The following is a 72,089-nucleotide window of genomic DNA, read 5'->3' as shown; positions in this document are numbered from 1 at the left end:
ATTGTAATATTTATAAGCTATATAGAATATTATAAAACATTCTAAAGTATTCTAGAGTACTCTATGTTCTAGAATATTCTAGAGTGCTCTATGGTCTATGTTAAGTAATTAGGTAATTAACTAGGGTTAATTAGAGACTAATTATATGGTTACGTTAAGCAGCGGAAGATTAGTATGATATGCGCGTGAGAGTGTGTGAGAGGAAGAGAGAGAGAGAGAGAGGAAGTTACACTTGAACAAAGATAAATGGGGGATGATTGACTATATTGAAAAGTGTCATCAACTACAAAAATACCCACAATGAGGTATATATACAACCCATGTGCAAAGGTGCACATGTGTGGGTAGAACATAGGTACTTACGTGTAAGTCCTACATTAAATGTACTAAGGAGTGGAGGATCTAGAATATCCCACTTAAGTACAAGGTCCAATTTTAAGGCTTAAGGTCAACACATTAACTAGATTCGATCTAGGTAACTACTAAGTTACATGTGTTGACTAACTAGATTAAACTAGTTGAGCTTGATATCTCAACACGCCCCCTCAAGCTCAAGTGTGAGGCGTCCAATGTCCGGTTTAGCTTCCTTCGGCTTCGTCGGCATTGGTGCGGCTTGTGGCTTTCTTCGCGGCATTGCGCGGCTTTCGTCGCGTCTTCGCGGATTTGTTGCGCGGTTCTCCGCGGCTTTGTTGCGCGGTTCTCCACGACTTTGTTCTCCCCCTCAAGCCTGTGACGAAGGCTTGGATCCTCAGGCTCTTGTTCGGCCACTACCTTCATCGTGAGGGCATAGTGATGGGCCATATACTCGTTGTAGGCGTAACGAGTGACTTGGGTCTTCGCTCGTGATGAGCGGTGGGGTTTCTCGTTTGTCGATGTGAGTACCTTCTTTACTCCGGGTGTCCTCATGATGGGTACATCGAACTCACTGTCTAGTGAGCGAGCCGAATCATCCGAATCACGGTCGTTGGGGTGGACCTCGACTTCGTATTCGAGCATCTTACCTTTGCCTTTGTCCGATGTCAGACTTGGCCACGATGTGTTTTCATCGTGTGGAGGCTCTTGTGGGCCAATTAGCTCGGTAGAGCTTGGATTGTCCTTCGGTGGAGAACTTGGCCAAGTTTCGTTGTCCGAGTTGGCGTTCAACTCTTCCTCGATCGGGTCGGATGGAGTCGCATTGGGCTTATACCAAGATGCCGATTCGTCGAAAACGACGTCGTGACTTATCCGACCGCTCGAGTCGAAGGGTTGAAGCATTTGTACGCCTTTTTCGCGGACAAGTATCCTATGAGGATACATTCTTCCGACTTCGCTCGGGCTTCTCTCGACTTTCGTTCAGGATGCGTACATTCACAATGCTTCCGAACACCTTGAGGTGCGAGAGGATGGGCTTTCTTCCAACAAAGATCTCGTATGGAGTAAGCTCGTGCACGCTATTTGTGGTGCATCGATTCATGAGATAGACGGCCGTGGATGCCGCTTCCGCCCAATAGAAGTTCGGCATGTGCTTCTCATGCATCATGGCGCGTGCTACCTCGAGTATTTGCCGATTCTTTCTCTCGGCTACTCCGTTTTGTTGGGGAGTGTGTCGGCATGAGAATTCTCTACGAATGCCTTCACCTTGGAGGTAAGAGGTGAACTCGTCGGAGAAGTACTCCTTTCCTCCGTCCGATCGTAGGCATCGAATGTGCCGACCGGTTTCTTTCTCCACTTGGCTTTTGAGCCTTTGAAAGTGGGAGAGCACTTCGCTCTTCTTCTTCATCGGGTATATCCACGCGTAGCGCATTTGAAAACCTGCAGGAAACCCCTGCGTATTAATCTGAAACACAAAGAAAATACACCGCGTTAACGTTTTGCCATCCAATCCAATCTTTTCACTCTTCAGAGAAAATCAGATATGTAGTAGCGGCATCCGCCAAGCGTCGGCGTTTGAGCCGGTCCCCATACATCCGAGTGGATTATGTCAAGGAGGCCTTTGCTTGCGGAGCTCTCCTTCGGGAATGGGAGTCGATGTTGTTTGCTGAGTTGGCATGCTTCACACACTCGGTCGACTCGTTTCGATTCGAAGGCCGGAAGTCCGATTACGACTCCCTTTGATTGCATTCTGCGAAGCCGTTGGAGGTTTACGTGGCCGATTCGCTTGAGCCACAACTCGATGTTTGTCTTGGTCTTGAGACCTGTGGCGTACATGGCTGATTTTACCTCGTTTGAGTCGAGGATGAACAGGCGACTGTCTCTCCGTCCCTTGGCTATGAGTCGGCCGTCTTTCTCGATGAAGCAACCTTCATTGTTGAAGCGGACTTGCATGCCTTGCTCCACGATTTGGCCGACCAAGACCAAATTCTTTGTTATTGTGGGCACGTGCAAGACATTCTTGATGCAAGTTTGCTCGCCTTCTTTCCCGAATGGGACATTGCCGATGTGCCGAATGGGATGCGGAGTGTCGTCTCCGGTCTCTATGTAGTCGGGTCGATCCGGCGTTCACAAGTCGCGAAACCACTCTTGGTGCGACGTCATGTGGTGTGAGGCACCAGAGTTTACGAACCACGTGTGTTCGGAGTTGGAGATGCTTGCGGAATTTGCGGGATCGGAGGCCATCATAGAGTTCGCTCTATGCCTCATCACGAAGAGTCCGCCGTAGTCCGCGTATTCCGCGTTCGCGGCATAATTTGTGAGTTGCCGGCTTGTTGAGGCCGACCCGCTTCGTCTTTTTTGGCACTCCTCTTCACGATGGTCGATTTTGCCACAATAGTTGCACGTAGGTGGCGTCGTTCGCCGACCTTGTTCAGCGTGGAAGCTCCCCCTTCTTGTGAAGGTTCCTCGATGGGTCCCGTTTCCTTGCCGAAATTGTGAATTCCCTTCGTGGGATAGGTCGAATTGACCTCTTCCACGTTGACCTCGTCTATGGGCACCATCCGTATCGGAGAAGAGCATTTGTCCTTCCGATGTGTTGGTCTTTGGTTGAACGTGGTTTTCTTCGACCAATAGCATTGATTGGAGGTTGAAGAACAAGGGAGGGGTATCTCTCACCAAGATTGTCGTTCTCAACGGGTTGAATCGTTGTGTGAGGCCGCCCAAGCATACTTGCACCATCTCGTCCTCGTCGATGTTGACGTTGATGGAGCCAAGAGAGTCGCAAATGCTCTTGATCTTGGCGGTGTAGTCCGTCATGGACATTTCTTTTTGTCGTATGTTGTTCAACTCTTGTCGGAGTTGAAGCTTGCGCGCGGATGGGTCCGCGGAGAAAATCTTCTTGAGATTTTCCAACGCCTCTTTGGGCGTCTTGGCATCACGAATGTGGCTAAGCATGTGGTCGTTTACACATGTTGCCAAGCAATACATTACCCGACTCGCGCCTTGCTCCCATGTTGGGTAGTTGGCATGCGTGGTTTCGGGTTTGTTTTCTTGTGCGCCGTTGATGTAGCTCCAATACCCTTGGCCGACAAGGTATTGATTCATCTTGTACTCCCAAGATGAGTAGTTGCTTCGGTCTAGCTTTTCGCTAGGGAGCGAGCTTCCCATTTGTTTGTTCATGTTGATTGTTGTGTCTTCCGTTTTGTTTTTCTTCTCTTGGTCGCGTACGCGTCCTTCGTAGCGGCACTACGGTAGCGGATAACGAATAGCCGGGATTTGTCGTCGGCGTCTCGAACACACAATCACGAATAAGCGGTGGGCTTAGTGGATTTCCTAAACCACGCGCTCTGATACCATGTTAAGTAATTAGGTAATTAACTAGGGTTAATTAGAGACTAATTATATGGTTACGTTAAGCAGCGGAAGATTAGTATGATATGCGCGTGAGAGTGTGTGAGAGGAAGAGAGAGAGAGAGAGAGAGGAAGTTACACTTGAACAAAGATAAATGGGGGATGATTGACTATATTGAAAAGTGTCATCAACTACAAAAATACCCACAATGAGGTATATATACAACCCATGTGCAAAGGTGCACATGTGTGGGTAGAACATAGGTACTTACGTGTAAGTCCTACATTAAATGTACTAAGGAGTGGAGGATCTAGAATATCGCACTTAAGTACAAGGTCCAATTTTAAGGCTTAAGGTCAACACATTAACTAGATTCGATCTAGGTAACTACTAAGTTACATGTGTTGACTAACTAGATTAAACTAGTTGAGCTTGATATCTCAACAGTCTAGAATGTTCCAGAATATTCTAGTGTACTCTTTATTCTAGGACTTTCTAGAATACCCTATTAGGACTTATAAATATGCATCTAATAATTAGGGATAAAGCAAATTGGTTCAACTCCATTTTAGAGCACCCTTGTTACTTACTCGTTGTTATCCATCTTATAGTGCAATACAATACTTTTACAATACTCTCTCTCTCTATCTCTCTTAGAGCTTTTGGGCAATGTTATGCAGTATGTGATGATTGAGGAAAGGTTGGTGGAATCATTAAGGATGAAGTGGTAGGATGCTAAGAGGATAAAGCTAGAATACTACATTGCAAATGTCAACCCTAAATGTTGGTCTAAATATAAAGCAAAAATGTCTATTGATCGTATCCAACCTTATCTCATTACCAATATGAGTAGTAACGCTCATAGAGCCCTTACACTACTTCACACTCGATCTCACAAGTTAGGTATTGAAGTTGCATCATGGTATCAAAATGTAACTAATTTGAAGACATGTAAAGTATGCAATGAAAGCATGGTAGAGGATGAATGTCACTTGCTCTTCACATCCTCGACATATAGTGCAATTCGTTCAAGATATGCTGACATACTAAGAGGGAGTGATAACTTAAGTGCCATACTTAAGACACCACCTAGAAGGTTGAGCTCATGTATGCTTTACTAACACATAGAGATTTTGTGCTTCAACGTATGAATACCCCTTCTTAGGAAGGAGACATATATCAAGAACACATGTATACTCTGGTCCCATAGGTCAAATTTGGCCTCTTTATGGACGATAAAAATTCTAATTCTAATTCTAATTCTAATTCTTGACAACATGTGACTATGGCTGTGTAAAGATGGGAGATAATGGAGCATGCAAGATAGCCGACATTGGAAGAGTATGTCTAACAACATCGACTGGTTGTAGGCTAATCCTAAGGGATGTTCGACATGTGCTAGATATCAGACTAAATCTAATATTGACTAGAAGATTAAACTATGAAGGCTACAATGGTAGTTTTCAAAACGACATGTGGAAGTTCTGTAAAGGAAGTCTCATAGTGGCATGAGCACAGAATTAGGGCACACTGTATGTGATGCATGCCAAGTTGTGCAAGGATGAAGAAAATGTGGCAGTCGACCCAAGTGGAGAGCTATGGCATAAGAGGCTTGGTCACATGAGTGAGAGAGGCATGCATATTCTAGCCGACAAGAAACTTCTTCTGGAAGTAAAAAGGGTGCAGTTGGAGAAATGTGTCGACTGCCTCGTCGGAAAGCAAAATAGAGTTGCATTTCACTCAAGACCGCCAAAGAGAAGAGATTGTGCACTAGAATTGGTCCACACGGATGTATGCTATGTGGATGCTCAATCACATCGTGGTAGACAATACTTTGTAACATTCATTGACGACTACAACAGAAAGTTGTGGGCTTTCGTGCTAAAGTTGAAAGATCAAGTGTTGTCGGTCTTTAAGGAGTTTTAGACCAGAGTTGAAAGAGAGTATGGAAGAAAATTGAAGGTTGTCCGGACCGACAATGCTGGCGAATACAGAGGATAGTTCGAGGTGTATTGCAAGACTCAAGGCATAATACTCGAATATACGGTACCTAAGACCCCTAAACTGAATGGTCTTGTAGAGAGGATGAATCAAACAATAATGGAAAGAGTGAGGGGCATGTTGTCACATGCAAAGCTTCCAAAGTCGTATTGGGTTGAAGCTATGTTGATAGCAATCTATATGATTAACAAGTCTCCCTCAGTGCCCCTGAAAGGTGATGTCCCACAACGAGTGTGGACAAGTAAAAATGTGTCTTATTAGCACTTGAAGGTGTTTAGATGCTTGGCATATATGCATGTTGCAAAGGACCAGAGGTTGAAGCTAGACAACAAGTCGAAACCATGCATATTCTGTTGGGAATATGTCCCTCCAGTGGGTGGATAATCCGACTGTTCGGAAAGCCGACAGTCGAAGAGTCGGAAAACAGGAGCCGAGTTGATGAGGAACGGCCGAGGCCGAAACTGGAATCGTGTAAAATGCCAACTCGGGCGACTATATTTGTAAATAGACTTAGTGTGCGCCCCATGAGGGCTACGTATGTAAATAACTAGAAAGTTGCGTAAGTATATATGCAAGTAGGGCAAACATGTTGTGTAGATATGTAGGAATAGAAGCAGTCAAAACCTATGTGCAGAAGGTGTAGAGCGTGAGAGAGAGAGAGAGAGTGATACAGAGAGTGCGTGTGTGAGCCGCGCCATAGTTGTGTGTGGAGCAGCAGACATGAAGAGCCCTGTGTGGCTGATACACTCGACAAAGTGTTGTAATCATCTTTGCTTTGTATATCCACTGTCTATAGTGAAAATTCTGTTCTGCCGTGGTTTTTTTTCCCATTTCAAGGTTTCCACGTAAATCTTTGCATATTTCAGCGCATTATTTGTCTATTGTGATTTATTCTGCAACGATTTCTCAACAAACTGGTATCAGAGCTTGAGGTGCAAGCATGGAAGGAGGTGTTAGCAGTTTCCCAGGTATCATAGTTCTAAACTCTCAGAACTATGCAGACTGGCAGATAAAGATGGAAGACCTTCTCATAGTCAAAGACCTGTACGAGCCAATCGAGAGACCAGAAATACCCAGGGGGGTATTGGAGTCGGACTGGAAGCTTCTGAATAGGAAGGTGGTGGCCACAATCCGACAATGTGTCAATGTAAGTGTCCTTCAACATGTGGCGAATGACACGAATGCCCACAAGATGTGGCAGAAGCTGTCGGGTCTATACGAGAGGAAGAATGCGCTAAACAAAACCTCGCTAATGAGAAAAATCGTACGACTGAAATATAGAGACGGTGAGAGCATCGTCGAACACATCAGCACATTCATGGGGTATGTGAATCAACTTGCAGCAACCAAGTTTCCCTTGGATGACGCAATGCAGGCCATTCTGCTGATGTGCACACTGCCGGAAAGCCTGGAGGACCTGTCAAGAAGAGAACTTGTCTTTACAGATGGTGAAGACAAGCATCCTAAACGAGGAGGCAAGGAGGAAAGACAACGGAGTCCTGTCCCAAACGAAGTCGAATCTGACTCAACATATGGACAGAGGAAGGGACCGGCGAAGAAGAAGTCCGCAGCGAACGAACAAATCCCATGCCAGATTGAAGTCCAGAGGTAAGGTTGTGTGCTTCTATTGCGGAAAACTTGGACACTTCCAGAAGGACCACCGACACATGAGAAAAGACAAGAGTGTCGGAAACAATGTCGAACCCCGGAAAATTCCGGATGAAAAGAACACTTCAGCCATTGTTACGAGCAATGAAGAACTCCTGTTCATTTGTGAACAGACGAGTGCAAATCTTGCGAGTGAAGATTGCACGTGGGTGATCGACTCCGGTGCATCCTTTCAGATTACTTCGTCGAGAAAGTATTTCTCGACTTACATAGTTGGGGATCATGGCTATGTAAAAATGGGTGATAGTGGAGAGTGAAAGATAACCGGAGTTGGAAGTGTGTGCTTAACGACGTCGACGGGGTGTCGACTAACGTTGAAGGATGTTGGACACGTCCCCGATATCAGATTGAATCTTATATCGACTGGAAAGCTTGACAACGAAGGCTACAATGGTAGCTTTTGGAATGGCAAGTGGAAGTTCTGCCGAGGAAATCTTATAGTGGTTCGAGCACAGAAAGAAGGCACATTATACATGATGCATGCCTGACTGTGCAAATCGGAAGTAAACGTGGCAGCCGACTCGGCAGGGGAGATATGGCATAAGAGGTTGGGCCACATGAGTGAGTGTTGAGAATCAAGCTCAACTTGGTCTAGTGTGTGAACTCACTTTGAGAGTGAAGAGACACTCCAACGGTCAAGAGTCACCATTATGTCACCACTTTGTATTCTAGCATTTAGTATGAGTCATAGAATCATATTCTATGACACATAACTTATGAGCTTTCACATTCCCCATGCTCCATGAGCCTTGTAGTTAATGAAGCGAGAGGGTGACTACATAAAGCACCCTCCTCCCACCTTGTAAAATGTTGAGTCTTTCTCCTTTGTCAATATATTTTTTACCTTGCGTATTCTCTGTGTTTCACTCACTCTCTCTCTCTCTCTCTCTCTCTCTTACACACACACATAACTCACATCTCTTTCGCTTCACAAGAATCCATCTCTTGATTCTTTACATGGTATCAGAGCGATTTGGTAGCTCGATCTAGCCCATTCGCCTCATCGTGATCGTGTGTTGTGCTCCACGCCGACGACCAAGAACCGGCTCATCGCTATCGTAGCTTCGCTACATAGCTCGCATTCGAAGAGAGAAGAAGAAGAAGAAGAATCGACATAATGAATACTCAAATGGGGAGAAATCTCCCTACCGAGAAGTTGGATCGAAACAACTTCGCATTTTGGGAGTACAAGATGCACCAATACCTTGTCGGACAAGGCTATTGGAGCTACATCAAAGGAGCGCATGAAGATCGACCCGCCGAAGCGGCTCCCGGATCGTGACATGGGAGCAAGCCGCAAGCCGCGTGATGTATTGCTTGGCGACGTGTGTTCACGATCACATGCTCGGCTACATTCGCGAAGCCAAGATGCCGAAGGAAGCGTGGGAAAATCTACGAAAGATTTTCGCCGCCAACACGACCGCGAGGAAGCTTCAACTCCACCAAGAGTTGAACAACATTCAACAAAGGGACATGTCCATCACGACATACACCTTGAAGATCAAGGAGCTTTGCGACTCGCTCGGCTCAATAAGCGTAAATATAGATGATGATGAGATGGTGCAAATATGCCTCGGTGGCCTCGCACCATGGTTCGGCGCGATGCGAACCGCCGTTCTAGCACGGGAGAAATCTCCCTCCTTCTTCGAGCTCCAATCAATGCTATTGGTCAAAGAAAACCACGTGCGTACAAGGAGCAATGAGTCCGAAGGCCACATGCTCTACACGCACTCTAATGGAGGAAGAGGACGCGGACGAGCGAGAGGCCGATTCGGCCAAGGATAAGGCAGACGAGGTTCGACCTACAACAACAACTCCCAATTTCAGCTGCAAAACGGAGGCCAACGAGGAACCTTCGCAAGAAGGGGGAGCTTCCACTCCGGCCCGAGCTGTCAAAATGCAACCGAATGCGGATATTGCGGAAAGCTCGGCCATCACGAAGAAGAGTGCCGAAAGAAGATGCGTGAATCGGCTTCCACAAGTCGACAACTCACGAATTACGCGCACAATTCCGACTACGAAGAGTATAGCGGAATGTACGGGCATAACTCCGACTACGAAGATCATGGTGGAATGTATGCACACAACTCCGACCGTGGCGGAATGTACGGGCACAACTCTGACTACGAAAATCGTGGCGGAAAGTATGTGCACAATCCCGACCGTGGCGGAATGTTCATGATGAAACATAGAGCAAACTCTATGTCGGCCGCTACCTCAACTAGTGCCTCCGGTCCGGAAGACGTATGGTTCGTCGATTCCGGTGCCTCGAACCATATGACATCGCATCAAGAATGGTTCCGAGAACTTTGAGAGCCGGACCGACCCGGCTATGTCGAAACAGGAGACAGCACTACGCACCCGATTCGGCACATTGGCAATGTTCCGTTCGGAAAAGAAGGTAAGCAAAATTACATTAAAAATGTCTTGCATGTACCGACCATTAGGAAGAATTTGGTCTCCGTCTGCCAAATTGTAGAGCAAGGGATGCAAGTTCGATTTAATCAAGGCGGTTGCTTCATCGAAAAAGAGGGCCGACTCATCGCACGCGGACGAAGAGAGGGCCAGATGTTCATTCTCGATTCACGCGAGATGAAATCCGCCATGTTCGTGAAAAACACGAAAGCCGACTCCGACATAGAGCTATGACATAAGCGAATCGGCCACATCAATCTCAACAAACTCAAAGCAATGAAATCGAAAGGAGTTGTCATCGGACTCCCGACATTCAAAGAGAAGGAGATTGAAGGTGTATGCGAAGCGTGCCAATTCGGCAAGCAACACCGACACCCATTTCCGAAGGAGCGGAATGTGAGCAAAGGCCTACTTGACGTAATTCATTCCGATGTATGGGGTCCGACTCAAACGGCGACATTCGGCGGATGCCGATATTACGTGCTCTTCATCGACGACTTTTCTAGGCACACTTGGATCTACCCAATGCGGCAAAAGAGCAAAGTGTTCAGACACTTCCAAAATTTCAAGAATGAAGTCGAGAAAGCCACGGGCCGACATGTACGATGCCTTCGATCGGATGGCGGCAAGGAGTACTTCTCGGACGATTTCACGACGTATCTCCGAAAGGAAGGAATTCGGCGAGAATTCACTTGCCGACACACTCCGCAACAAAACAGAGTAGCCGAACGCAAAAATCGGCACATCCTCGAAGTAGCGCGGGCCATGATGAACGAGAAGCATATGCCCAAGTCATATTGGGCCGAAGCGGCAAATACGGCCGTCTACCTAATGAACCAGTGCACAACATCCGGCGTGCACGAGGTCACTCCGCACGAAAGATTCTTCGGAAAGAAGCCGAACCTATCACATGTTCGGATATTCGGCTCTATTGCGTACGTGCACATCCCCGACGAGAACCGTCAAAAGCTCGACCCGAAGTCGGAGAAATGTATCCTTGTAGGATACTCACTGGAGCAAAAGGGGTACAAGTGCTACAACCCCTCAACTCGAAAATCTCGGGTAAGTCGAGATGTCGTCTTTGACGAGTCCGCATCCTGGTACGCACCAGAGACAACTTCGACTCCGACCCCGCTCGACCCGAAATCCACCGAACAAGAGATAGAGGATGAAGATCACCTTACGCGCATGTTCGAAGAAAGTCCAATCACGACCCGACTGAGCAGACCACAAGAGCCTTTGAGCGATCAAAGCACATCATGGCCTAGCCCGAAGATGGACAAAGGCAAGGCAAAAATGGCGGAATATGAAGACGATCGCTTCGACGACGATGAATCGACTCACTCACTTGACAATGAGTTCGGCGGTTTCGAGGTACCAATCGGAGCTAAGAAAACCCTCATCTCTGCAAATGAAAAACTCCACCGATCCACCCGTGAAAAGAACCATGTAAGCCGATTCGGCTACAATGATTATATGGCGTACCATTACGCCTTTATGATGAAGGTAGCGACAGTACGGGAACCAGAAACCTTTTCGGAAGCCGCGAAGGACCCGCGATGGATCGAAGCAATGAACGAAGAGATGGAGGCACTCTGGAAGAACGAGACGTGGGATCTCGTTCCCACCTCACCACACAAAAAGACGTTCGGATGCAGATGGATCTACAAGGTGAAGTATAACGTCGATGGCTCCGTAAATCACTAAAAGCTCGACTCGTAGCGAAAGGATACGCTCAGACGCATGGCATCGACTACGAAGAGACCTTTGCCCCGGTGGCAAAGATGACAACGGTGCGGACCGTAATTGTGCTTGCCGCGGCGAAAGGGTGGCACCTCCATTAAATGGACGTCAAGAACGCCTTTCTACAAGGCGAATTAGAAGAGGAGGTGTACATGATACAACCACTTGGCTTCAACTCGAGCACCCATCCGAAAGCTGTTTGCCGACTCAAGAAGCCTCTCTACGGCCTCAAGCAAGCACCGCGTGCTTGGCATTCGAAGATAACACAATATCTTCATCAAATAGGCTTCTGTATGTTAAAATCGGACAACTCCCTCTACATACGAAGCGATTCTGCAAGTCCGATCATCATCATTTTATATGTGGATGACCTAGTCATTGGAGGTGAGCATATCGTCGAAATCAATAAGTGTTGGGATTACGGTCCCTTTCGGATGGGATGGTCGGATATCGGAGATGAATGCCGACCAGCCCGGTTTCGGTTTCGGAACCGGATGATGAAGACCCCGACTTCGGAGTCGGATGACGAATGTACCCGAAGAAGAGATCCGGATGCAGGGACATATCCACGAATATGTCAGCTAAGGGCCCTCTGAGGCTATAGTTGTAAATAGCCCCAAAGTCATATATGTATAAATATGACTTAGGGCAAACTGTTTTAGTGTGGCTATTCATTTTTCCTGTTTTTCCACTCTAGAGGAGTGAAGAGAGAGCAGCCGAGAGAGAGAGAGAGAGATAGAGCGCGAGAGAGGAAGAGGACGACGCCTCTGTGTATTTCCGCCGCCTGTGGCGAGGACAGCGAGCTCAAGGTCGTCGCCTTGCAGCTCGCCATTGTATACCTTTCTGTGCATAGTGTTGGTTTGGAGTCTTGTACTCCCGTGGTTTTTTCCCGTACAGGGTTTTCCACGATAAATCGTGTGTCCTCTCTAATCTTTGTATTTCCCATTTTCCGCTCCATTGATTCGTGATTACTCGGTTGTGGCCGAGTGGTGAAGGTTAATAGAAGGGTCGTTGCCCAACAATCTGGTATCAGAGCGACTGTTGCAGAAAATGGAAGGCGGCGGCAGCGGGCAGCCGATGATGATGGTGCTGAATGCACAGAATTACGCCGACTGGAAGATCAAGATGGAGGACCTTCTGATTGTTCGGGACCTGTACGAACCGATTGACAGGTCGGAAATACCGAAAGGGGTACTTGAGTCGGAGTGGAAGCTCCTGAACCGGAAAGCCGTAGCGACGATCCGACAATATGTCGATGTAAGCGTCCTACAACATGTGGCGAATGACACCAACGCATACGAAATGTGGAAGAAGCTGTCGGGCCTCTATGAGAGGAAGAATGCGTTGAACCGGACCTCCCTGATGAGGAAGATAGTGAATCTCAAGTACCGGGACGGCGAGAGTATGGTGGAACACGTAAGCACGTTCATGGGATTCGTGAACCAGCTTGCGGCGATCAAGTTCCCGTTGGAGGATGCAATGCAAGCCATCATCCTGATGTGTACATTGCCGGACAGCTGGGAGAACTTGGTAGTGACTCTCAGCACCTCCTGCACCGAAGATAACTTGTCTCTACAAACGGTAAAGACAAGTATTTTGAACGAAGAAGCGCGTCGGAGAGATAAAGAACCGGCCTCCGACCCGAAGGCGCTGCTTACCGAATCGGATCGGGGAAGACAATGGAACCGGAGTCCGCAAAGACGGGAGAAGTCGGGGACCCGGTCGCAGTCAAGAGGAAGGCCCACATGCTTCCACTGTGGGAAGCCGGGGCACTTCCGAAAGAATTGTCGGCATTACCGAAAAGACAACGGAGCCGACGACACCGATTCGAAGAAGTCACCGGAGAGAAACGGTGCATACCGGGGAGCCACAGACCGGAGAGGTCCGGATCGGCGAGGGCAGGACCGGAAAGGAACGACGGCACTCGCGGCAAGTGAAGAAGAGATAATGCTCATTACCGAAGAGAGGGAGCTGAACCTTGCCGGAGTAGAGATGACCTGGGTGGTCGATTCCGGAGCGTCGTTCCACCTGACCCCGGAGAAGAAATACTTCTCATCCTACACAGCCGGTGAGCACGGCTGTGTCCGGATGGGAAATGAAGGCACATGCCGGATTGCCGGCATAGGAGACGTGTGGCTGATGACATCAACCGGATGTAAAATGCTGCTGAAGGATGTCCGACACGTTCCGGAGGTTCGATTGAACCTGATTTCGGCCGGGAGGCTAGACGATGAAGGCTACACGGGTAGCATCCGGAACGGTGTCATGAAGTTCAGCAAGGGGAGCTTGATAGTGGCTCGGGCCCGGAAGTCAACACACTGTACCTGATGAATTCCCGGCTATGTCCGGAGGAGTTGAATGTGGCAGCCGACACTGCCGGTGAGCTGTGGCACAAGAGGCTGTGCCACATGAGTGAGAAGGGGATGAAGAGGCTTGCAGAAGACAACCTTATTCCAGTGAAGCATGTGCACCTGGAGAAGTGCACCGACTGCCTGGCCGGTAAGCAAAACCGGACCTCCTTCCACTCAAGGCCACCGACGAGACGTAGTGCACCATTGGAGCTGGTGCATACTGACGTGTGTCAAGTAGAAACGAAGTCACATGGCGGAGCCCAGTACTTCGTAACATTCATAGATGATCACAGCCGGAAGCTGTGGACGGCACCGCTGAAGACAAAGGACCAAGTGTTGTCCGTCTTCAAAGAACTCCACGCGAGAGTGGAAAGGGAATCCGGCAAGAAGCTGAAAGCGATACGAGCGGATAACGGAGGGGAATACCGGGGGCAGTTTCAGGAGTACTGTCGCTCGAAGGGAATCCGACTCGAGTTTACTGTGCCGAAGACGCCGGAACTGAACGGGCTGGCCGAGAGGATGAACCGGACCATAATGGAGAGGGTCCGGAGTATGCTGGCGCATGCGAAATTACCCAAGGGATTTTGGGCTGAGGCAATGTCGACTGCGACATATGTGATAAACAGATCACCCTCAGTACCTTTGGACGGAGACACGCCGCAGAAAGTGTGGACCGGTAAGGAAGTGTCCTACCGGCATCTGAAGGTGTTCGGGTGTCTCGCATACGTGCATGTGGCAAAGGACCGGAGAGGAAAGCTAGATCCGAAGACCCGGCCATGCATATTCCTCGGTTACGGCGAGGACGAGTTCGGCTACCGAGTATGGGACCCGGTCGACAAGAAGATATTCAGGAGTCGAGACATCATCTTCATGGAGAATAAGACACTCGCCGACTGGGAGTCGGAGAAGAAGATGAAGAGCTCCAAGTCGACCGGTGAGGATCAACTCTACGAGGAGCAGTCCCGACCGGCAAGGGGCCGGTTAGCACTCGAGGATCCGGCCGAAGACGGTGAAGAAACAGAACCGGCCGAAGAAGATGAAAACGATACCGGAACCGGCCCCGATCCCGAACTGGATTCGGATGAAGAAGAAGAATCGGAAGAACCGGTTACCGAAGCTCCTGAACGGAGATACCCTCTAAGAGAGAGAAGGGCCCCCCGGAGATTTCCGGAACCAGAGCACGTGCTGCTAACCGACGAGGGGGAGCCGGAGAGCTTTGAAGAAGCGAAACATGACACCCAGAGCCGCAGGTGGTTGAGTGCCATGCAGGACGAGATGGATTCCCTGCATGAGAACCACACATATGAACTTGTGGAGTTGCCGAAAGGAAAGCGGGCACTTCGAAACAAGTGGGTGTTCAAGCTGAAACCAGGAGATGCCGGAAACCCCCCGAGATACAAAGCCAGGATCGTGGTGAAGGGGTTTCAGCAGAAGAAGGGCGTCGACTTCGACGAGATATTTGCCCCGGTAGTGAAGATGACCTCCATCCGGACGGTGCTGAGCATAGCGGCAAGCATGGACCTCGAGGTAGAACAGATGGACGTGAAGACGGCATTCCTTCACGGTGACCTCGATGAAGAGATCTACATGCAGCAACCGGAAGGTTTCGAGAAGAAAGGGAAGGAGCACCTGGTATGCCGATTGAAGAAGAGCCTTTACGGACTGAAGCAGGCTCCTCGGCAATGGTACCGGAAGTTCGACTCCTTCATGACTGACGAAGGGTACCTCAAAACGCAGTCCGACCACTGCGTGTTTGTGAAGAAGTTCGAAGGAGGAGACTTCCTAATACTCCTCCTGTACGTGGACGACATGTTGATCGTCGGACGGGACCAGGTCAAGATACGGATGCTGAAGAAGGCTCTTCACCGAACCTTCTCAATGAAGGACTTGGGTCCGGCGAGGCAAATACTAGGGATGCACATCATCCGGGACCGGAAGAAGAAGTAGTTGTGGCTGTCACAGGAGAAGTACGTGACGAAGGTGCTTCACCGGTTCAACATGTCGGAAGCAAGACCGGTCGGATCGACCCTCCCGGCAAACTGCAAGCTGTCCAACAAGCAAAGTCCCAAGACAAAGGCTGAAAAGGAGGATATGATGAAAGTGCCATATGCCTCAGCCGTCGGGAGCTTGATGTACGCCATGGTGTGTACGAGACCGGACATCGGATACGCAGTCGGAGTGGTGAGCCGGTACATGAGCAATCCCGGCAAAGAGCATTGGAACGCGGCCAAGTGGATACTCCGATACCTGAAGGGCACGGCAAACGTGTGCCTCCGATTCGGCTCCGGTAAGCCCGAACTCGACGGCTTTACCGATTCGGATATGTCGGCTGATGCAGATACCAGCCGGTCCACATCAGGGTATGTGATGACGTATGCAGGGGGAGCTGTTTCATGGCAGTCGAGGCTGCAGAAGACGGTTGCTTTGTCAACTACGGAGGCGGAGTACATGGCGGCTGTTGAAGCCGGCAAGGAAGTAATATGGATGAAGGACTTCATTAGAGAGCTCGGTATCCGGCAGGAGGAGTACCGACTCTACTGTGACAGTCAGAGTGCAATCCACCTTGCGAAGAACGCGGCCTATCACTCCCGGACGAAGCACATCCAGCGAAGATATCACTGGATCCGGGAAAGGATAGAAGACAAGGAGTTCGTGCTGACGAAGATCCACACGGACGAGAACGGGTCGGATATGCTGACCAAGGTACTCACACCCGACAAGCTGGAAGCATGCCGGAAGAGGATCGGATTGGAAAGACATCCCATGCCGAAGTGAAGGGGGATTTTGTTGGGATTACGGTCCCTTTCGGATGGGATGGTCGGATATCGGAGATGAATGCCGACCAGCCCGGTTTCGGTTTCGGAACCGGATGATGAAGACCCCGACTTCGGAGTCGGATGACGAATGTACCCGAAGAAGAGATCCGGATGCAGGGACATATCCACGAATATGTCAGCTAAGGGCCCTCTGAGGCTATAGTTGTAAATAGCCCCAAAGTCATATATGTATAAATATGACTTAGGGCAAACTGTTTTAGTGTGGCTATTCATTTTTCCTGTTTTTCCACTCTAGAGGAGTGAAGAGAGAGCAGCCGAGAGAGAGAGAGAGAGATAGAGCGCGAGAGAGGAAGAGGACGACGCCTCTGTGTATTTCCGCCGCCTGTGGCGAGGACAGCGAGCTCAAGGTCGTCGCCTTGCAGCTCGCCATTGTATACCTTTCTGTGCATAGTGTTGGTTTGGAGTCTTGTACTCCCGTGGTTTTTTCCCGTACAGGGTTTTCCACGATAAATCGCGTGTCCTCTCTAATCTTTGTATTTCCCATTTTCCGCTCCATTGATTCGTGATTACTCGGTTGTGGCCGAGTGGTGAAGGTTAATAGAAGGGTCGTTGCCCAACAATAAGGTCAAATCCCTCCTTTCCGACAAGTTCGAGATGACGGACATGAAGGAGCTCCACTACTTCCTTGGCATCGAGGTAATTCAGATTCCGGACGGAATCATGATCTCTCAATGACACTACATCCTCAACTTATTATACAAGTTCGGGATGGCTGAGTGCAAATCTGTGGCAACCCCGCTCAATCGTAATCTCAAACTAGATGCGAACTTCGGCACCAAAGCGTGTGAGCCGACTCAATATCGGCAACTCATCGGGAGTCTCATCTACCTCACGATCACACGACTCGATCTGAGTTATCCGGTCGGTCTCCTTAGCCAATTCATGCAAACACTGCGTGATACTCACTTGGATTGCGCTAAGCGAGTTCTACGATACGTGAGCGGCACAATGGATTGCAACATCCTCTACAAGACCGCAATGCCAATACGACTCAAGGGGTACACAGACGCTGATTGGGCTGGCTACAAAGCCGATAGAAGATCAACCTCCGGATTTGTTTTCTCCCTCGACAGTGGAGCAATATCCTAGAGTAGCAAGAAGCAGCCTACCGTCGCTCTTTCGAGTACGTAGGTGGAATACAGGGGCGCAACCGTAGCTGCGTGTGAAGCCGTATGGCTCAAGAGGATTTTGAAGGATTTGGGCATACCCATCAAGGATCCAACTTCCCTTTACTGCGACAACATGAGCAGTATCTATCTGGCTCGGAACCCGGTGTTCCACGCGCGGACAAAGCACATCTAAGTGCACTATCACTTCATTCGAGAGCGCGTTCTAGCTGGCGATGTCGACCTACAACACATTAGCACCAATCTTCAAATGGCTGACATCTTCACTAAAGCCTTAGGAGCCGACAAGCTATGGCAATTCATGACCGATCTCGGATTGACGATCCCTGACCTGCCAAGCTTGAGGGGGAGTACTGAAGACACTATGCAATAACGTGTGGATTCCGCAACCACGCAACAAAGCCGCGAAGAAAGACGCAAGCCGAAGCACAGACTTCGTAACTACGCACAACGCAAGCTGGAGCACGGATTCCGCAACTCCGCATACATGCGAGTCGACACGAGTTGACGCGGACTCCAGAACGCGAGTTGAAGCGGATTTCGGATACAGTCTGAAACCGACCTGACTTGAGCTTGAGGGGGTGTGTTGAGAATCAACCTCAACTTGGTCTAGTGTGTGAACTCACCTTGAGAGAGAAGAGACACTCCAACGGTCAAGAGTCACCATTATGTCACCACTTTGTATTCTAGCATTTAGTATGAGTCATAGAATCATATTCTATGACACATAACTTATGAGCTTTCACATTCCCCATGCTCCATGAGCCTTGTAGTTAATGAAGAGAGAGGGTGACTACATAAAGCACCCTCCTCCCACCTTGTAAAATGTTGACTCTTTCTCCTTTGTCAATATATTTTTTACCTTGCGTATTCTCTGTGTTTCACTCTCTCTCTCTCTCTCTCTCTCTCTCTCTCTCTCTCTCTCTCTTACACACACACATAACTCACATCTCTTCTGCTTCACAAGAATCCATCTCTTGATTCTTTATAGTGAGAAGGGAATGCACATGTTAGCTGACCAAAAACTTCTACAAGAAGTCAAGGGAGTACACTTGGAGAAGTGTGTCGACTGCTTAGTCGAAAAGCAGAATAGGGCGACATTCCACTCGAGACCACCAAGGAGAAGAGAAGCCGCACTGGAACTAGTACACATAGATGTGTGCTATGTGGATGCTCCATCGCATCGAGGAGGACAGTACTTTGTAACGTTTATTGACGACTATAGTCGGAAGACATGGGCCTTCGTACTGAAGTCGAAGGATCAAGTACTGTCGGTTTTCAAGGAGTTCCAGGTAAGAATTGAAAGAGAGTCGGGTCAGAAATTGAAGGTTGTCCGAACCGACAATGGTGGCGAGTATAAAGGGCAGTTCGAAGAATACTGCAATTGCCAAGGTATTCGGATCGAATACACAATGCCAAAGACCACAAAATTGAACGGGCTTGAAGTGAGGATGAATTGAACGATCATGGAGAGAGTAAGGAGCATGCTCTCTCATTCGAAACTGCCGAAATCCTATTGGGTTGAGGCGATGTACACAATTGTCTATCTGATCAACATGTCTCCCTCATACCATTAAAGGGTGATGTCCCACAGAGGGTGTGGACAAGTAAGGATGTCTCTTATCAACATCTGAAGGTGTTTGGATGTTTGGCGTATATGTATGTACCAAAGGATCAGAGGTCAAAGCTCGACAACAAGTCGAAAGCATGCATATTCATGGGATACTCGGAAGATGAGTTCGGCTACAGGCTATGGGACTTAGTCAACAAGAAGGTAGCGAGAAGTCGAGATGTAGTCTTTCTAGAAGACAAGACAATTGAAGACTGGAAGCAACAGAAGTCTCCTCCTCCCAAAACGTCCTCCCGAATGAGCCCCCCTCGAACTCCTTTTATAGGAAAAAAAGAAGGGGGGGTCGCCAAATTTGTCTTCAATGAAAAAGGAATAAAATTCCTTAAATCACGCTACACTATAAGTCTAGATTAGAACCGTGCACCTCTAGGTAGTAGTCAATGTGACTATCCACTAGCCCACTAACTCTCTCTTATATAATATATAATTCTATCTCTATAAATTCTTAGCCTGTCTCTCCTCTACATTTTATCTCTCTTCTCTCTTACTTTTTGCATGGGATTCTATGCATCCTTTCCACTCTTTCTTTTCCCTTTTATTTTGCATATGCACAACTAATCACTTTTGTGTGCAAACACATTGCACATGCACATTTTTGACCCCCCCTATTCGCCGGTTTTTCCCACTCTCGAGCACGCTACATTACGACATCCACCCCCACCAAACCGCACATCCTCCGATATGTGCCAAGAATGGGGGGCTGAGGGTGGTCAATAGTTCATTTCCTCCTCCTCATTGGCCCCGTGGCTTGTTGTTTGCTCGCCTTTATCTTCGTCAAGGTCATCGAGGTTTGGCTCCTTGTCGTGTCTCTTTTTGAAGATTTTGATTTGCTTCCATGCTATTGGTACTGCCAGCTTAGTCCCATCGAGTTCAGCAAGGTGGTAGGTAGCATTATCGTTTGCACTCGTTACCACGTACGACCCGAACCATCGCTTTGCGAATTTCCGCATCGAGCTATGTTGATTGTCGAGACTACTATCATAAACAATCACCTAGTCTCCTTATTCGATCTTCCGAGGGCGTAGTCGGTGTGTCTTGTCGAATCGAGCTTTGTTACTTAGCCTCGCCACTTCTAACCTCTCCTTTGCCAACTCCAAGTCTTCAGGTCTTCTCTCAAGTTGCCTTATCCTTGTGGCTAGAAGCTCTTCTCGACTCATCTCGTTTTCCCACGTCATCGCTACCCATGAAGCGATCGTGTCTTCAATGGGCATCATCGGCTTTTGTCCGTACATGAGTTCAGTTGACATGAAACTTGTAACTGAGCTATGAGTTGTTCTATTGGCCCACAAGGCATAAGGTAGTAACCGAGGCCAATTCCCGACATGCCCATCACAAGCTCGTACAATGGCTTTTACGATAGGGCCGTGTCCGCGTTCTATCTTTCCATTAGCCTCTGGGTTATAAGCGGTCGTGAGAGAGAGCTTCACTCCAAGTCGGTCAAAGAGCTTTGTAGCTTCATGAGCATTCAACTCTCCTCTGTCGGCCGCTATCTTTCCCACACATTCGTATCGGCAGATGACATCCTCGAGTAAGAATTTACACACCTCGCCGTCGTTTTGTTTGTTAAGGCTTGCCCTTCTACTTGGTTTGTTAGGTCTTCTCTTGCTAGCACCAAATATTTCACTTGGCACACTCCCATTGGCATCAAAACCAAATCCACCATCCATTTGAAGTGTATGGTGAGTGGGTAGGTCGGGTGCAACTCGTCCCTATGGCGTATGTTGGAGTGTATCTGGCAGCTTTCACACGTCCCCACGAAATGGGCGACATCCTTGTACATTCCCGGCCACCAATTGTCAGGAACAATACTAAGACAGAGAAGGAATTATTACTAAACGAAGGATTAGTACTATGAGAGGTGTAGAACTTCTTTGAGAGAAGGAAGAAGTGAGCGAGACAGAGAGAAAGAGAGAGATCGAGAGAGGGAGAGAGTGATGATAAGAAAGATATGTATTATGTGAAGAGAATATACAATGGTGGCTAAAAGGCTTAAGACTGGCGTTGAACCAATTTGGTTCAACATAATGCCTAGTGCCCTCTTTTATAGTGTTTTCAGGAGTAATCCTGAAGCTTCTAGAATGTTCCAGAGAAATCTGGAATATACATTAATTTCCTATAATAAAATGTAAATGAAAATAATATCCTATGTATTACAATAGATGATATAATGGTCAAGAGCTTGACCCATATAACCTAAGGTCATGGGTTCGAGTCTTGCCATATCATGACATTATCCCCCCTTTAAAACGACGAGTGTCACGAGTCGTCTTGGATTGAGGACCCGGTTTGTGTGGATATTGACGATGGAAGTCTTCAAGAAGAGCACGAGCATTTGTCACATTCTCGATCGGTTCCCAAGTACGTTCGCTGGGACTATAGCCTAGCCAATTGACTAGATAGTAGAGCTTGTTGCGAACAATCTTGGAATCAAGGATGGCGGAAACCTCGTACTCTAGCCCATCTTCAAGCTCGATCGGGGGTGGAGGTTGTATAAGACATCATGGGATGGTGCTCTCGTGATAGGGTTCGAGGAGAGAACTATGAAACACCGGATGTATCCGAAGTTGAGGAGGTAGATCGAGATGAAAAGCGACATCATTAATCTTTTCGATAATATGGAAAGGACCTAATCGCTGATAATCCAACTTCTCACATGGGCGAGTAGTCTTGATGTGTCGTCGTAGCAGCCACACCCGATCTCCAATATTAAAACTAGATGGAAGTCGATGACGATCCGCGGGCTGATAATCCAACTTCTCACATGGGCGAGTAGTCTTGATGTGTCGTCGTAGCAGCCACACCCGATCTCCAATATTAAAACTAGATGGAAGTCGATGACGATCCGCGTAGACCTTGTGTGTTTGTTGAGCTTGCTGGAGATGAGTAGATAAATCCGCTTGTATCTTGCGTAACCTCTCCAAACGATCCTCTGCACACGGATTTGTGGACACCTCTGGGGTTTCAAGTACACTCCACCGGGGGGTGACATCTCGTATAAGCATAAAATGGCGTAACTTTAATGGATGCGTGGATAGAGTTGTTATAGGCAAATTCGGCAAAGTGGAGAATATCTGCCCAGTCATCCTGATGATAGCTGAGAAAGCACCGCAGATACTGCTCCACCGTTTGATTTGTTCATTCGGCTTGGCCGTCGGTTTGTGGGTGGTAGCCGGAGGAGAGGTTACAAGTGACCTTGAGCATGTTAAAAAGGTGCTTCCAGAATTTTGACACGAACTGGGGTCCACGGTCGCAGATGATACTATCGGGAAGTCCATGATGCCGACATACTTCACGCATGACAAATTCGGTAGTGTCTTCACTGGAGATCTCCTTAGTACATGGCAAGAAATGAGCCATCTTCGTATATCGATCGACCATCGTTAGAATCGCATTGAACCCCTTAGAGACTGGAAGATCTGTGATGAAGTCTAGAGCAATGGATTGCCATGGCTTGCTTGGAATTGGTAATGGTTCTAATAAACGATATGGATGATGCCTTGGTATTTTCGCTCTGCAACATGTATCACAAGTCCGAACAAAATCCTCGACAAATTGTCGCATACAGGGCCACCAGAATGATCGTTGTACTAAATCTAATGTTTTAGTACTACCAAAATTCCCAGATGTATATGTGTCATGACAGTTTTGTACTACTCGAAGGCGGCAAGAACCATTAGGAACATACAAAAGTTCTTTAAAGAAGAGTAATCCATCATGGTATTTGAATTGCCGATAGTCCGTACCTGGTGGTTGCGACAGTGAACACGACGCTCAAGAGGGATCAATTTGTGCTAGTATAGCTTGGGCAAATGCATCTATCTTCAAGTCTTCACGTATGGTATCGATAACGCGGGAATCCATGGGCATGTCAAAGATCTGTGTTGCTTGTAGTCGTGCCGGTCCCAAGGTGACTTGTTTTTTGTTATCGAAAGCTGGCTCGCCGGGACGGGGTGCTAGATACGAACGCCGTGATAATGCATCTGCCTTCCCTTGGTGCTTCCCCAGACGATATGTAATTTTGAAATCGAAATGCGCGAGGAAGTGGGCCCACCGAGCTTGACGTCGATTCAACACACGAGCATCCTGAAAGTAGGCAAGGTTCTTGTGGTCCCTAAATACGGTGACTGGATGAGAGGATCCCTCCAGAAAATGCCTCCATTGCATAAAAGAATCCACTATTGCCAATAGCTCCTTATCATGAATTTCGCAGTTGATTTCGGCGGCGTCAAACTTGCGTGAGTGAAAAGCCACAGGATGTAGCTTCTCTTCATTCCCCTGTTGTGACAGAATGCTCCCCAATGCAAAATCCGATGCGTCAGCTTCGATAATGAATGGTTTTTCCGGAATGACATGAGCTAGAATTGGAGCCGATGTAAATGCCTTTTTAAGACTCTCGAAAGCCATGTCCGTTTCTTCAGACCAGATGAACGATTGTCCCTTCTTGGTAAGTTGTGTGAGAGGTAGAACGATCTTTGAGTAATCTTGTATGAACTTCCGGTAAAAATTGGCAAAGCCTAGGAAGCATTGCACATCCCGCACCGAACACGGAGTCTGCCATTCTACCACTGTTTTGACCTTAGCTGGGTCCATGGAGATGCCTTCTGACGAAATGATGTAATCGAGAAATTCCACTTGGTTGCACCCGAAACTACATTTTTCCAGCTTTGCATACATACCATGTTCTCGAAGTCGTTTTAGTACTAATAGTACATGAGAATCATGTTCTTCTTGGGTCTTTGAATAAACCAGTAGATCATCCAAATAGATGATCAAACAATCATCCAATAGATCTCGGAATATATCATTAGCCAAGTGCTGGAAGACTGTTGGCGCATTAGTGAGGCCGAACGGCATGACCGTATACTCGAAGTGCCCATATCTGGTGCGAAACGCGGTCTTCCATTCGTCTCCTGGTCGGATTCGTACGAGGTTATATGCTCCCCGTAAGTCGATCTTCGTGAAGAACCTGGCACCATTGATCCATTCTAAAAGACTTGAGATAAGGGGAAGAGCATACATATTCCTGATTGTAACCTTATTCAAGCCACAATAATCTACAACGAGACAAAGCAATCCATCCTTTTTCTTGACGAAGAAAATGGGTGCGCCGGCTAGAGATTTCGAATGCCGAATGAAACCATTTTCCAAATTCTCCTCTATATAGGCCCGAAGGACTTCCAGTTCGGTTGGTGACAAATTGTAGATCGGTCCCCATGGCGGCTCTTTTCCTGGTTGTAAGTCGATGGGGCAATCGTATGGTCGATGATGAGGAAGTGTGTTGGCTTGTACTTTATCGAACACATCGGCGTAATGACGATACTTCTCGGGAAGTTGAACGGTGGATTCTTCTTTAGTGGTGATGGAGGGGTTTACTGATATTGCAAAGAGGAACATTTCCTCCTTGCACCCTTCTTTACGCAACTGACGTAGCGAAATGGTTGCCATCTTTTGAGTTGACCCTTGGGTTTGTCGACACCGGATTTCTCTTGTTCTCCAATCTATGTCTAGGTTATGTACTCGAACCACGGTAATCCTAAAACTATGGGATGTTCTGGGATACTAATAATATTAAATGATACTACACATGCTAAGTTATCTAGGACAATATTAATGGGCTCTGACTCTTCTATGATATTTCCGGAAGCAATGGGACGTCCATCAATGACTACTATAGAGGCTGGACACTGGAGTTTTCTTAGGGATATCTTATGAGCTTGAGAAAATTTCTTATCCATAAAGCAAGAGTTAGCTCCGGAATCTAGAAGTTCTAGGACATGTACTTGAGGGGTACTTTTAGTACTAACTATTACTTGGGCTACAAACACATCACTAACTTGCTTAGAGGGAATGGAACCACTGATGGGCTGCACAGATCTAGGGCTGTCCAACCAAACGGCTCCTATTTTGGCTGGACTTAGTCGTTTAACTCTTCTTCTAACTGACTAAGGACATCAAATTTGTTCGCTAGATCTGGGCTATTAGTACTATTAGGACTATCAGATATCCCTACTGAAATAGACTCGGGTTTAGTACAATTAGAACTAGTGACTATTTGGTTTACCTGTCTTCTTAGCCAATGGGGGCAATTTATTGCAATATGTCCTGGTCCACTGCAGTAAAGACATAGTCGATTTGTACGACGTCGCTACTTTTCTTCTTCGGATAATGGCCCTCGACGATGTGTAGTGTCAATCTCCATCGGAGTCGGATTATTCGTTGGAGGCGCATTATATGACTCCCTCGGAAAAGGTCTTGCTACCACTGAGGCGTAGGTGGGCTCTGATCTTGCCCTCGATATCTGTAGCTGTCGTTCCGAACGTCACTCGAAGAGGCGGTTGTCACATCTCACCGCGCGACTGATTGCTTCTGTTAAGGACTTTGGCTCTTCGGGGAAGGTCAAGAGTAAATCTTGACGTCATTGCGTAAACCATAACGGAATTGCTCCATCAACGCTTGATCATCCCAAGGGATATCGGCGGTGAGTAGGCGAAAATCTGCAGCGTATGCGGAGGCTGGACGGTCACCTTGGCGTAATCGCCGAATTTTGTTGATTGCGGTCTTGATGTTGTCAGTATCTCTGAAACATGCTTTAAACTCACCTAGAAACTCTTCAAAATTGTTGAGTAACGTTCCTTTTCTAATAGTGGAGCGAACCATGCCAACACTGAGCCACTTAACAAAGTGCCTAATAAACCCACTCGTGATGCATCGGTGGGATATCGGGAAGGATGCATTTGAATAACTAATCATACATGGTTAAGGAACCCTCTAAACTGCGATCGTGTTCCATCGAACTTCGTGGGAAGGCCAATCGTGGGTTCTTTATGAATCCCTTGTGTTCCGGGCCCTTGTTGTTGCATCGCTACGATGGTTGCTTCGAGTTGTTGCACGCGTAATGCAAGTTCCCCATGTTGTTGTTGCGTTTGCTGCTTTTCTAAGGAGATTTGCTGAAGATCCCCCAACAACCGTTGGTTTTCTTGTTCCAAAGCATGGAACTTCTCTTTCAAGCATTGCAATTCCGAGAAAAAAGATCGATATTCTTCAACGCTAACAATGGCCATGGGATGAAAGAAAAGAGGAATAAGAGATTAGTAGGAAATGAGAGAGACAGACGGTAGGAAAATTGGTTCAAACTGTCAGGAACAGTACTAAGACAGAGAAGGAATTATTACTAAACGAAGGATTAGTACTATGAGAGGTGTAGAACTTCTTCGAGAGAAGGAAGAAGTGAGCGAGACGGAGAGAAAGAGAGAGATCGAGAGAGGGAGAGAGTGATGATAAGAAAGATATGTATTATGTGAAGAGAATATACAATGGTGGCTAAAAGGCTTAAGACTAGCGTTGAACCAATTTGGTTCGACATAATGCCTAGTGCCCTCTTTTATAGTGTTTTCAGGAGTAATCCTGAAGCTTCTAGAATGTTCCAGAGAAATCTGGAATATACATTAATTTCCTATAATAAAATGTAAATGAAAATAATATCCTACGTATTACAATAGATGATATAATGGTTAAGAGCTCGACCCATATAACCTAAGGTCATGGGTTCGAGTCTTGCCATATCATGACACCAATACTTCTCCTTTAACTTCTCAAATGTTGCCCACGTTCCTCTATGGCCCGCCCAAGGACTCTCGTGGAACTCAGATACCAATGTTTTCTGGTCTTCTTCCTTTATGACCACTCGTTGTGGCGTCCCCGTCCTTGTCTTCGGGGGCCTCCAGAGGAATCCCCCTCGTAGGAAGTACTTGTACGCTTTCTTTCAGACTCTCTGTGCTTCCTTCTTCGACCATGAACTATCCACTGTCATTGAGCTTAAGAACTTGCCAATGTGTAGCCACTCCCCTTTGTATTCACTTTCGTTGAACGCATGGAGTACTCGCACATCTCGATCATCTATAGACGCTTGGGCCGTCTTAAAGAAGTCAAGAGCGACATCCTCATCTTCAGACACCATGTCGCTTTCGTCCTCGAATCTTGCCCTCGATAGCACATCTGCCATGGCATTGTTCATCCCTGAAATGTGGTGAATCTCCGGGTTCATTGATTTGATGTAAGCAATCCACCTTAGCATAGCTAGGTTAGGTGTTGCACATCCCGAAACCATCCCTAGGATTGGAAGGCAATCCGTCTCTATTACCACCTCTGACCCGATTAGGTAATCTTTATCTGCCTTTACTCTGGATACAATACCCCAAAGCTCCCGTTTTACTTGGGTGTATCCTCGTTGTCGCTCGCTTAAGACCTTGGCTCCAAACTGGATGGCGTAGCGTGTACCATCCTCTCCTTGGTTTATGACCCATCCAATCCCTGTTGGACTCGTATCTATTGTCACGTAGATGGGCACCCCTTCCTTGTATATGGCTTTTTGTAAAGTTGGTGCTGCTACCAACATTCCTTTGAGCCTCTTCATTGCCTCTGTGTGCTCTTCCTCCCACTTGAACTTCCGCCCCTTCTTGAGTAGCCCATACAAGGGCTCGACTAGGTGAGCATAGTGCGGTATCCAGATGTGGTAGAATGCACAGGCACCAAGAAATCGCCTCACCTCTGTTTGCGATTTACATTCTTCCCTCATGTTTGTGATGATGTCCACCTTTGTCGGGGATGGCTTCCGTCCGTACGCCCCACACAAGTGTCCCACCACAAGGATCTCCGGTTGGCAGAATGCCGATTTCTCACCCGAGAAGGTCAAGCGTGCATGTTCGAGTCTTTGTAGAACCTTCTCGCAATCGGAGATGTGATATGCCACAAAATGTCTGCACCCATCCTCGTCCAAGGTTTCATCTTTCTCCGCTTCAGAGTACCCTTTTATGGGGATGTCATCGAGGAACGACATGGTGATATCGGGGATGCAATCTCTCAATACCTTGTTCATTGCATTTACCATGTGGGCTACAGACTTAGTGCCTCCTTGTGGCAAGGTACACATTCACACTAGGCCGATAGGGGTCCACATCATTGTGATGTCCCTACTCTCCACAACTAGTTGGAATTGATCATACCCCGAGTATAGATCACCGATCGAATAAATAGACCTTCCAGTGAAGGCCTCGGCGAATTCGTCAACGCTCGATCCGACCCCGGCATTTCGAATTGTCACTTGATTAACAGGTTGTAGGTCCTGGATGAAGCGTAATGTGCCGTTCTTCTTTGGCACAGTGAACCACCGATTCGAGTATGGGGCGCTTGATGGCTCGAGGATACCCATCTCGATCTTTTCCTTGAGTAGCTCAATCAACTTCAGGATGTGAGCTCTCAGAACGGGGATTGGCTTGATGTTCCACGCTACATGCGGCACCGTAAAGATCACCATTGGCTCCACGATCTTAGGGTTTACACACCCTATCTCACCCGATGAGAAGGCGAAAGCCCTTCCGTGGCTTTTGATCATCCTTCTAAATCTTTCCTCCTCCCTAGGGGATAGGAAGCCATCCCCACCAATCCGGAGCTTCTGTCGCGTCTCGTCGGTGAACCGGTGCCCTATGCCTCGTGGGTCCCGCAAGCTAGGATCAGCCACTACCCCCTTTATCCGATCCCAACAATCGTTAGGCAATGGGGCAGCCACAGGCTTCACCTTCTTGTCCATGGTCTTGTACTTTGTTTGCACCTTGACCGCCCTTGCTTCCTTGAAAAGAATGGCGTGCGGAAGCAATATAGGAAAACCGAACAACAGAAAACGCAGGTTTAATGGAAAGCTTAGGTTTTCACAGTACGCACAAGAGAGACAGAGAGAGAGTAATACAAGAACTTATGTTTGAAAAATAATACTCAATCTGTACATAGGATGTGCTCAGTGAGCACTTTTATACAAGCCCTGACAGTGGGCTGACACAAGTACTGACAATACTTGACTGCTCATAAATGAGCCTCGACACTTACTCCCAAAACTATTCCTTACGAGGAATATCTTTCTAACGGCCTTTTGGTCTACACACTGATACGGCCTTTCTACGCACCGGTATGCGTACCGGTTTTATGCACCCAGTCTACGCACTGGTTACGCATCGTATTACGCACAAATGTTGAGTTTGTCTCTCAACACTCCCCCTCAAGCTCAACTTTAGGTTCTGCTTGCTCTGTCGGATCTACGCTCCGGCTTCTCCTAGCTCCACGCCTTGCTCGCGCTCCTCGGCCTGTTCGACTCCGCGAGCTTCGACCCTTCTGGTCGGCTTGTCTACTCCCACGGCCCTTCACAGGTCCCTTGTTGTCGCGGTGTTGGCGCTTCTCCTGCTGCCTTCTTTTCCGCTTGGCCCTCAGTTGATTCAGTGTATCTGAATCAAACATCCGAACCAACTCGGCTACCTCCGATCGGTTTTCGCTCTCATCCGAGCTCTAATCCGAGTTGGCTGTCTCCAACTCGTCTCCGGTCTTCTCGCCATTGACGTCGTCATCTCCCCCATACCTGGTTGGCTTTGGCTCTTTCTTTCGGCTACTCCCCTTGTGTCCACTTTCGGACTCTTCCGCGGATCCGCTCTCGGCTTCTTCAGCCGATCTGAGGTCTTCTCCGCTCCTTTCCTACTCCCTTTCGTGGTCATCTAGGACGTTTCTCTCCCTCAAGTTCGGCACGTGGAAGTGACGCAACCCAAGCGCACCCAAAAATTGCCGCAACTTGTCCAGACCAAGACGCTTGGTGAAGATGTCGGCGGTTTGCCGATCTGTCGGAACATAGTGAAGTTCGACTTCACCAGAAAGGACACGCTCACGAACAAAATGGTAGTGCACCTCAATGTGCTTGGTCCGTGCATGGAAGACGGGGTTCTTCGCGAGTTGGATGTTGCTGAGGTTGTCGCAGTAGATCGTCGTTGGATCAGACACCTCCACCTGCAGATCCTTAAGTAGCCGCTTCAACCATATGGCTTCGCATGTTGCGACAACTGCTCCTCTATACTCGGCTTCGGTGCTCGACAGTGCAACTGTCGGCTGCTTCTTGCTACTCCACGCTATCGCGGCACTCCCAAGAGACAATGCATGTCCGGACGTGGATCGACGATCGGCGACATTGCCGGCCCAATCGGCATCAGTGTAGCTGACCAACTGCGGGGCTGTATCGGTCCGATATAACAGTCCGCGGTCCTTAGTGCCGCTTACGTACCGCAGTACGCGTTGTGCACACTGAAGGTGCTCCTCGGTAGGTCGCGCCATGAACTGACTGATCACCCCGACCGGATAACTGAGATCGGGTCGGGTGATGGTCAAGTAGATAAGGCTTCCAACAACTTGTCAGAACCTTGTCGGATCGCAAACCTTGCCGGAATTGGGGCGAAGCTTGAGAGTTCTGTCCAGAGGAGTCGAGACGAACTTACAGTCTGCCATCCCGAATTTGAAGAGCATATTCAACGCGTAATGACGTTGGTTGATTAGTATGCCTTCAAGGGTGCGGATCACTTCGATCCCGAGGAAGTAATGAAGGTCCCCCAGATCCTTCATGTCGAATGATGCCGCAAGCTGGAGCTTCACGCGGTTGATCTCACCTAGGTCGGTGCCGGTGATGACCAAGTCATCAACATAGAGTAAAATACTGACCGGCCCGAGTCGACCTTTCCGAATGAACAATGAGGAGTCCGATTTTGACGTCGCAAAGCCCATCGGACGCAGCCGATGCGTGATTTTTGCATTCCAGGCACGCGGGGCTTGCTTCAGTCCGTAAAGGGACTTCTTCAATCGGCATACTGCCGACGTGTTCGGTTCGAACTGAAATCCGGGGGGTTGTACCATGTACACTTGGTCCTCAAGCTCACCTTGCAGGAATGCATTCTTTACATCCATCTGATGTAGGTGCCACCCCTTGGCCGCGGCTACTGCGAGCAAAACACAGACGGTCGTCATCTTTGCGACCGGCGCAAACATCTCATCGTAGTCGATGCCGTGTTTCTGCGCATAGCCTTTTGCCACTAACCGGGCCTTGTATCGGTTGACCGAGCCGTCGGTGTTGTACTTGACCTTGTACACCCACCTACATCCGATCGGCTTCACACCCTTCGGTGCATCAACCAGATCCCAAGTCTCGTTTTCCGCCAAAGCGTGCATCTCTTCCTCCATCGCAACGCGCCAATTCGCGTCCTTCGCCGCTTCTGCGTAGCTCCCCGACTCACACACTTCTGCTACACGGGTCATGTATGCATAGTGATGCGCCATGTACTCGTTGTATCCAAACCGCACAACGAAGTTCTTTTGGCGGGTAGATCGGCGTAATCAGTCATTTGCTGATGTCGAGGTCTTCTCGGCCGACGCAGACTTCGTTCCTGAAGGCCCGTCGCCGCTTCCCTTGAAGTCGGACTTGCGTCGATCTGACTCGTTCCTATCTGTGCCGGAATCCGACACCTTCTGCTTCCCTTTCTCTTCGCGCGTAAGCCGTCTCCTCGACTTCCTACGCGGGGAATGCACGGCCGAGTCTCCACTACTCGCCGGCTCTTCATCGGATTGGTCATACCGACTCAATCGTCCATTCGGTCCACTTAACCGAAATGAAATCGGACTCTCCTCGGGGGTTCCGATTTCAGGCTCAGCCGGAGGCACCTCGGCCTCGTTGTCCTCATCATCAGAACTCAGATTGGAGGTGGGATCCAGAGTCGGAGGCAAGTACCAGGACGCGGACTAATTAAACACAACGTCGTGGCTCATGCACAGTTGTTTGGTACGCGGGTTATAACACTTATAACCCTTCTGCTCGTCTGAATAGCCGACCAAGATATACTTCTCGTCTTTTGCGTCCAACTTCCTCCTTTTCTCCTTTGGCACATGTACATACGCAATGCTACCGAAAACTCGTAAGTGTCGCAAGTTCGGCTTTGTTCCAAAGTATAGCTCGTGCGCCAACACTTTTTCTCCGATCCGGTTTTGGATGTATACCGCGGTTCTTACCGCCTCGGCCCAATAGAACTTGAGCAAGCTCTTCTCTTCCAGCATTGCGCGTGCAGCTTCCACAACCGACCGATTTTTTCTCTCGGCCACGCCGTTTTGCTCCAGCGTGTATCTACAACTGAATTCGCGCCGAATTCCCATATGTTGTAGATAACCGTTGAATTGACCGGAAAAGTATTCTTTTCCGCCATCCGACCACATGCACTTGATCTTTCTTCCTGTGTCCGTTTCCACGAACCCTTTGATGTCCCGGAAACAGTCAAAGACTTCGATTTTCCTCTCAATGAGGTAGATCCACATGTGCCGCGTGTAGTCGTCGATGAAGGAGACAAAATATCGGCTCCCGCCAAGACTAACATTTTGTGCCGGCCCCCACACATCAGAGTGTATCAAGTCTAGCTTGTTCCGGCTCCGATTACGCTTGTTTTGGAAAGGAAGTCGGTGTTGCTTCCCAAGCTGGCAAGCTTCACAAATTTGTGCCTTCTGACCACTAAATTTGGGCAATCCAAACACCACTTGTTTCGATTGTAGGTCTTGAAGCCGTTGATAGTTGACATGGCCTATTCGTTTGTGCCATAATTCGATGTCCGACTCGACTTTTTGTCCCTTCGCGAACATTGCGTTGGCACCGTCAGTAGAGTCGAGGATAAACATCCTCCCATCTCTGCGCCCTTGCGCAATAATCTGGCCTTCTTCCTCAATGAAGCACCCAAGATGCGTAAACCGAACCTGCATCCCCTGGTCGACGATCTGCTCGACCGACACCAGATTCTTCGTGAAGGTCGGGACGTGTAACACGTTCATAAGTTTCCCTTTCTGCCCGACATGGCTCAAGGGAACTTCACCGACATTCGCGATCGGATGCGGAGTGTCGTCTCCAGTTGCGACTACTCCTGGTTTCGTCGGTTTCTTAAGGTATGAGAACCACTCCTTGTGGCACGTCATGTGGTTTGACGCGTCGGAGTCAACATACCACACCTCGTCTGATTTCGGGGCGGATTGTTTCATTGAGTTTGCTTCGTGTCTCGTCACGAAGACTGACCCTTTTCCGGCTTTTCCGGATCCTTCGGCGTAGTGCGATCGCTGCTGATTTCCTTTGTCGGTATGTCCGGAACTAGACCTCTCCGACTCAGCGCGCTTCTTCCAGCACTCGCTCTCCCTGTGGCCTTTCTTGCCACAGTACCAGCATTCCGTGGCGGATTTCCCTTTCTAGTTCTCGTCGCCTCGACTCCCCCTGTTTCCGGAGGGTCCGGAATTGCTGTCGGCATCACTTCGTTGCGTTCTTCCTTGATCCCGTCGGCCGCCTCCATTGCGTACCGACTCTCCTCGTCCGCCACGACCACGGGGCCTTTCCCATCTCCGTGTGCAACATCTTGTTGTCGGTGTGCGTGCTCGTCGACGCACCCGCGTGGTTCTCCTCTACTAGGAGCATCGATTGTAAGTCGAAAAAAGACGACGTATTCTCCCGGGTACACACTACAGTTCGGAACACCCCGAACTTCGACGCCAAACCCCCGAGACAAACTTGGACCATCTCGCTTTCCTCGATGTTCACATCGATGGAAGCTAAGGAGTCGCATATGTCCTTAATCCTCGAGGTATAGTTAGCCACCGACAAATCGCGTTGTCGTAGGTTGCTCAACTCCTGTCGAAGCTGAAGCTTCCTGGCTGTGGTGCTCGCGGCGAAAATCTTCTTTAGATTTTCCCATGTACCCTTCGGCGTTTTTGCATCCCGAACGTAGCTTAGCAGCTGTTCACCCACACAAGACGCGAAGCAGTATAGCACTCTGCTCGCCGATTGTTCCCACGCCGGGAAGTCTTTGTGTGTCGAATCGGGTGTTGTGTCATTTGCTCCATCGACATAGCTCCAGTAACCATGTCCGAGTAGGTACTGGTGCATCTTGTAGGACCAAGATGCGTAGTTGGTTCTGTCGAGCTTCTCCGTTGGAAGCGAGCTAGCCATTCCTCTGTCCATTGGTTTTCTTGTTCTTCTTCGTTGGTTTTTCGTTCAAGCAAAGTCAGCTGCAGAGGTTCTCAACCCTCGCGCTCTGATACCATGAAAAGAATGGCGTGCGGAAGCAATATAGGAAAACCGAACAACAGAAAACGTAGGTTTAATGGAAAGCTTAGGTTTTCATAGTACGCACAAGAGAGACAAAGAGAGAGTAACACAGGAACTTAAGTTCGAAAAATAATACTCAATCTGTACATAGGATGTGCTCAGTGAGCACTTTTATACAAGCCCTGACAATGGGCTGACACAAGTACTGACAGTACTTGACTACTCATAAATGAGCCTCGACACTTACTCCCAAAACTATTCCTTACGAGGAATATCTTTCTAACGGCCTTTCGGTCTACACACCGATACAGCCTTTCTACGCACCGGTCTGCGTACCGGTTTTATGCACCCAGTCTACGCACTGGTTACGCATCATATTACGCACAAATGTTGAGCTTGTCTCTCAACATTCCTCAATCAACTACCCAAGCTCTTTGATGGCGGTGTACATGTCAATTGAGTTGACTGGAATTACCTTGTCTTCATTGAGGCCCGAAACGACTACCCTCTCCATCTCTCTGAGAGTGTCGTCGAACGAGACCGCCTCCATGGCGCCGCTTATAGTATCATCTTCCCCCAATAAATTACATTGTTTGAGATACCTTTTGTATCTCTTGGCCCTAGACTTATCTCTATCACTTAAACTATTAATTTTACAAGCTCCATTTTCGGAGAACCAAAATTGTTTCCTATTACATTTAATAGTTTTACCAGGGTTTAGGGTCTTAGTTTGCCTCGGGCTATTGCGGCCCCACTCTTTAATAGCCCGAATAAAAAATCCTCTCGGTTGTCCCCTTTGAGGGAGGCTCGATTGCGCTCGATTGCGCTCATGGTTGAGCCTCACCGTAAGGAATTGGACCGAATGCTTCCCATCTTGGCTCTTGACCCTCGCATATGTCGACCCGTTGTCTAGCACCTTCGTCTCCATGCGAGCCGCCGTGATGTATGGTTCACCCAAGATGACCGGGTGCGAGGACGTCTCTTGAACAAAGAAATGTTGATCTATTTCTACGTCCCCCACCTTCACACATACATTCGGGCAAGCCCCGTATAGCTCCTTGGTTGCTCGGGTCGCCGCTCTAATCTTCCACCCATGCTCCATGTTGATCGGCCACTTTCCCTTTTTATAAAAGTCCATGGACATAAGTTTGATCTCAGAGCCATGGTTGATTAATGCTACAAACGGCTCTTTTACATCTCCGACCCGTATCGGTGTCTCCGTTGTCGCTCTCGCCCAATGCGGCCTCATGTAGTGATTGTCCGCATAGTCTTCGTCTTCCTCGGGAACCTCAGTTGACAATGCATTACAATTGCGGGCTTTGCCTCTTCTTGCTCCGTCGAGAGCCGCTTCCTCTTCATTAGGTCGATGATGACCTCATGGAATTCTTTCTTGGCAATTCCGAGGACCTCTCACAGAGTAAACTCTACGCAACTATCAAGGATCCTCTCCTCCACTACCTTCTTCAAGTCCGTTGCTTGTTCGATTTCCGAGCAAAGCTTGAAGTGTTGGGATTTCGGTCCCTCCGGATGGGATGTCCGGGGATGAATGACGGCAAGCCCGGTTGCGGTTACGGAGCCGGATGATGAAGACCCCGGTTACGGAGCCGGATGATGAAGACCCCGGTTACGGAGCCGGATGATGAAGACCCCGGTTACGGAGCCGGATGATGAAGACCCCGGCTACGGAGCCGGATGACGAATGTACCCGGAGAGAGATCCGGATGCGGAGACATATTTGTGAATATGTTTGCCAAGAGCCCTTGAGGCTATATTTGTAAATAGCCCGAAAGTCATATGTGTATAAATATGACTTAGGGCAAACAGTTAAGTTGTTGTTGCTCATTTTCTGTTTTCCACTAAGAGGGAGCGAAGTGAGAGCAGCCGAGAGAGAGTGAGAGAGAAGGAGGAAGGAAGAGGTCGACGCCTCTGTGTAATACCGCCGCCTGTGGCGAGGACAGCGAGCTCAAGGTCGTCGCCTTGCAACTCGCCATTGTACATTCCCGCGTATAGTGATAGTTGGAGTCTTGCACTCCCGTGGTTTTTCCCATTTAGGGTTTTCCACGTAAAACATCCAGGGTGCCCTTCTCTCTATTGTTTTCGTGCATTGTAGTATTTCCTGTTTTCTGTGAATCGATCATGTTCCTCGGTTGTGGCCGAGCACGGAATTCCGACAAAGTGGTATCAGAGCGAAATTAACACAGAAAATGGAAGGCGGCAACAGCGGGCAGCCGGGGATGATGGTGCTGAATGCGCAGAACTATGCCGACTGGAAGATAAAGATGGAGGATCTGCTCATTGTTCGGGACCTGTATGAACCGATCGACAGGTCGGAAATACCCAAGGGGGTACTTGAGACGGAGTGGAGGCTTCTGAACCGGAAAGCCGTTGCAACCATTCGGCAATACGTCGACGTGAGCGTTCTACAACACGTGGCGAACGACACCAACGCATATGAGATGTGGAGGAAGCTGTCGGGCCTGTACGAGAGGAAGAATGCGTTGAACCGGACCTCCCTGATGAGAAAGATAGTGAACCTCAAGTACCGGGACGGCGAGAGTATGGTGGAACACGTAAGCACGTTCATGGGATTCGTGAACCAGCTTGCGGCGATCAAGTTCCCGTTGGAGGATGCAATGCAAGCCATCATCCTGATGTGTACATTGCCGGACAGCTGGGAGAACTTGGTCGTGACTCTCAACACCTCCTGCGCCGAAGATAACTTGTCCCTACAAACGGTAAAGACAAGTATTTTGAACGAAGAAGCGCGTCGGAGAGATAAAGAACCGGTCTCCGACTCGAAGGCGCTGCTTACCGAATCGGAACGGGGAAGACAATGGAATCGGAGTCCGCAAAGACAGGAGAAGTCGGGGACCCGGTCGCAGTCAAGAGGAAGACCCACATGCTTCCACTGTGGGAAGCCGGGGCACTTCCGGAAGAATTGTCGGCATTACCGAAAAGACAACGGAGCCGACGACACCGATTCGAAGAAGTCACCGGAGAGAAACGGTGCATACCGGGGAGCCACGGACCGGAGAGGTCCGGATCGGCGAGGGCAGGACCGGAAAGGAACGACGGCACTCGCGGCAAGTGAAGAGGAGATCATGCTCATCACCGAAGAAGGTGAACTAAACATTGCCGGCGATGAGACTACCTGGGTGGTCGATTCCGGAGCGTCGTTCCACCTGACCCCGGAAAGCAGATACTTCTCATCCTACACAGCCGGTGAACATGGCTGTGTTCGGATGGGAAATGAAGGTACGTGCCGGATTGCCGGCATAGGAGACGTATGGTTGACAACCCCGACCGGATGCAAAATGCTGCTGAAGGATGTCCGATACGTTCCGGAGGTTCGATTGAATCTGATTTCGGCCAGGAGGCTAGACGATGAAGGCTACACAGGTAGCATCCGGAAGGGCGTAATGAAGTTCAGCAAGGGAAGCCTGATAGTGGCTCGGGCCCGGAAAGTCAACACACTGTACCTTATGAATGCCTGGTTGTGTCCGGAAGAGCTGAATGTGGCAGCCGACACTGCCGGTGAGCTGTGGCACAAAAGACTGTGCCACATGAGTGAGAAGGGGATGAAGAGGCTTGCAGAAGACAACCTTATTCCAGTAAAGCATGTGCACCTGGAGAAGTGCACCGATTGCCTGGCCGGTAAGCAGAACCGAACCTCCTTCCACTCAAGGCCACCGACGAGACGTAGCGCACCATTGGAGTTGGTGCACACGGATGTGTGTCAGGTAGAAACGAAGTCACATGGCGGAGCCCAGTACTTCGTGACTTTCATTGATGATCACAGCCGGAAGCTGTGGACGGCGCCGTTGAAGACAAAGGACCAAGTGTTGTCCGTCTTCAAAGAACTCCACGCGAGAGTGGAAAGGGAATCCGGCAAGAAGCTGAAAGCGATACGAGCGGATAACGGAGGGGAATACCGGGGGCAGTTCCAGGAGTACTGTCGCTCGAAGGGAATCCGGCTCGAGTTTACTGTGCCGAAGACGCCGGAACTAAACGGGCTGGCCGAGAGGATGAACCGGACCATAATGGAGAGGGTCCGGAGTATGCTGGCGCATGCGAAATTACCCAAGGGGTTTTGGGCTGAGGCAATGTCGACGGCGACATACGTGATAAACAGATCACCCTTAGTACCTTTGGACGGAGACACGCCGCAGAAAGTGTGGACCGGTAAGGAAGTGTCCTACCGGCATCTGAAGGTGTTCGGGTGTCTCGCATACGTGCATGTGGCAAAGGACCGGAGAGGAAAGCTAGATCCAAAGACCCGGCCATGCATATTCCTCGGTTACGGCGACGACGAGTTCGGCTACCGAGTATGGGACCCGGTCGACAAGAAGATATTCAGGAGTCGAGACATCATCTTCATGGAGGACAAGACACTCGCCGACTGGGAGTCGGAGAAGAAGATGAAGAGCTCCAAGTCGACCGGTGAGGATCAACTCTACGAGGAGCAGTCCCGACCGGCAAGGGACCGGTTAACACTCGAGGATCCGGCCGAAGACTATGAAGAAACAGAACCGGCCGAAGAAGATGAAAATGATACCGGAACCGGCCCCGATCCCGAAATGGATTCGGATGAAGAAGAATCGGAAGAACCGGTTACCGAAGCTCCGGAACGGAGATATCCTCTAAGAGAGAGAAGGACCCCCCGGAGATTTCCGGAACCAGAGCACGTGCTGCTAACCGACGAAGGGGAGCCGGAGAGCTTTGAAGAAGCAAAGCATGACACCCAGAGCCGCAGGTGGTTGAGTGCCATGCAGGACGAGATGGATTCCCTGCATGAGAACCACACATATGAACTTGTGGAGTTGCCGAAAGGAAAGCGGGCACTTCGAAACAAGTGGGTGTTCAAGCTGAAACCGGGAGATGCCGGAAACCCCCCGAGATACAAAGCCAGGATCGTGGTGAAGGGGTTTCAGCAGAAGAAGGGCGTCGACTTCGACGAGATATTCGCCCCGGTAGTGAAGATGACCTCCATCCGGACGGTGCTGAGCATAGCGGCAAGCATGGACCTCGAGGTAGAACAGATGGACGTGAAGACGGCATTCCTTCACGGTGACCTCGAAGAAGAGATCTACATGCAGCAACCGGAAGGATTCGAGAAGAAAGGGAAGGAGCACCTGGTATGCCGGTTGAAGAAGAGCCTTTACGGACTGAAGCAGGCTCCCCGGCAATGGTACCGGAAGTTCGACTCCTTCATGACCGACGAAGGGTACCACAAAACGCAGTCTGATCACTGCGTGTTTGTGAAGAAGTTCGAAGGAGGAGACTCTCTAATACTCCTCCTGTACGTGGACGACATGTTGATCGTCGGACGGGACCAGGTCAAGATACGGACGCTGAAGAAAGCGCTTCACCGAACCTTCTCAATGAAGGACCTGGGTCCGGCGAGGCAAATACTAGGGATGCACATCATCCGGGACCGGAAGAAGAAGCAGTTGTGGCTGTCACAGGAGAAGTACGTGACGAAGGTGCTTCACCGGTTCAACATGTCGGAAGCAAGACCGGTCGGGTCAACCCTCCCGGGAAACTGCAAGTTGTCCAGCAAGCAAAGCCCCAAGACAAAGGCTGAGAAGGAGGACATGATGAAAGTACCATATGCCTCTGCCGTCGGAAGCTTAATGTACGCAATGGTGTGTACAAGACCGGACATAGGATATGCAGTTGGAGTGGTGAGCCGGTACATGAGCAATCCCGGCAAAGAGCACTGGAACGCGGTCAAGTGGATACTCCGATACCTGAAGGGCACGGCAAACGTGTGCCTCCGATTCGGCTCCGGTAAGCCCGAATTCGACGGCTTTACCGATTCGGATATGTCGGCTGATGCAGATACCAGCCGGTCCACATCAGGGTATGTGATGACGTATGCAGGGGGAGCTGTTTCGTGGCAGTCGAGGCTGCAGAAGACGGTTGCGTTGTCAACCACGGAGGCGGAGTACATGGCGGCTGTTGAAGCCGGCAAGGAAATAATATGGATGAAGGACTTCATTAGAGAGCTCGGTATCCAGCAGGAGGAGTACCGACTCTACTGCGACAGTCAGAGTGCCATCCACCTTGCGAAGAACGCGGCTTATCACTCCCGAACGAAGCACATCCAGCGAAGATATCACTGGATCCGGGAAAGGATAGAAGACAAGGAGTTCGTGCTGACGAAGGTCCACACGGACGAGAACGGGTCGGATATGCTGACCAAGGTGCTCACACCCGACAAGCTGGAAGCATGCCGGAAGAGGATCGGACTGGAGAGACATCCCATGCCGAAGTGAAGGGGGAGTTTGTTGGGATTTCGGTCCCTCCGGATGGGATGTCCGGGGATGAATGACGGCAAGCCCGGTTGCGGTTACGGAGCCGGATGATGAAGACCCCGGTTACGGAGCCGGATGATGAAGACCCCGGCTACGGAGCCGGATGACGAATGTACCCGGAGAGAGATCCGGATGCGGAGACATATTTGTGAATATGTTTGCCAAGAGCCCTTGAGGCTATATTTGTAAATAGCCCGAAAGTCATATGTGTATAAATATGACTTAGGGCAAACAGTTAAGTTGTTGTTGCTCATTTTCTGTTTTCCACTAAGAGGGAGCGAAGTGAGAGCAGCCGAGAGAGAGTGAGAGAGAAGGAGGAAGGAAGAGGTCGACGCCTCTGTGTAATACCGCCGCCTGTGGCGAGGACAGCGAGCTCAAGGTCGTCGCCTTGCAACTCGCCATTGTACATTCCCGCGTATAGTGATAGTTGGAGTCTTGCACTCCCGTGGTTTTTCCCATTTAGGGTTTTCCACGTAAAACATCCAGGGTGCCCTTCTCTCTATTGTTTTCGTGCATTGTAGTATTTCCTGTTTTCTGTGAATCGATCCTGTTCCTCGGTTGTGGCCGTTGCTTGTTCGATTTCCGAGCAAAGCTTGAAGTTGGGGGGGTTCCCCTTCTCTTTCCATCGTTCGTCGCGTGCTTGAGATTGGTTCGGCTCTTCCCTTCTTCATGCACCTCTAGCGTCCTATTTCCTTGATGGACCGGCTCCCTCGTCATTTCCTACCTTCTTCCTTTCTACCATTACTTTGTAGTTTTGGCAAGCGGCTTCCACTAAGCCTGTCTTTTCTTCCACCGGATCCTTCCACCCGGTTGCTTCTTGGACCCTTATTTCCGCTTCATCCGCTTCTTCTCTTTTGAACTTCCCGTTAGAGAGGCTTCCAAGGATTGACGGCCAAAAGTCAAACTCTTTCTCCTCTTGCCTCCTCACCTCTTTCCCCACTCGAATCCCAGCCAACGCCAAGTAGTGGACGGCTTCAACATGTCGTGCTTCAGCCTCCTCCATTAGCCTTCTCATGCCCCCTCGGCCTTGATTCAATCCCAAGGGGCGCCTTGTCTCCGTCAAATAGACCCTATTGTTCCAAAGATAGACAATATCCTTTCTTAGGGCCTCTTGAAAGTATCCACACTCCCTTCGTAGGTGGTCGGGGTTGTCGCACCACATACATCTTTACGCGAACGGGGGACGTCGATCTTGAGGGCCGCCACTCTCTCTCCTAGCTTGCGCTATTTGGAGATCTCGCACCATCTTTGTGAGCTCGTCTATTGTCGACCCTCCCAACGGTGCTTCAACCACGTTTCTCTCGGGTTCGAACCTTGCATTTGCTTGCTCTCTTTCTTGAGTTATTCTACCTGTTAGGAAACAGGTCACTCCGGATGGGAAGTGAGAAGAACAAAGTTGATGAGCAACTCGGCCGAGGCCGAATCCGGATGTGGAGTACCCGGCAACGGAAGACCCGGTGAGAACCGGATGACGAGTACTCGGCAAGGAAGGCCCGGTGAGAACCGGATGATGAGTGCCCGGCAAGAGCTGGATGGTGAAGGCCCGGTGAGAACCGGATGACGAGTGCCCAACAAGAGCCGGATGATGTAGGCCCGGTGAGGAGTGCTCACCGGATGAAGGGACATATTTGTAAATATGCTTCTGAGAGTCCATTGTGGCTATATTTGTAAATAGCCAAAAAGTCATATTATTATAAATATGACTCAAGGCAAACTTAGTGCAGAGTAGTTGTCATTCTTGTTGGTGCAAGATTTGAGTGCAACCGTGTACAGAGAGAGAGAGAGAGAGTGAGAGTGAGAGACGAAAAGGACGTTGTCTCTGTTGTAACCGCCGCTTGTGGCGAAGACAGTGAACAAGAGGTCGTTGCCTCTGTGTTCATCTATTGTATATTGTAATATAGTGATAGTTTGCAGTCTGTGGACTACTGTGGTTTTTCCCGTGTTTGGGTTTTCCACGCAAACATCCTGTGTACTCTTCTCTTTACTGTGTCGTGCGTACATTATCCGTTTTTTTGTGTTTGATCCTAGACTCGGTTGTGGCCAAGCGTTGTTTGCGGAGCGTGTAGTCCTTTCACTACCACCCCTGGGTTCATGTGTCTCACTAATGGAGCCTATGGATGTTTGGCCGCTCAATGGAGACCCGTCGTTCCGTTCCCTTCTCTTATCGAAGCGACTACAAACCCGTTTTACCATAGCCCAATCCGTCGTGAGCCCATCATCAGTTTCGAGGAGGGACCCCACCGTTTCTCGGTCTCGTGCATCAACAATCTTTATGAATAGTAGAACCTTGCTTGTGTCAAGCACCATCCTATCGAGAGTTGAGAGTCGCGCGAAGCACTTCTCAAATTCTTGTAAAAGTACCATAGTATTTCTCCCCTTGCCGGGAAGCTCAACCCACTCCATTAGATCCCTTTTCGAAATTCTGAGTGAGTCATCAAGGCCGTACTTCTCGAGGAGTCTTTCTTCGAACTCCACCCAATTGCAACAATCCGCTTGGATCTCGAGTACCTCTGTGTGGATACTCGACGTTACCACTCTAGCGAATCCGGTTAGCCGCCTATCTTCGGGGACGTTTCGCATAAGCATTTCGGCCTTATAGGCATCCAAGTAGCTTGTGATATCTCTTCCATTGAACCGACCCGTTGTGCTGACGACCATCTCTATGGCCCGGTCTAGGCCGGTGATGCCTTCTCGGGCATTTACCAAGCAGTCCACCGCAGCTGCCATCACTTCAACGAATTCTCCTCCTCGCATCTTGGTTCTCCCTTGCCGCCCTTTCATGTCGGGTTCACCAATTTATGTCGCAAAGTTTCGCGCACGTGTGTTACTTGGGCGGGACCACGGGGGTCTTGGACTAAGTACTCAAGGGATAGAGAAGACCCGAGGTTTTCTTTATGACAATACTACTTCCCGACCCCTTTCGAGATCACCGCTTTCGAGATCACCGCACGAGCCAAGTGACCAAATGGGTACAAGCAAGATGAGTACGCAACATGAACGCACAAGGGGACGATAACACAAACATGAATGTCTGTATGTCTTTATGAGGAGGAGAGGTGCATGGGCATGCCCGAACGCTCCCTCGTCACAAGATGTCGAACGTACGAGGAAGACACAAAACACATGCACAAATGCTCAAACGCCTTGATGAGGAGGAGAGGTGCATGGGCACGCTCGAAACGCCCCCTCATCACAAGACGACCGAACGTACAAGGAAGACACAAACACACACACAAAATGCTCGTACGCCTTTATGAGGAGGAGAGGTGCATGGGCACGCTCAAAACGCTCCCTCGTCACAAGACGGCCAAACGTACAAGGAAGACACGAATAAAGAAAGAAGGAGAGAAAGAAACACGAATAATATCGACCAAAGAGATAAATACGTGTTCGATTCCAACGCAAGAGGACCCTTTATAAAATAGGGTTTTGTTTACAATGGCAACTTATAGATAACCACAAGCTCAATGAAAACATAAATATTAAATGCCCTTAGAGACAAAAGCAAATCAGAACTCGACGAAGATGAACACACGAGCACCACCAAAATGCCAATCCCAACGAACCACGACCACTCGAACGGCGAGCACACGGGCTCGCAATGATGAACGGGGTGGAGCAACGTCGAACCAACGAAGCTTGGGCTCAAGAGCACTTCGAGTGCTGATGCGAAGAAGATGAGCACATGGCAATGGGGGGATGAAGGGGTATGAGATGAAGAGAAGTGGTGAATAAGAAGATGAAGAGCTTCAAAGGAAAATTGGCGATAGTCTCCTCCTCCCAAAACATCCTCCCGAATGAGCCCCCCTCGACCTCCTTTTATAGGAAAAAAAAAGAGGGGGGGTTCGCCAAATTTGTCTTCAATGAAAAAGGAATAAATTCCTTAAATCACGCTACACTATAAGTCTAGATTAGAACCGTGCACCTCTAGGTAGTAGTCAATGTGACTATCCACCAGCCCACTAACTCTCTCTTATATAATATATAATTCTATCTCTATAAATTCTTAGCATGTCTCTCCTCTACATTTTATCTCTCTTCTCTCTTACTTTTTGCACGGGCTTCTATGCATCATTTCCACTCTTTCTTTTCCCTTTTATTTTGCATATGCACAACTAATCACTTTTGTGTGCACACACATTGCACATGCACATTTTTGACCCCCCCCCCCCTTTCGCCGATTTTTCCCTCTTGAGCACGCCACATCACGACAACGTATGCTCGAAGCATGTCCTCAAAATTTTGATTTACTTGTTCTGCCTGTCTATCGAATTGAGGATTATCCGTGGAGCTCATGCTCAATGTAGTTTCTAACTTCTTAAAGACTTGCGTCCAAAAGTCTATAGTAAACTTTGGATCACAATCACTCGTGATATCCATCAGTAACTTGTAAAAACAAAATAACTCATCAACGAATTGGTAAGCCAATTTAGGAGCCATTGTTGTGGTTTTAGTAGCAATAAATCTGGTCATGTTAGTTAGTCTATCAACCACAACCCAAATAACATCATGGCCTTTTTGGGTGCGAGGAAGGCTAACAATAAAATCCATGGATATACTTTCCCACTTATTGTTGGTAATTTCCAAGGGATGTAAAAGTCAAGTGGCTTTAAGTCACTTGACTTTGTTAACCTAACATTGGTGACATTTAGTCACATAGTTATGTATGTATGCCAAGATGCATCTTAAGCCAATAGAATTAAGTGGAAATGAGAATGAGTGTGCGATGTATACCAGGGTTCCCTACTGAGGGTGCATCATGGCATTCAAAAAGAATTCTCTTTTTTACCTCAAGCAAATTTGGAACACAAACCTTCCCATTATGATAGAGCAGGCCATTAGCAATGTGGAAGGATTCCTTCAAGGTTGTGGTGATGTTTGTTCCAAACTTAACTCTTGCCCAATATTTTCAAAAATAACTGTCATCAAGATACTTTCCTCGAAGGTGATCATAAAGATTTGATGTTATTTAAGTGAAGCTAAGCATGTTAACTTCACGGATGTGACTCAGTGCATCAACGACAATGTTCATGGAACCTTTACGACATCTTATGGAAAAATCAAAGTCTTGGATGAGATCTGCCCATCGTGTTGTATGACCCTTGAGGTCTTGTTGGTTGTTCAGAATCAAGCTCAACATAGTGCAACGTGTGAACACACCTTCTAAGAATCTATGATTACTCAAAGGTCAAGAGTCACACCACTACTCTCTATACATTAACTGTGTGTCATAGAATATGATTCTCTGACACATAACTAATGAGTTACATATTCCCCATGACTATGAGCAAGGTTGTTAGGTATGTTAGGTACGGTACGGATACCATACGTATTTAACGTATTAATACCCGTATAGTACCTCCCAATTTAAAAATACGTTAAATACGTTTTCTTAATATGTTAAATACTTATAAAATACGTTAAATACGTATTTTACTTATAGTACGTTAAATACTTCTAGAATTTGAAAATTGTTTACCTCTCTAAAAAATAGCTATAATATAATAAAAACATCTATGTTTACAAAATTTTGTGATGTACAATATAGTTCTGCATCCTAAAATGCATATAAGACATTTGAACATTTCACATCCTAAAATACTTGTAGTAATATGGATGTCGACATTCCCTTATTCTATAAATCAGTGTAAGTGTGTATCACGATGTTCCACTTCAAATTGTAATTATTTACAATTATGCCTTCATAGATTGAGGAATCGTCTACGATTATCACACTCATAATAGGTTTCTCTTTTCTTCGTTTTCTTCTTCTTCTTCTTCTATCTACTGTGATTATCACACTCAAGATAGGTTTATGTCTTCTTTTCTCTCTTCTTCTTCTTCTTCTTCTTCATCTTCTTCATCGTCGTCTCTTCTATTCTTCTTTCTTCTTTCCTTTGCCTTCTTTTTCACTAAAATCTTTTTTTTCTTTTGCTTTTTGTTAGGGTTTTACTTACATTTTCTTTATAAATACGTATTATACCTATTTTTTTATAAATACGTTAAATACCGTATTGGACAAATATACATAATATTTGACTGAACAACATTGAGGTATAATACGTACTATACAAATGATGAGGTATTATACGTATTTAAACGTTAAATACGGGTACGTAAACAACCATGACTATGAGTCTTCACATTCCCCAAGAGAGAGTAGTTGTTGTAGCTAGTTAATGAAGAGAGAGGGTGACTATATATAAAGCAGCTTTCTCCTACTTTATACTAAGTCAGTTGTGACTCCTTGTAATGCTACATTTTGTATTTGCTATTCTACTTGTGAATATACACCTTCTTCTTGAGTATTCATTTTTCTATCTATCTTGTGTTCTCTCTTATCTCCTCTAATTCCTCTCAAACATACACATAACACACATCTTTTCCACTACACAAGAATCATACCCGATTCTTTACATTGGTCACAAAAATATTTCAAGAACTTGTGGTCCGTAGTTACCACAAAACGATTTCTATAAAGATAATGGCACCATGACTTTAGCGCATGGATAATTGCAAATAATTCCTTTTCTTGCACGGTATACTGACACTAAGCATAATCAAGTTTCTTACTCTCAAATGTTATTGGTTTACCATCTTGATATATGATAACACCTATAACATAATCACTTGTGTCGGTTTCAACCTAAAAGGTTTTGAAGGATCTGGTAAAAGAAGCAAAGGAGCCTTGCACATGTGATCCTTGAGTTCCTTAAAGGCGAGGTATAGTGTAGCGTTCCATACAAAAGGTTTGTAGACTTACGCGTTTGACCTTTTAGGATCAGTAAACAACGTCAATTGGGAATAATTGTCAAGAGATTTTTGCAAAAACCCAACAAAAACTAAGGAATGATCGAACTTCTCGAATATTCCGAAGAGTGGGCCAAAGTTTGACTTTCTTGATGCGAGAAGGATCAAATTCAACTCCTTGTTCGATTATGAGATGTCCAAGATAAGTAATTGATTTCTTAAAGAACTTGCATTTTGAGATCTTCGCGCAGAATTGTTTGTCACGCAATGTTTGTAAAACAAAGCAAACATGTTTAGCATGTTTTTCTAATGTACGGCTATAAACTAAAATATCATCCAATAAAATAACGATAGATTTTCCAAATTGTTCTCGGAATATGTCATTCATTTCTTGCTGAAAAGTGTTCGGAGCATTGGTCAAACCAAAAGGTATGACCAAAAACTCATAATTGTTAGGAATTCGGTCCCTCCGGATGAGATGGATCAGACGAGCTGAAGGAAGGAACTGAACCGGACGGATCCAATGTGAACTGGATCTAGGGACATATCTGTAAATATGTTTCTAGTGTACCTATCATGGCCATAGTTGTAAATAGTCCTAAAGTCATATAAGTATAAATATGACTTAGGACAATCACTTTGTAGTGCGGTCATTATTATTGTATAGAGAGAGACAGAGAGTGAGAGAAACAAAAAGTATCTTCTGTTGTAATTGCTGGTTGGTGAAGACATAGAGCTCGAGGTCGTTGCCTCCGAGTCTCCCATTGTACCTTTCCTCTCATAAAGATAGTTGGAGTCTATGGGCTCCCCTGGTTTTTCCCAATTAGGTTTTTCCACGTTAACATCTTGTGTCGTCTTATTTTCTGTTTTTTTTATTTCTTCCATTGTGAGATTGAGGCTCGGTTGTGGCCGAGCGCTAGATTTATTTATACTCATACATAATATGGGCTATTTACAAGTGTAGCCCCTACTTCACATCACTACTATTGTTATCTATAATAATAATTAGCCATCAGCCGACTCTAGTGTCGACTGTCTAGTCGGTTCGACTAGTCGACCTGGTCATATATCATCTGGTCGTCCTGACTAGTCGGTCGTGTTTTCTACATTGATCTCCTTCCTGTCGACTCACCCAATTGACTTTCTCACAATCGACTCTTCAACCATCGGCACTCCGCCCAAACAATTGGCTCATCCTTGTCTTCGAATGTTGGCACTTCTTGGCCCAAATAGTCGGCTCCTCCCATTGGAGGGACATATTCCCAACAAAAACTAATCTAGGTAATGGCAATATTGATTCCCAAATATACCCGTATCCACGTGGTATATGAAACTTATTTCTAACTGTCCGAAAGTCCATCATTTTCCTACATGACTCTAATATACCATCTTCCACCATTATCAATCCTAGCATGGTCGTTCGATTAAATTGTGCATTTAGGCTTTCTTTTCCATCCCAATGTATTATCCTTGAAGATGCCAAAACGTCAGCTGCCAAGGAATTAATATCTTTTCTACACTCAAGGGGGCTCCAATGAAATAATTTCAAACATCGTTGCCAAGAAAGCACTAATTGTTGGACCATAATAGATTCTGAACATTTAAATGCACGGGTACTATTAACAACATGCCACCACGATGCTGTAATTATGGTTTTCCCATGGTATATACCAACCTTTTCCACAAAATAATGAATTATTTTTGCCCAAGGTTGGGTACCTATGCACATACCTTTCAACTGATTGAATCTTCGAGCCACCATATGATCTTCCAAATTTAGTAATGCAACTCCCCCTAACTGTTTTGGAGTACATATATTGTTCCATGATACCCAACTCATACCTAGTCTTGATTCTTTCTTCCACAATGTATATTTAAGTGAACGAGCTAATTGATCAAGTGATTTTAATGGCAAAAATTAAGAAATCATTGGAATCATCATAGCTTGTACCACTTTGAGACGAGTACTAAACGTCCATGCTTGAGACTTCCAATACATAAATTTGTCTAAAATGGTTCCCGATATCCAATTCAAACTTTGAGACGTTGAGATATCAACACCAATAGGGTAACCTAAGTGCCGACACACATTGCCTTGATCCAATATTTGGCCACACCATCCAAGATCAACCAAATCACTCTCAGTGCATCTAATGAGCACCGACTTTCGCATATTTATATTTAATCCCGACTGCCAATGCAAACACATTCCACACCTCCATGGCTTTTGCTATATTACGAGGTACCGCATTGAGAAATAAGAACGAATCATCGGCCAATGCATGAGCTATCAATTGTTTCCCTAATCGCAGAGCTAGTCCGACTATTTCCCCCCCCACATGTGGCCAACTCGTGCATCTTCACCAAAATCGGGTGTGTGGCAATCACAAATAACAATGGACTCAACGGGGCATCCTTGTCGAAGTGATATCGCCAATGGTATTGCCATAGACACTCCGCCATTTAACATAATGTGTGACACTGCACCTAATCCCACCAACAAGGTGATGCGAGACATCCTTTTCCCGAAACCCATATGGGATAAGAGTTGAGTAATAAAAGACCAACTTACATGATCATATGCCTTCTCGATTGAGTAATAAAAGACCAACTTACATGATCATATGCCTTCTCGATTGAGTAATAAAAGACCAACTTACATGATCATATGCCTTCTCTATTGAGTAATAAAAGACCAATTTACATGATCATAAGCCTTCTCGATTGAGTAATAAAAGACCAACTTACATGATCATATGCCTTCTCGATATCAAGTTGTATCATCGATATCGATATCGAGTTGTATGATTACAATTTGTTGTTGTTTGGATTCTTTTGCATAATCCACTTGCCATTTGCACATTCAAAAAAAAGGTTCTCTTCATCTCTCCATCTCTGTCTCTCTCTGTGCGGGTAAACGATGGAGACTAACAACACAAACAATCCGGTGGCAGAAGGATCAACAGTCCGAGCTCTCAGAGATATTCTCCACAGAGCCTCTCAAGCTTCACAAAAATCTTCTCCTTCTTCCAATGTAAAGACTCCCCTTCGCCTTATCTCATGATTAATTAACTCAGTTTGTTTTTTAAACCTTTGAAAATTAAAGACCTGCTTGCCATGTTTGCTTTTTTTCTTTTGAGTTATGATTAAGAAAGAGGAGGAAATGTTTTGATGTTTTCATTAAGAAGAAATGAATGGTTTTGATGTTCTCTTTTGAGCCCATTGAAGAAAGAAGTAATTATCTTATTCTACATCACCAAGAGCCTGTTATGGAAGATAAAATTTTCTTTTTACCTATGGATCCTTAAGAAAGATGAAAATTTGACATAATATTTCAAATTTGTTTCAGGTTCGAGTTGTTGCTGTAAGCAAGACTAAGCCTGTCTCAATGATTCAAGACGTCTATGATGCAGGCCATCGGCATTTTGGGGAGAATTATGTCCAAGAATTGCTTGAAAAGGCTCCTCAGGTAAATCCGGTTCTTTGGAATTTGCATTAACAATAAACATTCTACAGAACCTCTGTTTGATGCAGTTATGATAGACAACCTCTGTTTGATGAAAGAAACAATGTCAATCTGCAGTGAAATCTTAATGAAGAATGGTTTTAGGGTCACAAATTTCTGTTGTTATAGAAAATTATAAGTTACCCACAGTCATAAAACCATACATGCATATGATATTGCACAAAATAGTGTATATGTCATACAAGAGGTGCATGTCTGTCTGCTGATACAAAAAAATGTAGTACAATAATAGTAACAATGGAAAATGTTATGCTGATGTGATCTCGTGGTACAAGGATGGCGAGATATAGCCAAATGCCTATATCCTCTGGGTAGTAAAGTGATGAACTGGAACAAAAATTAGCTGTAGCTCTAGACCGTAATAATGGAGGATGCAGAATGAAATACATGGGTCAGTGTGGTGTAAAGGTGGCCCTCCTCAGGATATGTGACCATCTAAGCGATGCTTTCTAGGGCATTATGAGAGTATGTGGATCTGATCTCCTTGATTTTTCTTTGACGGAGTCTGAGATACATCAAGATTCATTAAAAATGAAATAGCATCTTCAAATTGATTAAAAAGTTTAAAGAATATAATCTCGCGTTAAAATACTTGTGTGAGAATTACATGATTATAAATTTAGATTGACACCCTTGCACTTAATGTTTATGCCTCTTCCTTTATTGTTGTCTCATCATAATCAATTTGAAGTCATAGGTGATAAATTTTGGTCCCTATTTTAAGCTGTTCTTCTTTGAGTTTTCCTATGCATGGGTTTAATATTTGGGAGCTGGATAACTGCAGCTTCCAAATGATATCAAATGGCATTTTATTGGTCATCTACAAAGTAACAAGGCAAAGGCACTTGTAGGTAAGTTTTATCTTTCTGCACATTCTGTAGTAAAAGTTGCCTATTAAAGTGTTACGGTTAGATTGTGTTAATATAAATCCTGAAACTGAATATTAAAAGCCAAAATTTGGTTCTGAACAAAAATTCTTGAAATGCAGCTGGAGTTCCTAATTTATTCATGGTGGAAACTGTTGATAATACCAAGGTAAGATTAGAAGTATCAACTTATAGAAGTGATTTACAAAAGGTGTTAGATTCACTGTTTCAGTGTAAGCATGCTTTCAGTTTCTGGATTGTGATACAACCCAGTTGATGCCGCAGTAAAATTTGTATCTATGGCTTGAGTTCTCTTGGAGTTTGAATCATATCTTTCAAAGTGTCTTTAAGGATGATAACAGTGAGATTTTAGAAAGGTTGATTTGTTCATACTTCGTGAATTTGTTTAACAATTCATTCAATGAAGAACTCCAAGGTTTACTCGTAGTATGGTGTTATTAGCATGGAAAGAAAAAGACCTTATGGAGAAATATATGTGATGTTAAGGTTCTACTGTGGTGGATAAAAAGTCCTTCAAATACATTATGCTGATGTAAAAAACATCAGTTTGAAGGTCTACCAAATTTCTGGCATCAACAAGTTTAATCTTTTGCAGGTTGCAAATAATCTTGATAAAGCTGTGGAAGGACTTGAAAGGCCTCCTCTGAATGTGCTTGTTCAAGTTAACACTAGTGGAGAGGAATGTAAGCCTCTTTCTGTATGCTATTCTTAGACTAGTATATTTTATTTGCCTCATATTTTAAAAATCATTTTATAACTTATTACAGCAAAGTATGGTGTAGAACCACCTGCGTGTTTAGACCTAGCAAAACATGTGAAGTTTCAATGTCCGCACTTGAAATTTTTGGGTTTGATGACCATTGGAATGCCTGACTATACTTCCTGTCCAGCAAACTTTAAGGTCACATTTTTCAATTGTGAAGGTTTCAATCAAGTTTTAAATAGAATGAAGTATACACATCAATCGAGTTTCAAATGGAAGGAAGTCAATAAATTAATCAAAATTTGAATCTTGTGTAGCATACTAAAACGAATGTTGCAGACATTATTTGAGTGCAGACAACAGGTATCTAAGGAGCTAGGGATTCCAGAAGAAGAGCTTGAACTCTCAATGGGTATGTCAGGGGACTTCGAGCAAGCGGTAAGTAATCATAGTTGTTATTAACAATCTTTCTGATATAGATTTGAAGTTTCACATTACACCGGAAGATGTGTTAAATTTTGTTTGATGTTTCACTCTTCATTCTGATGAAGTAGCAGTCCTTTATGAAATATGTGGACAGTTTGTTGTTGAAAATGTTGCCTGTTGTTTCCAAGTCAATTGTTATGTATGCATGCACGTAATAGTATACAAGTTTATATAGTATTATATATGTTCATATATAATATTATGTATGTATGCATATTTATAGGATGTACACATATGTACATATAAATACTTCTGTATATGCATGTTCGACATTTGCTCCTTTTTCAATACGTGTGACTTTTTGAGACATACCTAAATCTTGTGTATGTTTGGTATTGGTATATTTGCATATATATTTTGTACAAACACATGTATGTATGCATGTAAAACTCTATAGTAAGTGAATGAGATATGTATCCATTTGTAACATTTCTTTGAATCGAATGGCGCATGTTTTGCAGATTGAAATGGGAAGCACAAATGTCAGGATTGGGTCTACTATTTTTGGTTCTAGAGACTATACAAAAAAGAATTGATCATTTGTATGTTCAAGCTATAGAAACAAAACAATATAGAAATATATGTTTTGTCATTGCCCTAATATGGGAGCTGTCTTTATTATAATGTGTGCGTCTGCTCATTCGTCACGTATTGATGTAATCTTCTTGACAAAGTTGAAACTCTGTAGTAAGTGAATGAGTTACGATTCCATTTGTAACATTTCTTTTACTTGAAATGGTGCATGTTTTGCATATAATGGGAAGCACAAATGTTAGGATTGGGGCTACTATCTTTGGTCCCTGAGACCTCAAATAAGAATTGATCTTCTGTACGGTCAATGTATATAAGTAAAACAATATAGAAATATGTTTGACATTTCTCTAAAATTGGGGTCATCTTTACTGTAATGGATAAATATGCTGATTTGTCATGTGCTGATGCTTAATTCTTCACATTTGTAGTTCCGTATTTTGCTCTAGTAGAATAGGCTTTCCAGAAATTATTGTGCATTTAAAGCATTATGAAAGCATTATGAAAGCATTGCTTGTCTTCATGAGGGTATACACTTTCCTCATAGTATTATAGATCTACAAGGCTATATCGTTGAATTCTAAAATTCAAATATAGAAAGTGCAGCTGACTGACTGGCTTTTATCCAATGGTTTGCATTCTTTAGAGAACCATTCATGATTTTGTGTTTCCATTGAAATTTTGCAATGAAGTACTTTTCAATGTATCAAGACGTTCATAATTTGCTTTTGTTTCATTGAAATTTTGCAACAAAGTATTTTTCAATGTAAAAGTGTTCATAATTTTATATGCTTTCATTGAAATTTTGCAATGAAGCAATTTTGAATGGTTCATAATTTTATATGTTTTCATTGAAAATTTGCACTGTATGAAGCTATTATGCCTCGAAGGACTATGATAAATGAGTCTTGGTAGTAAAGCCCAGCCCAAGGTCAGCCATAAACTTATATAATGCAATAAATCTATCACAAGTTCATGCATATAATTGACATAATGAACAAATCTTCCTAGCAAAGCTCAGGGTTATAAACGCATTGGAGGCACTAAATCTATCACAAGTTTATACAATTCTGTTCTTGCATAATTCTTCTCCAATAACTTGGAAGGAAACCTTGTAAGCAAAAGGCATAGAGGACACCTTCGTCCAACAACTTATCCACTCTCCTTTATATTTCCACAAGCATGAGCATATGCATTCCTTTTGAAAACAATTCTGCTACGAGTATACCTTTCTGCAATTATGTCATTTTGTGCGCATATGCCTTCTTTCTGCATGTGAGTCATTCACACTAGTATGCATCATTTACCCCTGTTGACCAGTAAGCATTTGACAAAAATAAACTCATTAAAATAGGTAGCACAAAAGAGGATAAAAACGTACCTTCCAGGTATTGTTTTACAGCCCATGTGTTTGTCTCAAAGTAATTGAGCAACGAGACCATAGAAGAGAACAAATAATTTGTTAAGCATCCCAATATTGGTAATATGTGCAAGCTTGCTTTTCACATGGGTAAGCTAGCCTTTGGCTCAGAAAGGGTTGGCAATAACTAAAAGAATGGGCAGTTTGAACATACTATTTACTAAAATGTACAAACCACAGGCAAGGCATTTTAAAAAAGATGCTTGCTGCAGTAAGGTGTTTAATTATCGAAACAGGGCTTGATATATATATATATATATGAAATCATTGAGTCCACAACCTGGACAATTTGTAAGATCTTTGCAAAGCATTTTCAGACCGCTTGAGAGGTTTGACGGCTGTTGCAAGCATATCCCCATATTCACATGGTTTTCATTTCTGTATAGCAACATCCATAGCTCTGAAGATGTCTCCAGAAACACACCACAAATCCTGAATGTTTTGTTTCTTTCTGCATCTGAGGAAGAAATTCCCCAAGGTCGACAGCATTACATACATTCTATTTAACTTCTCTGCTAAATCTTGTCAGTACTCTGTTAAGTTGTCATGAAGATAAGCAAAGCCTTCAAAGGTTTTTGGCTGTTACTTAGCTAAGAGCAATAATCCCTGATTGGATATAGAAACTAAATTCAAACATGATCATGCCCTGAATAGGAAGCTCATTTCATCAACAGTTAAACGAGACTTTTGTTCAGTAGATGAATCCTCCCCAAAGGCCGAAGCTACCATCTGTCGTTTCTTATCCTGCAGCAACATGAAATATAAATTATACACATTGCAAGCTTTGATAATTCTTATAACATGTCCTTTTTTAGCATTTTATTATGCTTTATAACAGGGAAATTGTCTTCAAGATGAGTTATTTGTTTAAAATTTGAAAATTTGCAAAGCTGAACACATCAAAAACCTGTAATGCCAGTATTCGATCTTCAATTGTGTTCTTCACTGTAAACCGAGAAACGTGAACATCACGGGTCTGACCAATCCTATGAGCTCGATCTATAGCTTGATCTTCAGTAGTGGGGTTCCACCACACATCAATCAACAGTACATGAGAAGCTGTAACCATATTTAGACCTAAGCTGGCGGCCTTCAATGACATGATTATTACAGTAACCTGGAAGATTAATTAATATGTATGTTAAGTTCGCAAGCAAACTATAGAAAAACTCTAGTTTGAGATATGGTGAAATAATTTATAAAATGCAATCTTATTTTGAACTTAGGGTCTTCATCCTTTATACCTCTCTGCCATCTATGAAGAATATTAAACAAGAGTGGAATCAGAGTTGACTCATTTCAACAAATTCTGAAAATGGGATTTATAACCACTTACATCTGGGGATTGCTTAAAGTCGTAAAGGGCGCGATCACGTGCTTGAATGGACATGGTGCCATCAAGCCTCCTGTAGCTAAATCCCTCATTCTTTAAAGCGTGTTCTAGTAAGTCTAGCATACTAGTCCATTGTGAAAATACAATGGCCTTTTCTGTTCTCTTGACTGATGATCCAGACCCATCAAACTGATCAGCTGAACTAATTGCCGTTTCAAAGACCGGAAGAGCTCGCAACGTGTTTATAACAGCTCTGATCTTTGAAGACACCTCAATGTTCTTCAAGCAAGGTTGTGAAGGAGTATCAAAGGACGGTTCACGAAGCCTTTCACTAGATTCCTTCAAATCAGTATATGAAAATAATGTAGAAACAGTTAAAGCTGCCTGACATTTCGTATCTGGACAGCTAGCATTGTCATCATTTGACACTCTATCAAATATGCATTGTCTGCAGAAGACATGATAGCATGGTGTAATGACTGCATCTTCTGGAGCATCCTGGAAAAATTAGCACTTTCAATGGAAAATAAAATAGAAAGCTTTCTCTCTCTCTCTCAAAATAAAAATACAAATGGAGTATGGAATATCTCTTAGAGCATTCATGTGATGCTATGCAAAATGTAGTCAATGAGGAAAGGTTAATGGAACTACTAAGGAAGATGTAGAAAGATGCTGGAAGGACAAATATTACATTTGCAAAAATCAACCCTGAATATGGGATTCAATATATGGCAAGATGAGTACTAAACATTAACTCATTACCAATATGTGTATTAACCCTCACTCTCTTTTGCACTCGATCACATAAGCTAGGTATTAAAGTTGCATTATGCCATCCAAAAGCATAAAATATAAAGGCATGAAAGGACCTAGTAGAAGATGAATATACAAGCTTCCCATTGATGGAAAAGGTTGTCAAATAAATGCTTATGGTTCAAAAAAGTTCCTCACATTGACTTCCAAGACTCCATGGGAAGCAATAAAAAAGATCCATAAGACACAAACACAATTTTGTCTTCTGGTTTGCTGCAATATATGGAAAAATGGTTTGGAAGATGGGATGCAATACACTTGCTTCATAATGCATCAATAGATTCCCTTGTGAATGAGGCCATTGTGCAACGCAAATGTATCATTCCATGTGAAAAATTTGGAGCCTCACTCTTTACATATGTCACACCTAATTATGAAACCATGTTCTTCGCCGAACGAGGAAATCTCACACATCAATACAAGACCCCATCTAGTTGTTTGCCATCCGAACCGTTGCCTACATGTAGTTTAGCTAAAGCTCACTACGATGTGATACAAGGAGTTGGGGTACAACTGATGAGAGTAATAGACTACACACTTTTCCCTAAACAGGTTCAAGAGTTTTGAGCATGACACTTGGATACAATGCTTTGCCTTTGACCACATTCATCTATGCTTTTCATACATCTCCGACCAAACCCAATCCTTGCCCGAATTTCTCGTAGGTCATATTTGACCCAATCCTTGCACGAATTTCTCACAATCATAGTGTGCACTCTCGATTGCAACGTTCATTAACAAAGTTCTTGAAAATCAAGACTCGTTATTCACTTTCACATGTATTACATGAAAATTTTATATTTTTGATCTCATAGGTCATATTTGATCTCATAGGTCATATTTGACCTCCACAGACAATAATTAAATCTATCTATCTCTTTGTGCAATGTCTGCTTAATCTGTAGGTTCTTGTCCTCTGTGTTTTCTGAATGTCTGCCTACTCTCAAAGTTTTTGTCCACTATGTTTAGTGCAATGTCTACCTAATCTCAGAGTTCTTGTCCTCTACATTTTCTGAAATGTTTGTGAAATCTCAGATGACATTAAAACAGCCTTAAAAGAAGAAATTCAAAAGGAGATAGAGAAACAAAAAAGGAGTTCTATGCTTCTCTCAAGATGGAGTTATAAGAAGCCATAGAAAAAGACATCATAAGTCTTGTGAAGAAATTGAACTTAGAGTTAAGTACCTAAAGGATAGTATATCCTCCAATGAGGTTGAACATTTACCTATTAAAGTTGATTCTCAGAAAGGACAAGAAAGAGCAGAAAAATGCATCTCCATAGTTAAAGCCAACGCATATAAGGAAATGCAAACATGGGCAGAGATGGTCAAAGATGCCAAAGCTCAAGTTGAGCATGCTGACAAAGACATTAAAGCAAACACTCCGTGAATAGAGTTCATGGAAAAGCAAAAAGGAACATTGGTGTATAAGATGTATAAGAATCTTGTAACAAAGATCGGGGCATTGGATATTTCATTTGCTTCAGTATAGAGGGTGGGAAGAGACGATTCTAGACCTAACGCCATGATTATAAGCTTCATGGATATGGAAAAGCGAAAAAAATCCTGTCAGAGAGAAGGTTACTCAACTTCTCAAGGGCGACAATATATTTCGATGACAATCTCACTCTAGCTCAAGCAGCACATCACAAAGAAAACATGCCACGAGTGCTCGATGCAAGAAAGGAAGGAAAATGGGTTGTCTATAGAGATGGGAAGGTCATTATTGCAAAGAAAAGAGCCGCATCACGATCTACAAGAGACATTGTGCATGACCGACCATATGGAATTGTAATGGCTGTCTAAGGACAGAGATGCTGGGCATTTGGAAAATGGGTTGTTTATTGCAATGAAGAGAGCCGCATCACGATCTACAAGAGACATTGTGCATGGCAATATGGAATTGCAAGTGACATTGTGCATGACAATATGGAATTGCAATGGCTGTTTAAGGACAGATGGTGGGCATTTCGAAAATATCATCAAGAACATAGATGCATTGCTAGTAGACTTCCCAGTGTACAAGGATATAGACGGGGGTCAATATGTCATCCCCAACCACAGATACTAGGAAGCACTATAGGAGTAGCTATGTTGTACAAAAAGGAGCTCCATGATAGAGTGCATACTGTGCATAAGGATATAAATGTGTGGCACATGTAGATACAAATCAAAAGAGGGGACCTACAGGAACATTAAATTGCAATTGGCTACTGTTCAGTTGCCTATCTGAGGTTTGCACCTCAAGGAGAATAACCAAATATACCATTATATGATGATATCATAAGATTCACTGCTGTAGAGGATTAATACTGTTAAGACACTCCAACACCTGAACTAAGGATGAACAAACAACTATATTTGACACCAGCAAGGCTATGTATGGAGAAGTTACAGTAAAAGTTGGTGTAAAGTGACAAGCTCAAGATTGAGTGAAGTAACAGAATATGGCAAACACTTTCTAGTCTTGGGAAGTGCACATGGATATGTGATATATGATGGTTTTTCACAATGGCCCAGTTCAGATGCTTTGACTTGTTGGAACCCAAAAGGAGGTGCAAGCACAGTTGATTACCTGATGGAATCTCCATCTCTTATACTGGCCTATTGGCTTAGCAGCAGATCATGCATAGATAGGCTTTGAGGTGAAGGATGGATGCACAAGGGATGTATATGCTAAGAGGAGAGTGGGCTGGCTAAATACCAATTTACTCAAGAGACAATTGATGTGTATAGTTGTGGAGCATATAATGGCATGCTAGATTTGGATCCTTTTCACACACCTAGATGAAGTTACACAAGGGTTGTCAAAGACATTGCATAAAGCAGCCACAAATGCCTTTTCCCACACAATGGGCAATGCCCCAAACTTGGTACCCATACAAAATAGTTGGTATGATGAGGAATGTCATGATGCAAGGATATGCTTGCAGTGGGAAGTAACGCATGGTATTTATACACTAAAACAAGCAAAGGGAAACCTTCCAATGCCTTGTGAGGAAGAAGAGATTGTATTTAGCTAAATTTGAAGATCATGTGTATTGCTCGTTCCTAGGACAAGAAAGAAAAAGAGCATGGAAAATGTTTAATGAGAGGCAACCTACCACACACCTGACTCACCTCAGGTATGACATGAATATGCAAAGGTACTGACCTTGGTGTCCCTATAGATATGCAATGGGGAATCTATACACTGTATGAATCCATGTTGGGAAAAGTGTGGTCTCCGAATGGTTTGTTACAGGCTGTGGCTAGCACAATTGGAGTAAAACAAGGATGCCCACTATCACCCACTCTCTTCGGTCTCTGTATAGATGAGAGATTCAAAGGTTCGAGAGCATGCATAGTGGTACCTAGAGAGATTCAAGGGTTCGAGAGCATGGATAGTGTGTATAGCCATACAAATATTATTATATGATGATGATATTGTGCTGATTTTTGACTTTCCGGAGGAACTACAAAGACATCTAAAAGCATTAAAAATATTTTTGTATGGACAAAGGTTTGCTGATAAACATTGATAAAACTAAAATGACGGTGATTAACACCACTCATGTATGGGTAACCAGATTTCTTCTTGGGCGCGGAAAAGGTGGCATACATATGCTCCTACACATACCTAGGAGTAACTTTTACACGGCCTAGGTTCTCGTTAAGGAAGACTGCTTGTGCCTGACTCTATCATGTATATACAGTCCTTGGTGGTCTCGAAAGACAATGTGCACATTTGCACTATTTGATACACTTGTGACACTAACTCTTCTCTATGGAGTAGAAACATGGGGTCGAGTGTTGGCAAGGCAAATAACTGGAAAGATTTAGAGAGACCTTTGGCCTCAATGACTGCCCACACAATAAGGAAGAAAGCATTGGTGCCCCATGATATAATCTGGGTAGAGATGGGTGCAACCCCTATAATCATTGAGGCATTATTCCAATCAATGACCTGTATACAACGGCTTTGGGAGCCCCTATAATCATTGACGCATTATTTCAATTAGTGACCTGTATCCAACAGCTTTGGGAGCTCCCTAAATGAAGGTACTCAAGGTTGGCACTTATGTCATCAAAACAACTTGTTGAACACGGAGACGTTCATTGTTGGTATGCTGAAATGCAACAATAGGTTGACCCACATGGCATTAGCATTGATGTACTAGCCCCGTTAAAATATAGCTTGGATTGTTTCCATCTAAACATGAACAAAGTGGAAAAGAATAGTGTGGTCCGAACTGATATTATTAACTTCAAAAACAAGATAACATGGATCAGCCCCAAAATATCATTTGGTAGGAAGATGGCTTGCGGAAAATGGATTTATCATCAGGCCATCTTATACAGATATAAATCTATCCTATACACTGCATAGTGTGATAAGGCAACTGTGAGGTACGCAGTAGAGATTGTGGTACGCAGATATACATGAATAACTCTAGATGAAAGAATTTGCAAACAGTGTCATCAAGGAGTGGATATGTTGAAATAAGAGGGAGATACCATTGCCTCTTTAAGCAAGGCTTTGGCCCACAATGCTAGGTAATGGAATATGAGAACAAATGGTGCTTGGGGCTTTTCTTGCTAGAACTCAAGAGACACAGGGAGAAGTTATTGACAGACATCAATAAAGCCACACAAGCTCATGAACAAAGAACAATCAAAACTTTCTTTAGCCCCATCACTCTTACTCATGTTACAAGTCAATCAAGGGCTACACAAATGGGCTTCCAACCAGGACATAACAATGCGGTTACAACAGAACAGGCAATAGCAATTTGTCGTGCACATAGACCCTGGCTTCATGGACTACGATCTCACCACCCTTGACATCGACAGATAAAGGCCATCACCTCCCACCATTGCAGGTGCTTCTCTCCCTTTGGAGACCTTTACTTTCATAAAGTTTTATGGGAAATCCTTTAGAAATCCACGGCAACACATAAGCATCTATATCCTTGCATTTCATGTTCCATCATGTAACGAAAAGGCCTTGTCCTCTGGCTGGTGAATGCATTCCATTTCGAAAAATTGAAAATTGAAAATAAACAATAATGTTTTTTTCTTGTGGTGGGAAATAGTGCTAGCCTGCTGAATGAAGCAAAATCTCTATATAAAAAATAATTTGTTTTTTAATCAAATTTTTAGAGGGTTTGTTTGGCCTCAAATTGTAAGGGGCTATTATTTCATTGGGTATATTGTTATTTTGTCACATATGTGTGGGTGAAACCAACATAGGCAGGATCATGAGAACATTGGTTGCCCCTCGTATTTCAAAACTAGGAAACAGAATCAGATTAGGATTGCAGCAAAAGCATGCGAAATGAATAGAATACAATTCAGATGGTTGCAAATAAAAACCCTAAACCCTGTCCCCCAATTTGTGTAATTGTACATAGAATGTACGGGTATAGTATTCATGGGTATGGCACAGATGGGCCAGGGATGATGTGTCTTTGATAGTCATGGATGGGTCTCAGATGGGAATGCATGGATGGATCATGCTAAAAAAAAACTTTTAAAACCTCGCCAATCTTGGTCAAAATTCATCCTGATGCAAAAACACTCACCACGAGCCCACCAAAAGCAATTCCCAACATGCACAAAAATGACATCTATATAAAGGCCTACTTGAAAAGAAAAAAGGACAGCTCACCAAAATATGCTAGATAATGAACACCATTCCCTAAATTTTCATATAGGCATGCTATCCTCCACAGAGAAGAAAATAATAATCTTAAATGTCTCCCAATATAGTCATATTATAGAATGATAATATCTAGAAATGTATGAAGGATAGCTTACCGAGCATATTCCACATGTGTCACAATTTCTTTCTAAAACTGATAGAAGAGATGCCCGCTTTTCTTCAGATAATTTTCCTGCAAAATCTCGACTAGCACTCTCTACTGTGTCAGAAAAGTCCCCTTTCACGAGACGAGGATGATCACATGCTTGACGGAGCCGCAACAGCATCCACAAAATATTCACATAATTGCTTTGCACTGTTCCTGCTGCAGCATACATCTACCAACATTGAAAATACAAAGGTAAGTTTGATTAACAACTTGAAGAGAAACCCTAATACTTATTACAACTACATCATTCATCAAGATAGTGTATTTAAAGAGATAACAGTCGGTGTATTTCAAAAGTCAGACATCTTTTAAGAAAGATATATTAACATCTTTGAAGAGAGGCCAAAACAGCCTATGAGATCGAAAGAGAGGATACAACCAAAATTGTATCATCACCTTTGAGAACCGCCAACAAAAATAATTATTACAACTTATAATGTTGTCTCATCTTTTAGAAGAAACCAAAAATATAACAAAATTAGTAAAAAACTTCTACTCTAAAGATATCCAACATGGGCCGATCCGAGATGGTGAGGTTTCTGAAGCCAGAGAAACACCTTTGATGTTGGGTCATAATAGCCTTGAAATGTCGATAATAAGGATGATGGGTAGCCATGGTTCAGATGGACCAGATGGATAAGGCCTATGATAAGCTGTTATTGCCTGCTTTGTTTGACGCCCTATTTGTATAGCCCTTGTTAACTTGCTGCCTATTAAGGCTGTGAAGGTTCTTTATTGATGAGTTTTTGTGGCTGTATTTTGTACATTTATAAATTATAATAAATGTGACCAGGAATGCTTATGCACATGTTTTATGGAAATGAGAATTATATACTTACAAGAAATTTGTGGCATAGGAATGATCAGAGTGACCATGTCATTGTCAAAAACAGACGAAAACATTTACTACAAACAGATCTATGGAGAACAATATATGTAATTTTTATGTATCGACATATCGTCATCGTCATCTGCCAAAGTGATTCATGCAAAAAACATGACGGCAGATGAAACCCTTAAGGTGCTGCTCAATATGAACACATCAAAAAGCAGCCCTATGCCAATGTTAGTATGGCAAACAAACTGAATTCTGATGCATGGATGACAATGTGAGTGAGTGCACGCGTGTGTATATAGAATTTAGATATAGGATATAGATATGTATTTATCCTCACCACCTTTTATCAAATTAATTTGCGTAAAAACTAATCAAAGACAAGTACAGTCTTGAGAGTGACCTTAAAATTGTGTCAGTCTGCCAAAAATGTGTCAATGTTTAAGATTTGCAGAAGCATAATGGCAAATGTGTTTAACTAAAAAAAATGCAAAACTTCCAATATGGATAATATAAAAATCAATCAACAATGGAGCTCTGAAACAGTAACCTTCGTCTCAAAAATATGAAGATTTAATAAAAAATCTAGTGATAATGTAACCCACGCACAGAATTCAGCACTGCAAGGAATTGCTGCATTCATCATAGCATTGTCAATTAAAGAGACCCCAACTATGGATGCATTTGCTCACAATTGTAGAAAGATTAGGACACAAATGAAGACAGATATAATTAAACCTATTTTTTGTATATTAATATGAAATCATTCCTTTCTTGTCTTCTATATTTACACATATAAACTCATAAAGAAATTATACAATGTATCTAGATATTGTGGTTCTGTAAGTTTCAACTTCTTAAATCTTCCTCAAAACAAACAAAGAGTAATAAGTTACAATATACTATCGAAGAAAAGAAAACTGCCAAACATGAAGGAAAAACAATAAAAGATGATCATGGATTCTGTCCACAGCATGGCTTCAATCCCATATGAAATGATTGAAAAAACATGAGATTTCTTACTCGCACACCTAGGCCCACTCCTAGACTCCTATTCATGAGGTATGTCTCTCTTTGCTTGTGCTTTTACTAGGTTGTTCATAAATGAAGTTATTATGATAAATAAACAAGGTTACTGTGATAATAACCGTTTTGCACTTCTTCACGAGGGAATACTTTTACTAGATTGTTCATAAATGAAGTTATCATGATTAAAAAACGAGGTTACTGTCATAATAACTGTTGGTATTTCTTCATGAGAGAACTATGTTATGTTCACAAAAGGAAAAAGTCTTCCACATGACCAACCTGGAACTGTTTGCGTGATTGTACTTCAAGGTTAGTATAGAAATCTCGCTCTTCTGGAGTGAAATCCACCTGCTCCAGCTTCACTTTCTTCTTAGGTAAATTGATGATTGGTTCACCATCTATTTGAGTTGCTGAAGAAAAATGATCATGTTAGATCTGAAGTATTACAATGTGTGAATACGAGCAGAAGATTAAGACACAAGCTGCAAAATGAGGACATGGACTAAAAGATTTTTATTTCGAAATTTGACAACCCATACTTTCACTCAATAAGTAGGAATACTATCAATTTCATATTAAGCAAACATGTTAAAGATAACCAATTCAAGAAATTAAAAGTGTTTTGATTCTAGTAGCAAATGACATTCTCTTGATGATATTAATCACTTTACAACAGATAAAATGAGTGCCTTAAACAGGTCACCAAAATTGGCATACTTCTTGCTCAAATCACCTATGCAAAACCTGATATTACAATTCTCACCTTTTGTTCGGCGCAGCAGAATGGTTTGCAAAACACTCTGCAGTTTCTGGTAGCCAGAACTGGGATTTCTTGATATGGGATCTTTAATTTCATATCGAAATGACTTGTAAATGCCATATTTTTCATGTCTAAGGAATCTAAAGTAGCTGTAAAGATCATCAATCGTGTTTTGTATAGGCGTTCCTGATAGACACCATCTCCGCTTTGCCCTGAGGCCCCAACATGCACGAGCAGCCTGGGTCCGACGATTTTTTATACTCTGTGCTTCATCCAATACTACTCTAAACCAAGCCACTTTGGCTAATGGCCCTCCTCTTGTATCATCATAAGCATCCAAATCTCCCTTTCTTCCTTTTCCTTTCACTTTCTTCCTGCTCGGAGGGAGGGTTTTCTCTCCTATTAGGCCATACTGTGTTGGATTCCTATCATCTGCCACTTCCTTTTCTTCGGGCAATGGGATCTTGGGAACCTCTAAACTAACAATCGAATATGTTGTCAGAACTACATCGTGCTTAGCAAGCTCATGTAAATTCTTTACTCTGTTATTTCCATGATATATATGCACAGACAATAGATCATCTACCACCTTCTCTTTCAGTTCTTGTGCCCACTGCCTCAAAACACTTGTTGGACAGACAACCAAAGTTCCAGCAGCAGGCCTCCCTTTAATTCCTGATGTAGATGGCTCTACAAATTTGTTTTCTGATGTGGATTTCCACTCTGACTGATTTATACAGGGAGAATCATCATCATCATCATCAAGATCAACAGTTAATGCTTCGTTGCACAATTGTTTTGATTGATCCAGAGAATTACTGGGGGCTGGTGGCTTGGCTTTCAATATTAGTGCAATAGTCGAGACTGTCTTGCCAAGCCCCTATATCAATAACAGAAAAAAACATGTATAACTGTCAGCAATACAAAGAATTACAGAATCATCGTCCAAAACTTGCAATTATATGTGACAGTAAAAACCTGATCATCTGCCAAAATCCCACCAGCACAATCAGTTCCTCGTTCTCTTTTCTCCATCCATGCAACTGCTATCCTCTGTGCCAGGAAAGACAAGAAATAATAGACTCAGCATAAGAGGAATTCCGTGGATAACAAACATTAAAATTGTGTGTACCAGTTCTCAAATAGTACCTGGTGCTTAAGAAGTGGAACAGTCAAGACTCCATCATCAGGATAAGGTTCATCTTTCAGTGTCCTACCATCAAGAGCCTGATAATAGAATCCTTTATGAGAGTTGAGACCATGTAATACTTTTAGTTCATGTTGCAACAAACATTACATACCATCATGTCTACCTGCAGAAATTTCTTCGATGAATTGTCCGCAAGATTATCCTTGGGCAAGATTGCATGAGACAAAAATGAAGAAGGTAAATTATTTGATGCTAACCCACCATTCTGTAATGCAACAGTAGGAAATATGTTTGAAGTTGCACCAGAATTACTACAAACACTTTGCATAGGCATAGCTATTTTATTACTGCTTGGATTTGTTCCCTCATAAGGAAGATCCAAACAACGGGGTTCTGTCTTCACAGCTCGTATGGATGAACTCGGATGCATACAGAAACTGTTTAGGCTATTCCACTGATTAAACCCATCCTTAGCTGCATCCCTCAAACACAATGCCTTAGACGGTTTTGCATAAGCATCCATGAAGGCCGGCAATGTTCTCTTCCCATGTAATCTTCCCTGGCTATGAGTGAATTCCTCCTCACAATCACTATCAGAGTCACTGTCAGATATGAGGTCCACAACAGGCACATTCCCGCGAGCAATATCTTCATTGACAAGTTGTAAAGCTTCCGTAGTTGTACTGGATGCATTGCTCTTCGAGTCTTCAGGAACCTGTATACATCCATCTTCATCTGCTACAAAAGACTCATCATGGTGCTTTATCTTTTCATACTCATGGTTGAAATCAAGGTCAGTATATGTAAGGTTGTGTCTACTATTTTCACATTCATGGTTGAGGTCAAGGAAATTCAGAACCATGCCACTAGAAAGGCCTTCACCAACTTTTTGTAAGGGGGCTGTGATTGGACTGGATGCATTGCTCTTTGAATCTTCTGGAGCACGTGTAGTGAAATCTTCATTTGCCGAAAACACATCCTTGGGTGAATCATATGCAAGTGGCTGCTTTATGTTTGCAAACTCATAATCCAAATCATGGGTGGCATGGTTACCCTTCGAAATCTTCAATTCATGCTCTGTGTCCTCTTGAAATACAGGGGAAATATGGACATCAGACCCCCATTGAAACTTTCTAGCTGGGGCAAGTTCTCCCTTCAAAACCTTTGCATCATACTTTGAATCCTCACTTGGTCGTGAAGAAATATGGTGACTTGAAACCCATTGAAGTTCTCTGGCCCAAGAAAGCTCACTCTTTGATTCATGCTTGGAATTTTCTTCAAAGCAGGGAGAAACATGCTCACTAGACACATGAGGAAACTCCTTGGTCATGGTGTGCTTGCTCTTTAAAGCCTTCAAATAATTTGAATCCTCCCCAAAACCAGGAGAAATATGGTTATTGGAAACCAGTGAGAGTTGATCATTATTAAAAATAAGATTCAGATCATGCTTTGAATCATCCCCTAATTCAGGAGAAATATGTTCATAAAGAACCTTTGGAGAGTGCTCGCCCTTCAAAATAACATTCAAATCATGCTTTGAGTTCTCTCCAAATCCAGAAGAAATATCATCGCCGATCTGTGGAGAGTGCTTGATCTTTGAAACAACATTCAAATCATGATTTGCATCCTCAACAAATCCAGTGGAAATATGATCATTGGAACCCCATTGAATATCTGAAGCTAATTCATGATTAGCATTGAAAATGGACGCTTCTGATGAGTTTCCACTTGCATCAGATGATTCTGGGGACTCCTGACAAACCCTAGGTAAAATATTCGCAATACCTTGTTTTCCTCCACTAGCCTGAGATTTGCAATCTGAAAAGGCAATATGAAGTACCTAAGTGAGAGGATATGCAAAACCACAAAGGCCCACACAGCTGTTCTCACTATTACTTCTTTGACATGATGAAAATTGAAACAACACAAATCGACATATATGAAATTTTCTGTTTTCATCCATTAACCTCTGCTTTGCAATCCGATAACATAATATATAGAATACCTAAGATGAAGGATATAAAAACCAATGAAGACCCATAAAACTGTTTTCATTGCTTCTTCAACTTAATGAGGCTTCGAAATAAAAGAGAAACACAAACTGTAAATTGTTTTACTGCTTCAACACACTGTAAAAGCAGAAAACAAATGCAATTTTTCTTTAACGAAAAGACACGTACATCCACAAACCTGTCTTTCCCAACACTTAATCAACAGTCGTGATAGTTGGGAAATAATGACAGAACACATAGAACATAAAATAAACAACCCACCCACCATAAATTTATCTTTTTCCACTACTTCTTCTACATAATGAAAATTTGAAGAAAAAACATAGTAAAATATTGAAATACGTTCACTTACCTTCAAGACCCAAGGGAGAACAAGGATGCATTGCCGGAATCTGCGGACATAAAACCAAAAATGTAAGAGGCTGTTTGACTTTGCATATGGTAAAAGGAAATTTGTTATCATAGAAATACAAACAAAATAGTATAGGAAACGTACAGCTAAGTACATAAAAACACATGTGGACATGCAGATTGGGATAGAAAATGCATGCATATTGGGATGAAAATAAACGGTGATTTGCAATAGGAAACACACAGATTGGTATAGAAATCATATACATTGACACAGGAAACACGGACTGATATAGGAAACAAGCAGATTAGTATGTAACACACACATTACTATAGTCTATAGAATAGGAAAATATTGAGTTTCGACTAGGAAACACACAGATATGTTAGCATAGAAGGACATCCAGATCTCCCTGAAGAACCCTAAAAAACAGAAAATACGAGGAAAGATATATAGAAAAGAGAAAATTACTCCGAGAGACGCACACAAACACAAACACAAACACACATAGGAACAACAGCGCGAAATTACCATGTTGATGTCAGGAGGCTCTTGCATGATATCAAAGAAGAGGTCAAAATCCATGGTTGTGCGATCTTCGTAGTGCGAGGAGAGATCCTGTGTCTCCATCGCCGGAAGAAGAAAAGAAACAGAGAGGCGAAGAAGAAGAAGAACAGGAAGATGAGAAAGAAAAGGAAGAACGAAAAACCAAAGGAATCAGAAGAAAAGAAAATGAAAAGAAATGGAAAACCAAACCCAGAAACAGAGGAAAAAGTAAAAGCCAGAGAAAACAAAGGAGATATAAAAAGAGAACATGTACATGTGTATATGTATATGTATGTATGTATAAAATGTATGTATTGGTATTGGATTTGCTCCTCTCTCATATGAGTCACTCATTAAGATTGTTAGGACTCCTCTTAAGACCCATTCATTTATGTACATACATATATATAATAAATCCATACTCCATTGGGGGACCGATGGATCAATATATATATATATATATCTCTTTTCTTATGTCCACACAAGAGACGAGACCAATTGTGATCTTTGAGATCGTCGACAGTAGCCTAACCTAACCGCCCATCCCAAGTCTTGAACTTTCATCCTCTCAAATGGTTATGACTTTTTTGATCGCACAATTGTAAACCACCATGCCAGCAAGCCAAGAATGCAATTATGGATTATTTGACCATACAACAGATTAAGCTTTCATCTGTAACGGTTAGGCGCCGCCATGCATGCATTTTGTAACTGCCCATTTGGACCTCTATATAAGTGGAGCGCTTGCCCGCCAAATAGGGAGGAAGAGGTTCGAGGTGGGAAGCACAATTAGAAGTTGAACAGCTTTTCCTCCACTTGCCTTGCCCCTGCTCCGCCACACTCCACGCACCTTGGAGTCGCACATTTCGCTTTGTGTTCAAATACACACATTTTCTTGTCTATCTCAACACGGTTTTTTTGTTTTGCCCATCACCTCATTTATGCATGTTTTTCTACAGGTGGATCAATCGAGGTTTGCTTTGTTTGTCTCGTTGTTAGTCACAAGAAGTCAAATTCAACTTTGATCCTTTTTTTTTGCCTCATGTATAGCTTGACACTCTTATGGGTTGTTTGAACATAGTTCTCGTTGTTGCATCTTGACATCATTCACATATATATCCACATATACATTGATTTTGCTTCCCTATGTTCTCTATGATTCTTGGCTTGCACATAGTTTATTGGTGCATTGATTTGGGTTTGTTATGTTGCATAAGCGAAGCCGTCCTCATGTAGTTTGGATTATTATTAGCCTCTTGCTTCTTAGAGTTTGGAATTGAAGCTAGTGAACCTTTAATTTTATCTCTTTCATAAAGGCAATCTATTGGTTTTAGAAACATACTTTGAAAAGTTTATTGTGATGCCTAAATTTAGTGTGTGTTTCTACCTAATTAAGAAAATAAAAATTACACCGTGTAATGTTTTCTCTTTTTAGATTTCATCAGTTGGTTCATATTGGTGCTTATGAATTTTCAATTTGCACAAAGTAGTTGGAGGTGTTGCATCTCCAATTCAAGAAGTACACATTGAGAAGGCAATGCATTGCATTGTGCTTTGATGTAACTATATACATAATAACAAATTTCAATGCATTTGAGGCTCATTGTAAGGCTCCATACAAGTTAGGGTATGAAAGGAGTATAAAGCCTAAGAAAAAAGAGTTTATCCCTAAATTTAGAAATTGGGTGAAAAGCAACCCAACTAGAAAAATGCCTCAATAAATACCCTCATCAACTAGCCTCTTGATTGCACAACACGTGGCTTTTACTCCCTTCATTTATGTGCTTTTTTCATTTGATGGGTTATTTTGTACTAATTAATATATCATTCAAAAAGAGTAACAAAAGGACAACATGCCTAATAAAAGAAATTGAAGAGATTCCAAGTCATCCTTGGTAAATAAGATGTCCAAAGCTATGGTGTTGGACTACCAATGAAGAAGACCTCTTGAACAAACGTATGATTGTGCACTTGAAAATGGGAGTAAAAAATGCACTCTAGATAGTCTTATTATGGCAATGGCCTTCAACATAGAAAACAAGCATAGAAAATGTGGATGCACAAAGCTTTCTACTTTTGGTTTGCCAAAAGCTCAATCACATGGATGCATGATTACCGAGATAATTGAACACCACATCATGTATAATAGAGACCATATCTGTCTTGCCATTGAGCAACATAAAAACTTATGGCGACAAGTATACTCCATCGCAGTACAAAAGAAGCCATTTGAAATATTGCCACTTCAAAAGGCAACCCACCCACCAACATATGTTCGTTATGTACTCCTCTCTCTCTCTCTGGTAAAAGCACATGCTTATATTAATTGTATGCAAAATCCACTTGTTACTCTCTGGTAAAAGCACGCAATTACATTAATTGTATGTAAA

At 44.4% G+C, this 72,089-nt stretch overlaps 2 protein-coding genes across 6 annotated transcripts; one reads left to right on the top strand and one right to left on the bottom strand.

The window, feature by feature from the left end:
* Positions 1-50,332: 50,332 nt before the first annotated feature.
* On the top strand, positions 50,333-53,671 carry LOC147861723 (uncharacterized). 4 transcript variants are annotated; one of them, XM_087322959.1, is made up of 8 exons: positions 50,333-50,499; positions 50,815-50,934; positions 51,776-51,842; positions 51,980-52,026; positions 52,474-52,561; positions 52,646-52,779; positions 52,921-53,019; positions 53,529-53,671. In XM_087322959.1, exons 1-8 carry the CDS (start codon positions 50,386-50,388, stop codon positions 53,601-53,603), a joined length of 744 nt encoding a protein of 247 aa, XP_087179085.1. In that variant the 5' UTR covers positions 50,333-50,385; the 3' UTR covers positions 53,604-53,671. The 4 variants fall into 4 exon arrangements, with proteins under 4 accessions (XP_087179085.1, XP_087179086.1, XP_087179084.1 ...); XM_087322958.1 differs by having other exon boundaries at positions 50,336-50,485; positions 50,792-50,934; XM_087322957.1 differs by having other exon boundaries at positions 50,336-50,488; positions 50,792-50,934.
* A 1,253-nt stretch (positions 53,672-54,924) lies between these two features.
* Positions 54,925-69,853, bottom strand: LOC147861722 (helicase-like transcription factor CHR28). Of its 2 annotated transcripts, none has more exons than XM_087322008.1 (11): positions 69,685-69,853; positions 69,154-69,193; positions 66,941-68,607; positions 66,789-66,866; positions 66,618-66,692; positions 65,643-66,519; positions 65,159-65,289; positions 62,963-63,184; positions 56,355-56,849; positions 55,926-56,135; positions 54,925-55,762 (listed from the first exon to the last, which is right to left on the bottom strand). In XM_087322008.1, the coding sequence occupies exons 1-11, from the start codon at positions 69,781-69,783 to the stop codon at positions 55,658-55,660; spliced, it is 3,999 nt and encodes a 1,332-aa protein (XP_087178134.1). In that variant the 5' UTR covers positions 69,784-69,853; the 3' UTR covers positions 54,925-55,657. The 2 variants fall into 2 exon arrangements, with proteins under 2 accessions (XP_087178134.1, XP_087178135.1); XM_087322009.1 differs by having other exon boundaries at positions 66,953-68,607.
* Between the last annotated feature and the right edge of the window lie 2,236 nt (positions 69,854-72,089).

The sequence above is a fragment of the Azolla caroliniana genome, unplaced genomic scaffold (assembly GCF_043228905.1).
Source record: "Azolla caroliniana isolate FFs.n. ecotype wild unplaced genomic scaffold, voAzoCaro1.0.p SCAF_7, whole genome shotgun sequence".
In the NCBI taxonomy this organism is placed as follows: domain Eukaryota; kingdom Viridiplantae; phylum Streptophyta; class Polypodiopsida; order Salviniales; family Salviniaceae; genus Azolla; species Azolla caroliniana.
This window is presented reverse-complemented; position numbering and strand designations above follow the sequence as displayed.

What these genes read in the sequence shown, in the direction of transcription:
- LOC147861722 (XM_087322008.1), bottom strand. Translation starts at nt 69,783, where the DNA reads ATGGAGACACAGGATCTCTCCTCGCACTACGAAGATCGCACAACCATG. An exon ending in ACTTTAAGCAATCCCCAGAT is followed by an intron (nt 56,136 to 56,354) that starts GTAAGTGGTTAT and finishes TTAATCTTCCAG; the next exon opens with GTTACTGTAATAATCATGTC. An exon ending in ATCGAATACTGGCATTACAG is followed by an intron (nt 55,763 to 55,925) that starts GTTTTTGATGTG and finishes ATGTTGCTGCAG; the next exon opens with GATAAGAAACGACAGATGGT.
- LOC147861723 (XM_087322957.1), top strand. Translation starts at nt 50,386, where the DNA reads ATGGAGACTAACAACACAAACAATCCGGTGGCAGAAGGATCAACAGTC. An exon ending in TAACACTAGTGGAGAGGAAT is followed by an intron (nt 52,562 to 52,645) that starts GTAAGCCTCTTT and finishes AACTTATTACAG; the next exon opens with CAAAGTATGGTGTAGAACCA. An exon ending in CCTGTCCAGCAAACTTTAAG is followed by an intron (nt 52,780 to 52,920) that starts GTCACATTTTTC and finishes CGAATGTTGCAG; the next exon opens with ACATTATTTGAGTGCAGACA.